Below are 67,950 nucleotides of genomic sequence, written 5' to 3' on the forward strand. Positions count from 1 at the left end.
TTAATTAAGGAAACAAATCATTTACAAAAATCATATTTTTTTGTACATATTCCATATTGCCACGTAAATTGGGCAATATATACCAAAAAAAAAATTGCTTAGATTTTTTGCCTACTTTGTTTTAGCTGTGCATTGGAAGCTACAATTAAAATTGCAAATATCAAATTAACATATTATATACTAAAAGACACACCAGCGAGGCAGCGATGACACGCGCGTGTCATCTCCTGGTGTGTCCTTAGTTTTTCTTTTCATTTTTTTTTAAAAAAAATTAATTAAGGAAACAAATCATTTACAAAAATCATTTTTTTTTGTACATATTCCATATTGCCACGTAATAATTATTATATTTAAAATAAAAGATTTATTCACAAATCATTCTAAAAAAAAATTGGGCAATATATACCAAAAAAAATATTGCTCAGATTTTTTGCCTACTTTGTTTTAGCTGTGCATTGGAAGCTACAATTAAAATTGCAAATATCAAATTAACATATCACATACTTTTATTATTTCTTGACTAATTTATGATTATAATATTTCTTAATCAATAATATTTACTCCCTCCGTCCCCTTTTGATAGTCCCTTATGGACAAATTTTAGTCCCAAAATGTCCACCCCATTTGTTTTTTCCAACAACCATTAATATTAATTTTTTTTTATCAAAATTCCCTCCAATTTGCAACAATATATGTGCAAATTTAACTTTTCCATGTAAATTTTATTTTCCGATGTACTTTTATTACTTTCTCTCTCTACTTTTTGCATACCCAAATACCCAATGTCAATTTACTTTTTCAATGTACTTTAACTATTCTTGTTTGTGTTTATTAATTCCCGTGAAAAATGACCATAAGGGACTATAAAAATGGGACGGAGGGAGTAACTATATATAAAGATCACCGTGCATGGCACGGAATCTAACCTAGTTCCCTTAAAGTTTGTTACATACACTCGGGTGTACAGTATACGGGTGTCGTTATCTCATGACCTGACTGCGAGACCGACTTTATATACTACGTATTAGTGATATGATATGTTCCCACTTCTTGACACAACCTCTAATATAAAACAAACTATTACTCCGTATTATACAGGACTACATGGCTAATTAATTAATTGCTCCGTATGACCGTATATAATTGTTTTACAATTACGTTAATATTTTTTTATATACTGATTAAATAGTCAAAACATTTTCTGCATTCACCTTAAAAGAACATTAATTTATATGATTATATGAATATATAAATTGCACGAATACCTACATATTAATTTTCAAACCAACCCCATTATTTATTGACTCTTCTAACAAACATCAGTTAAAACGTGGCCCTTATTCACACCTATGACTCATACAGTCATATTCCTTCCGGTTTTTTTTTTTTTTTTTTTTTTTTTTAATGTTTGTTAGGAAAAATATGGGTAAATTCAAATTCATTTCTTAAATAAATTTGTAAATATATCTCTTCTCATAACCTAATTATTTTCTTTTATTTTTTAAAAGATAAATGGAAAATAATAAAGTAGTCCACAAATCAATGCATAAAATTGTGAAAGGTAATAAATGGGAGGAACTCCCTCGAAAAATATCAAAGCGTAACATTGTGACATTTTTTATTTTATTTAGGGACCATTAAGAAATACAAGAAATACAGAAAGTCGGAAAGTATATATACTCCCTCCGTGTTTTTTTTAAGTGTTATAGTTTGATCTGTACATAGTTTTAGGCAATTTAATTGCCATATTAAAATAAAAGGTAAGTGGAATAGTTAGAGTATTAAAAAATTGTAAAAGAAAGATAATGGAGTTAATAGTTTATTGAAAAATAATGAATGTGAGAGGAGAGATATATATAATATAAAAAGTAGTAATGGGTTTGGTGGGACCATGAAAGGAGAGAGATATAATATTTTAATGTATCTTTTTGCCAAAAAAAAAAAAAAAAAAAAGTGTAACACTTATTAAACACAGTCGGATTTGGTAAGGGTAACACTTAAAAAACACACGGAAGGAGTAAATTTTTGGGGTTTAAAATCAATCCCAATATCTCTTATAATCGAAATGAGAGCTTTAACCACTTGAGCTATCCCTCACTCGCACCAAGTATATAAGTGGATAGCATTAAAACCATTTGCATGGGCGGCTCAAATTAAACCCACAATTAAATTCTTTTACAAGTTACAACAAATAATATACGAAGCAAATTAATATGAGGACTAAAACCGAGAGTGCAATAACTGCAACGCCGCTGTTGGGGGCTGAAGGCGGCGGAGGAGATGGCGGCGGAGCGAGATGGTTGGCAAAAGTGGTGGATGTGAAGGAAGCAAAAGATCAAATATTATTTTCACTTCCAATGATATTAACCAATGTGTTTTATTATCTAATTCCGATTACTTCGGTTATGTTTGCTGGTCATATTGGTCAACTTCAACTTGCTGGTTCTACTCTTGCTAATTCTTGGGCTACTGTTACTGGTTTTGCTTTCATGGTTTGTCTCTCTTTTCTTCCTCTGTTTTTCCTGATTTATATGCTCGGTGTTATACTCCCCTTCGTCTCTTAAAGATCAGGTTATATTAAAATAAGGGGTAGTTTTGTCTTTTTTGGCACACCCGGAGAGAGTATAAAAATTTGTGCTTTCATAAAAGTGTGCTAAAATCAATTTATTGGTACATTCGAGAACAATGATAAGGGTGTTTTAGAGAAATTATTGTAAGTTTAATTATATGAGGGTTGAAACCAATGTGATGAATATTGAATGATAAAATTTGAAAGGGTGGAGCAGTTTATATGCAGTAATTTTCATCATTGAATTCTTTTTTGGTTGATTACCAATAAGGCAATAATGCAATCATTTTTAGTTTGATATTAGTTTGCTTAGGTAAATAAGCAACCAACTCAAATACATATACTTAATACTTTGTAACCTTATGGATTGATGCAATGTATGCTTAATGTTGGCTATGCTGGCTTTGGCTTAAAACTTCTTTAGGACTAAAGCTTTGTTGTTGTCGTTGTATTCACTTAAAAACAATCACAAATTCACAATAGAAATTACTTCTTATCTTAGTATTTAGAACATACATTAGATAATTTACAATAGGAAATTTTGCGAACACCTACTATATAAATGACGAGTTTTGAGAACAACTACAATTTAAATCTTTTTTTTTTTTGGAAAAAACTACTGCCAAAACATAACAAGTTTGAGTATTGCTACCCTATCAAGTTTTCCGACTAGAATCTCCGGCTGTGGGATATATGTACTTAATAAATGTTAACTTAGATGGGTTTCAAAAAAAATAAAAATGTTAACTTAGATGTCAACTTTGTGATTGTAGATTGGACTAAGTGGTGCATTGGAGACATTATGTGGTCAAGGATTTGGAGCAAAACTGTATGAAATGCTAGGGATTTATCTTCAAGCATCATGTATCGTTTCAATCTTTTTCTCCATACTTATATCCATACTATGGTGGTTTACCGAACCCATTTTAATTTTCCTCTATCAAAGCCCTGAAATTTCGAGAGAAGCAGCAGTCTACATGAGATTTCTTATACCAGGAATATTCGCGTATGGTATTCTGCAAAACATTTTAAGATTCCTTCAGACACAATCTGTGGTTTTACCCTTGATTGTATTCTCACTTGTGCCATTGATCTTGCATTGTGGCCTTAGCTATTGGTTTGTTTATTGCACGTCCCTTGGTTATAAGGGAGCGCCATTGGCTACCTCTATGTCATTTTGGTTATCGGTTTTGATTATGTTGATGTATGTGAGCTGTGCTAAAAAGTTTGAGCATACTTGGAGAGGGTTATCGAAAGAATCATTTTGCTATGTCTTGGCCAACTTGAAATTGGCATTGCCTTCTGCTGCTATGGTTTGGTAAGTATGTACATTATGTTCTCCTACATTAACCACATTTTAAATATGTGATTGATCAAACTGGTTTGTATATATTTTACTGCTTCTGAGTTCTGACTTTTTTTTTTGGATTTCTCAGTTTAGAGTATTGGGCGTTTGAGATTTTGGTGTTCTTGGCTGGCGTTATGCCAAATTCTGAAGCAACGACTTCTCTCATTGCAATATGGTAGGGTTAACTTCTATTTTTCTTGATTGTATTCCAATGAAAAATGTTGGTTGAATTTGATTTACGTGTGAATCTCATATCTTGCTCTTAACACTGAACAGTGTTAATACAGAAGCAATTGCTTACATGTTTGCTTATGGACTGAGTGCTGCAGGAAGGTATTAATGCAACACTTGAATACCTTTAAATCTTTGAATTATTCAAAAGTTTATCATAATCTTTATAGTTTATCTTCCTCATGATAGCACAAGAGTTTCAAATGAGCTTGGAGCAGGCAACGCGAATGAAGCAAAGCATGCAATGCGCGTTACATTGAAGCTGTCAGTTCTCCTAGCCAGCCTTGTTATTCTTGGTCTAGCCTTGGGACATAACATTTGGGCAGGCTTCTTCAGTGGCAGCACTTTTATAATTAAAGCATATGCTACCATGACTCCTCTAGTTTGCATTTCAATATTCTTTGATTTTATTCAAGGCGTATTATCAGGTCTGATAATATCTAAAGTCATCATTTCTTTTCACTGTCATTACGATATCTTCTCTAACTGTAGTTAATGATCTATTATGCTGTTCTTGGCCGTGAAACAGGGGTATGCAGGGGATGTGGTTTTCAGCACTTGGCTATGTTCATAAATTTGGGAACATTTTATCTTATTGGTATGCCCATTGCATGCTTACTTGCCTTCCAGTTTGATTTTAATGTCAAGGTAATCCTCCTAATACTCGCACTCTACACTTCTTATTGTGACTACTTGTCTACTTTTGCCTGTTTACCTTACAGATTGAACAGCTTTCTTATAATCTTCCTGCACTAACCCTATTCAATTTGGCACAAATTTGTGATCTAGGGTCTTTGGATCGGTTTGATATGTGGCCTCTTTGCACAATCTAGTTCACTTTATCTGATTACTCGACTCAAGAAATGGACAACACTTGAGCTCTCTCCTGACAACAATGGAAATGCAGTTCTAGTCTAACCATTATAGGTATGGTAGGAACATTATGGTATTAAATAGATGCTCTCACAATTGTAGTAAAATTATGGGGATAAGTTTAATGCAGAGTTTTGCTCCAAGTTTTTGTATTGAATTTTGAAGTCTGATGAATCAGTTATACAAGGGTTCTTGGAAATTTTTTATCAAAATAAAAGGATTCTTGGAAAGATTGATATGGGATTAGATAAAAGGACCATTATGATAGCGCGTATATAATGTACTGCCTGTACTACGATATTTAAGAGGCTGAGCAATGAGCAGGATGGTAGACTATGCTCAGCTCATTGTTAGCTGCGCAGTGTACTCATTTAGGAGTAAATACATATGAGTATACCAATCATAATCCCTATCATCATAGTTTATACATAAAAGTCCAACCTCGTTACCCTTAAAGTTGATCCTTATACGGTTCTCATAAGTGGCGTAAATGCTTACACTGTCCATTAATTTTGCTGTAGATACCCCGTAAATACATGATGAAGTAGTATTTTTGCTCCTGAAATCGCTCAAAATTGAGAACCTTACTGGATTTTGATTTCATAGACCTACTTACACTGGAGAACACCCTTAACTCGGGGTACCGGCTCTGGGTGCCGAGTGCCCTTAACCATGCTAGGAGCCTAACTGAACTTTGCTGGAAATGGTTGAATGTTTCTTATGGTCTGACAGTAAGCAAAGATGCTACTGATGGACAGATTTCCATAATTGTACAATATACATGTTTTAACTTTTAAGTAATTATAGACATACAAATATACAATTGAGAATCTATCTATCTACGTAGTATACTAATCTATTAAAAGTCATTACTAAGAGCGTCTATGTGCCACGTAGACCACGCCACGTCACCTACTCCATCTCTCATTATGCCACATCATCACTACACAATCAACCTGAATCATTATAACACGTCACCCAATATTGCTTCATATGAAAAGATGATGATAAGGGGATTTAAACACCCAACCTCTTATAACTATGTTATAAACATGAAAATAAATACATATAATTGATATCACAAGGTCTAATTAAGAGAGAGAGAGAGAAAAAAAAAAAAAAAACCATTATAAATATCAAATACATATAATCACAAGGAATAATTAAAATAACAACTCGGTGCAACATCCGAACTATACACTAGTTTGAGATTAAAAAGTCAGATTAGGAATGGCATTTCCTCCTACTTGGAAAAAAGCCCAGTTATATAAAATGGCTATTTTCTTAAGTTGTATTTTCATGTGGGCATTAGTCTTCTTTATTTGGGCCCTTATGATGTCTTCCGCTTTAAGACCTAACAAAGGAGAAATGATGGACTGAATTTGATTGACAAAATGATGCCAAATATTTTGGAAATCAGACCCATCAAAATTTTTTCCCTTTAAAACCTTATGTTTACATTTTTCAAAATTTTTTTTTTAATAGTAACCTTATGTTTAATTTTATTTGCCATATCTTCTGAAAAATATTCAATACACATTATTCTTATATGGAGTACTTCTTTATTATACATTAATTAATCTACTTCGTAATTTTTTTTTTTTTTTGAATGAGAATCTACTCCGTAATTAATAAAGTTAACAACAAATACTACAAGCCTGTGTACTATAGGTTGTACGTTTGAATTCTCCTCCTCCATTGGTAATCAAACGTTTATTAAAAAAATTCTTTGATTTCCATGCCAAAAACATAAAAAATTTATTTAAAATGCCTTATTTTGTATGTTAAAAAATACCTCATACTGAAGTATTTATCAATGAAAAGTGAATTTTAAAATACAATTTTTTTTAAAAAAAAAAAGGCATGCCAAATCCATTTTCTTTTTTAAATAATATTTCAGCAATTTTTTTGTGCGGCTAACCACTTTATGTGATCGTTTGCTAATACACTGACCGAGTAAACACTACAATATTAACCGAGTAACTCCTACTCTGATACTGATGAAGTAACCACTATAATATTTTTGTTACTTCAGAAAAAACATTATATTAATCATAATACAAATTACACACTAAAGCGCTAGGGGTTGGACCATACAATCTTTTTCTATTGGGGAAACAAATGCTTTCGGAGGAACAAGATGCTTTTCTTTTAGAGCCACTCATCCTGCAAAACAAGGAGTTAGTAATACACTAATACTAGAGGGAGTTTTAATTTAGGTCTTTGACAAATGGGTTTCCTTCTAATTCTGGAACGGAGGGAGGAGACAAATATCTTCGATGTCTGAGAGGAGCACATTTTAGGGTTTTTAGTAGACTTTAACTGGGACAGGCCTGGTGCATCTAAAAGGAGCATCGACATACTTTCACATGATGACGCATGAGTGACTATACTTATGGTCGGATCATCTTGCGTCAAGATTGGAGTTATTTCACACCTATCATGCCTTTCAAAGGGGGGATACTAATCTCCATTGGTGTAGAAACTTCTTGAGTTTCAACACAATCCTTCTTCTTTGGAGGATCAAGTACTCGAATGCTAATAAAATTCTTTCGGAAAGAACAATAGTACCATAGTGTTCATCCCTTGAAACCGCCCCATACATTGTCGGGGTGAGATGCAAATAGGAATCAATTCGTTTTCGGTTCGAAAACCGATAACTTGAGCCTGTAAGATTTGATTTTTTTTTTCTTCTAAAGTTGACTTCAAAACAGCAATGACGTTGGGCCTTTCATCTTGATCATAAGGGTTCACCTTACCTTCTAAATCCAAAGATTTTCGAACAACATTTTTTCCCACTTTGGTTTCATCTATTACACCAATACATCTATGAACAGTTGAACACACCCATATTCATGACCATCTCCTTCTTTCTTTTTCCCCTTCTTTCCTAACTTTCTTTTTTCTTCTTCCTTCCCATACAAAGCAAAGTCTTTAAACCTCTCATCCTCTATTGTAACTTGTAACCACAAGTGCATCATCAACAAAATTTTGAGACCAACATAATCTGGAGGTCACCTCCTTGAGCTTTTGTTGAAACTCTTTGTTGCTGGGATCAATCTTGCTTGCTTGCAAAAGATCCATGAAAGCTAAGTAGGGTTTGTTTTGGTCTAAAGCTGCTACTACTCTTCTAAAGCAAGCTTTCACATTTGAATTATCACTACACAACACCGATGAGCACAATTGACCAACCTTGTCAAAGTTTCTCTTTTTGACCCATGCCCCCAAGTTCAAATTAAGAGACACAACAAGACTTAGAAAAAAGTAATTTATCATCATCATCACAAACCAGAACAAAAGGACAAGATCTTGAGGGCAAAAGAGTATTTTGCAATGGCTAAAACATATTACTCTACTTGTACAACTGGTTACCCTCATCTTTAAACTGCTAACAAATTTGAGAATAACAAAAGGATTCCCGCATTTCCCAACAATTTTCTCTAACCTATGAGAAGAAAAATCATCCTCTTCAAAAATGAGCAAAACACAAATCCCCCCTAAGTTCCTTAAACACATCCTTGGTACTTTTAAAATTAAGTATAGAAAAACAAAGAACAACACTGACAACTAGAATTTAAATGCCATAAAGAGCAAATAATATGCTCTCATAAACTGAACATAACAAGGGAACACAAGCCCACAAACCTTGAGCTGAAGAAATTAACAAAACCGAACACTTTCCACGAGGTTAACAAGCCAAAGAATCCTCTGTAAATGACCAAAAAGGAAGATACTTGCCGGCGAAATGAGGTTGAAGCTTAATGGAGGTGGATGTTGTCGGTGTAAGGTCAACTTGGCTCCGCTTCCTCTTCACCGGCGGTGGAACCTCGAGAGACTTAAAGAGGTGGGGATCTCGACCACGACAAGGGGTGGACGAGAATCTAAATCAGGGAAGATTCGCCCACAAACTAAAGGAAAGTTACAGGGGTACTCGTCGGAGAACTGGTCGTGGCGCCGGAACTCTGACGAGACCCTAGGTTTCCAACAGGAGCTTTGCTAGGAGGAGGAGAAAGAACAAAGAGTTTGGAGGAGAGAGGGAAAAAAAAAAGAATATTTGCTGCTAACCACTTTAATATTAAGTATTAAACGAGTAACTCCTATAATATTAACGAAGTAACTCCTATGATAGTTTGCCACACTATATATTGTGGCTAACCACATACTTCCTCCATTTCTTTTTACTCGCAACAAATACAATACACATTACTTGCAACAAACTATTTTCTTTCCTTTTATAGTATTTTTTTTGTATGATTTTACAAAATTACCCTTACTTTTGTTTTTAAACACCCTAATTAAACTACTGATTTTATCTCATTAACTTAGACTCTACATTAATTAACTTAATCATTTCCACCAAAACCATTCCCCTCCCAATTAAATTCATCCTCACTTTCAATTGACAACCACCACCACTACCATCACCGCCACCACCACCACCACCATACCCAGAATTTCTCTCTCTTTCTTCACCGATCTCCCTTCGTTGTCGCCGCCTTCCTTTCTTTATTTCGTTTTCTTTTCTTTTCTTCCTTGTCGCCGCCTTCCTCGTTGTGGGATTTGTGAGTTTTGTTGATCGAAATCGGTGGTGGGTCGAAATAGGTGTTGGGTTTTGCGGGTCGAAATCGGTGGTGGGTTATGGACGAAATAGGTGGTGGATTGAAATCGGGGGTGGTGCTGGGTCTGGGTCGAAGGCGTAGTTCTGGGCGAACTCGGGGGTGGTGCTGGGTCTAGGTCGAAGGCGTGGTTCTGGGTGAACTCGGGGGTGGTGTTGGGTTTGGGTCGAAGGCGTGGTTCTGGGCGAAATCGGGGGTGGTGTTGGTGCTGGGTCAGGGTCGAAGGCGTGGTTCTGGGCGAAATCGGGGGTGGTGCTGGTGCTGGGTCTGGGTCGAAGGCGTGGTTCTGGGCGAACTCGGGGGTGGTGCTGGGTCTGGGTCGAAGGCGTGGTTGTGGGTGAAATCGGGGGTGGTGCTGGGTCGAAATCGAGGGCGGTGCTGCTAGGTGGTGGTGGTATGGTGTTAGGTGGTGGTGGTGTTGCTAGGTGGTGGTGTTGCTGCTGGTGATAGGTGGCTGTATTTGATTTTGTTTTGTTTTGTTTTTTTTTTTTTTTTGGGGTGGTTGGATTAATACTAAACACATGCCTTTATTTTTTGTTAATTACACTTATCATCTTTTGTCTAGCAGTCCGCAAACTACTAATTTGTTGCGAGTAAAAAGAAATAGAGGGAGTATTAAAGTTTTTTTTTTTAAAAAAAAAATTATTTGAATTGATAAAGAAGAAGAGCTCTATCGGACTAACATTTCTCATAAGTCAATTCCACCCAAGAGTATAAGTCACTAAGTCAATTCCCCCTTTGCCACTACTTCCTACTTCGTATTTTACGAGTTTTTTGTACTCTTACACCAAAGTACACGCTTTCTACTACTATAAAAAGTTTGAACTTTCTTAAGTCTTAGCATTAGCCACGTCTCACACTCGATTCTTTCCCACAACGAAAATGACAAGTTGACAACTCATGCATTTTCTTCACTGAGTATCCTTAATCTTTTCTTATAATAACTCCCTTTTTAAGTCGCAATGCTTTCAATTCGTACTAGTCAACGAATAATTTTAACCAAAAGTATCCCTAATCATCGATATATTAAAAAAGATAATACTCGTATAATGTTGTTTTTTGGTGCAATAAAAAGATACAGTAATATAATGTAAGTACACATTGAAACACATGTACGCGTAGTGTACGACATTACAAATTAATATTAATTTTACCACCAAGTATAATGTAAAAAGATAATAGTTTCGATAAACCGTAATATAAAAATTCAAAAATGGTATAAGTAATAGCAACACAATGCAAATGTAAGTTTAGGTCTTATGAGTAAAACAACATTGTTGGATTAGTCTTATGTCTCTCAATATATATCTTCAATTTTTATACTTTTTAATAAATTGGTGTAACAATTAAAATTGCACATTTGTGCTTTAGCAATTGTCATAGTATTTTGCAACTAAAAATCGAAGTAACAAAACTTCTAAATAAGTCTTATGTACACTAAATATTATACGAGTAAGAAAATACTTTAATTTAAAAGTTGTCGACTCAACATTGTAAGAAAAATACTTTGTACACGAGTTATTAACAATTGAAAGTCTCTTCAATATAAAAGTCACCTTTTTTTTTTTTTTTTTTTTTTATAATTAAAGTTGCTCTATTTTACAAATGATTTACCCCTAATGTATAGAAGTCTCTCTCTCTCTCTCTTTTTTTTTTTTTTTTTTTTTTTTTTTTTTTTTTTTTTTTTTGAAGCATGTATAGAAGTATCTTCAATATTAACCATTTAAAAAAATTACATCTAAACATTTTATTTTCTAATGTATAAAGATAATCAAAACATATTAAAAGTTACTTTAAAGTTGTTAAAAAGTTACTTCAATATATAACACTTGTATGTTATACAAAAAAAACTATTGTGTGCTTTAGAATACAAAAATAATCGTCTTACAAAAAATGAAGAAAGTACACAAAAAAAAAAAGAGCTCATTTATATCCATATAATTTATTTCTTGAAGTCTAACTCCATACTAGATTAAAAAGAAAAATCAAGTACTAATATTACCTCCTATTTTGTACACCAAATTACACGTTTTTATATCACCACAAAATAAAAAAAAAAATCCACACGTACTGAAGTCTTGAAATTAATCACGTCTCTCACTCAATTCCATTACACCATGATAAAGACAACTCATTAAATTACTCTATTCTAAATCCCCTTATTTTTCGTATACTAATCTCTCTTAATCAAGCTCTCATTCACATTTCCTAAAAAAAAAATAAAAAATAAAAAAACTCTTTTACATTTATTTTCTTCCATAATTCACCTTATTCTTCCACCTTTATAATTTATTGACCAAATAATTCCTACCTTATATATATATATTGATTACATAATAAAATCTTGATTTACATATAGTAAAGTCATAGTGTCCTACATAATAGTACACCCTATTATACTTCAATTCCCTTTGAACCTTCTAGTCTCTCTACTCCTATATATAAACACCTCCACCTTTGTCCTTCTTCCTCCATTATTAGCTTTACTGTTTCGTATCATTTTTCTTCTCCACTCATTATTTTCCAACTTTTTTCTTCTATCTTCACCCATGGCTTCTCTTAAGCTTTTGGGTGTTCTCTTTATCGTCTTCGCCTTTTCGGGTTGTTCCGATGCTATGAATCAACGCCCTATTAGGCATTATGTTAATGGTAGGCAAGGTTGGGTTCCTCACCCTGCTCAGGATTATAATCAGTGGGCTGGTTCCAATCGGTTTCTTGTTCATGATACTGTCTGTAAGTTCTTCCTGTTTCGACTTTTTGACACATTTTTTTAAAAATTAGTCCAATCAAGTTTAATTTATAACATCACACCTTAAATGTATATTTTGTGGTGACTACGTGAAATGTTTGATTTGATTACTTGATTAGATGATGTTATGTACTCGTATGGACTATAGTTGTGTTTAGCTAATTGTTACTTGGTTGTTGATTAATTGGCAGTGTTTAGGTATAACAAAGCAACGGATTCAGTGTTGGAAGTGAGTAAAGAGGATTATGATAGTTGTAACACTGATCACCCTATACAAAAGATGCAAGATGGCGAGTCGGAATTTGAGTTGAATCATTCAGGACCATTTTACTTCATTAGTGGTAACAAAACTAATTGTCAACAAGGCCAAAAAATCATTGTGAAAGTCTTATCATATCCTTCTAAACCACCTTCCACCAAGCCTCCGTCGACTCCTGGTGCCTCCCCCGGTTCTCCTACTACACAACCTCCCGCAGGCACTCCCGGATCCGGCCACCATGAGGGCGGCGGCGGCGGTGGTGGAGCTGGCGGCCCAGCCATGTCACCACCATCCGGTACACCTGGCGCATCTGGTCCAGCCATGTCACCACCTGGTCCAGCCATGTCACCACCATCCGGTACACCTGGCGCATCTGGTCCAGCCATGTCACCACCATCCGGTACACCTGGCGCATCTGGTCCAGCCATGTCACCACCATCCGGTACACCTGGCGCATCTGGTCCAGCCATGTCACCACCATCCGGTACACCTGGTGCATCTGGTTCACCACCATCCGGTACACCTGGCGCATCTGGTCCAGCCATGTCACCACCATCCGGTACACCTGGTGCATCTGGTCCAGCCATGTCACCACCATCCGGTACACCTGGCGCATCTGGTCCAGCCATGTCACCACCATCCGGTACACCTGGCACTTCTGGTCCAGCCATGTCACCACCATCCGGTACACCTGGCACCTCAGGTCCAGCCACCTCACCTTCATCCGGGACACCTGGCACTTCTGGCCCAGCCATGTCACCACCATCCGGTACACCTGGCACTTCTGGTCCAGCCACGTCACCTTCATCTGGTACGCCTGGCACTTCTGGTCCAGCCACGTCACCTTCATCCGGTACACCTGGCACTTCAGGTCCTGCCATGTCACCATCCTCTGGTACACCTGGCACTTCAGGTCCTTCCATGTCACCATCCTCTGGTACACCTGGCACTTCAGGTCCTGCCATGTCACCATCATCTGGAACCCCAACAGGTCCGGCAGTTTCTCCGACGACCGCCAGTGGACCAGGCATGTCTCCGGAAGGCGGTGTTGCATCGCCACCGGCACCACCAGGGTCAGAGCCGGGTACAGCTCCAGCATCCGGCTCAGGTTCGGGACCAGCACCTGGACCGAGAGGTGCGGGTGGGAACCCGTCTGATCTAAACGCCCCATCGCCATCGGAATCAAAGAAAAACGCCGCTGTGAGGGGCGGCGTTTCAATGAGTGTGGGTTTATTATCAGTGTTAGTTGGTTTAGTTATGTGGTTTAATTAAGTTCTGTTAATTACTTTTGGGTCATTTTCTCCATTATTGATATTAGTGTTTATTTTATTTTTGGTTTTTTGAGTTATGATTTTATGTGGAGGCATAGTGGTACATGTGTGTGATTATCTTTATCTCTACTTTTTTTTAGAGGTCCCCTTTTTATATTAATCAGGGGTGTTTTATGATTTTAGGTTTTGGACAGTGATTTTTTTTGTGTATTTATTATTCAGACTTAATAATTGATTACTCAGTTATATTTATCTCTGTATAGATTTCAACTGGTATTCCATATTTCATTCTTTTCTTTTGAAATTTTATTTATTTAAGTTTCTATTATTAAATCGTGTTAGAGTTGAAGAGTTCTTGGTAATTATAGTCCTCAATCAATCATTCTTTTTATCTTAAAAACTTTTAGACACGTGGGGATCAAATGTATATATCTTTTAAATTCATCGGAGTATGAAGCATGAATGCATGATGTTATTTAGTTATTTACATTGTAATTATTGAACTTTCTAGAGGAAATAAAATAATGCATGTCTAAGCTAATGACAAGTGTGCTAGTCCATTTAAGAACATACATTTATAAATTTTCTCTTAAGAAAATTATACCATAATCAAATTTGTATTAAGTAAGTCATAATTGTATTAAACTAAACTATACTCAAATTTGTGTATGGTAAAAATTACAACTCGGAATCCTAGGATATGATGATTGCATCAGTATCGATAGGCGTCAAAATCAGTACAACATGGTGGCAAATTTCTAATCACTAGTCGTTGCACCATCTTTTAGACATCAATGCACAATCTCAAACGAACTACTGTAACAATCTAATACTCTCGCAAATATTACAACCATATTTCGTATACTGTATTTTTATTTAATTCAGATGTCCAACCTTAGAGTTTATTGCGTGGTTAGTAGTTACATATAATCCATCATAATGAGAGTATACACACAGACGTATGGTATAAATGTATAATGAATGAAATCCAGTGATTATGGACCTAGCACCTATAAGTATATACTATGTTATTGCCAGGGGTGAAGTTAGAAATTAAAAATTACCGAGGCCGAAGTTATTACTTTATTGCATGTATCACAATATCTAGAGCAATATTATATATATAAAAAATTGGGCAGTGAAATTGGACGGATTTGGGCCACGAGGGCCGATGCCCTTGCCAAAATCCGCTGATGGTATAATTAAGGGTGCATTCTCCTCACTTCAAAAAAAAAAAAAAATATATATTTTAGGTCTAATACGGTTATATAAGTTTGAAAAAGTTAACTCTATTGCAATCACGTCTAATAAGTTTCAATCAAATCTTATTAGGTCTGATCCATTGAGTACATATTGGATCGATAACGTGAAGAAAATCCACCCTTAAACGTATTTATTTTTAGTTTTATCTCATGTTGTATGAAAAAAGTCTTCCTATTTTGATCTTGTACATAATTTCACAAATACAACTACCAATCCCAAATTACAATAAATGAAAGTATGGAATAAAAATTTAAAATTTATAGTGTCCTATTCACTTTTTTTTTTTTGAGAAAATGTCCTATTCACTTTTAGCAGAAGTGGGTGGATCGATACTAATAAATGAGACAATATATATCTCTTGTCCAATCTATTATAATATACTGTTAAAAAAATAAATAAATAAATAAATAAATAAAAATAAAAAGGGGGTTGAACAATTGCCAAATGGTTTATTATAAATCAAAGGCTTCTTCATTAATCAAGGTATAATGGTTTCATATTCGCAGCATGTATTCCCATAAGCAGATGCCATTTTCTATGATATGTGAATAATTTGATACTCAGCTTTGAAAGATGCATGACCTCGAAATTTTGTTCCTGTGATCCTCTAATTTAGGAAACTTATATCTTGATTATATAACATGTATTTATATACTCAAGTAGTAAACTTTTATTTCGATCCCCTGTTAAGGCCCCGTTCTCTTCACCTTAATTTTGTTGAACTGAAATTATTTTTATTGAACTGAAATTATTTTTATTGAACTAAAATTATTTTTGCTGAACGTAAATTAATTTTACTGGACTGAAATTATTTTTGCTGAACTGAAATTATTTTTTTTTACTGATTTTCTATTATAATTCTTCTTTAAGAAAAATGAATTTTACTGTACTGAACTGAACTGAATTTTACTGAACTGAAATTAATTTTACTGAACTGAACTTATTTTTACTGAACTAAAATTATTTTAACTTAATATTATTTTTTTAAGGTGAAGAGAGCAGGGCCTAAGTATAATGGTTTTTTAAAATTAGTTCTTCTATTAGGGGAAATAAATTAAACCATACAAGTATAAAATTACATTATTATAACATCTCGAGATTATAATAGATCTAATCTTGGTGATTAACTAATCAACTAAACACGGTCAAAGGGGAGTGTGTGAATAGTGCTAAAGTCAAAACGTGTCAACTAAATAAACGGAGGTAGTATATTATGCTTTGGAATTTATAATTGTATGTAGGGCCTGTTCACTTAAGCTTTATTTCAGTTCAGTTCAACTCCAACCAGTTCAGCTCCAATCAGTTCAGCTCAGCTCCTAATTTCCTTCTCTCATAAAATATTCATTTACGCTATGTTCAGTTTAGTTCATCATTTCAGTTTAGTTCATCAGTTCAGGTCCAATCAGTTCAATTTAATTCAGTAAATGTGAACACGCCCGTACATGATCAAAATTATGCATTTACCAATGTGTTAAATTAGTAAAGGCAAGTATTATATAAGGAAAATTAAAGAGTAACATTTGACCAAGAATATATTGAGTTAATTTTTTTGGGGATATATTTAATTTAGTTGATTGAAAACTAAAGTATGAAAGCTTGTTATTTTAGAAGTATTTATTTTTTTGTTTCAAAAAAAAATATATAATAATAATAATTGGCTCTTTACACCTTAAGGCTGCATATACACTAATACACCCTTTTTTTTTCTTTTTTGTGCAAATAAGGCTACATATGTTAAGAGTTGTACCTAGTTAATTCCTCAAATAAACAGAAGTTGTTTATCTGGGATATAATCGTCTTTTCAAGTACCAATGGAGGGGGTACATGTGTTTTTTTATATACTAGTTGAGGGGTACATGTGTAATTTCCTCACCAAACAGTAAAAGCAAATTGCAAACAGTTATTGGACAGCGCAGCTCACCAAAAGTACTGAATAAATGATCACGTTTTTTTAAATATATTTACAAAAATGCCATCAGATTAACAAAAATTCGTTTATCTGGCAGATAAACTTGTATTTGCTCATATATTAATACACCCAACTAGCTAGTACTTGATTTAGTGAAAAGAGTAGTATCTCACAAACTTAAAAATGTTGATCAACCTTCATTAGAGGCACGGGGTGAGAATTCTCTTACCAAAAAAATTTTAATAAAATATAACCGTAGTATACTACATACATAATTTCTAAATATTTAACGGTCAAACGTCTAATTTAAGTATTGGTTTAAGACCTTACATTCTTTTAGGATCGTTATTTGATTAAGAAAGAATAATAAAATTCTAAATGTAGATAACATTATTTTTGTAGCATTTTGTTCTTATCCAACTTTATAAAACATTTGTAAGAACGAGCTAGATGGTTCTATCTCACATACTAACCTAGACGAATAGTTTTATTGTCACCTAAGTTTTAATATGATAATCAACTTTTTACGATTAGGATTCTTTGATTAACTCAATTATTGTTGATCTTAAGTTTTGATGATGACTCAAGGAACCTAAGTAAACCCATAGGCGCTTTAACTTTGTCTATTAGCTTTGATGTATTGACAGGTTTTATATGCAACGAAGTTCTAGAGTCAGAATGGAGCATGGAACAAGGTCTAAGGATGAGCTACGGATGAGCATAGAAGACGATCAGAAGCCAAGTTCCTTGTGTGAGGAACTGAAGCTCCAGAGTCGAAGCTTCACAGTGTGTCAAGGAGTCTAATGTATCTCTACTGTTTATTTTAGGCTTCTTGTATATATGTTAAGTACATGGCTAGTTGATAGGGTTTAAGTGGATTTGATTTTATTTATTAAAGATTTTATTTTCCATATTTTAACTCAGTTATTTTCGAAAAATATCTTTTTGAGTTAAGGTATCTTTTTGTTAAAAAGATTTTCTATTTTAATTCTAACTCATCATTTGGAAAATCTGACTTGGAGAATAATCTTTCAAAAGTATGGTTTACTTTGTCAAAAGAAGTTGAGAAAAATTAGGAAGCCAGTAAAACACTTCCTGATAAATCGTTTGACTTGCTGCCCAAGTTCCCACGAACTGCACTCCCTAGTTTTGTGGAGATTGTGGCTTAGTGGAAGTTGAGGCAAACGGAAAGGTTTTTAACTTCCCTTTTCTCTTATAAATAGGATCAGTTTTCTGTTGACAAAATACACTTGAGCATTACAATTCTTAGCTTTTCTAAAAGAGTCAAAAATCCACTTAAGTCCTTGAGTGTCTTTGTACTTAGCATCTTAGAAGTTTTATCTTGAGTTGTATTGGGGTAGAGTTTGGGTAAACTCTAGAGTGTGTAATTGCTTTGAGTGAAGCAAGGAGAAAGAGAGAGATTCGAGAGCTCAACTGATTGAGGGATCAGTTGAGGGGGAACTTAAGTTCGTTGAGGAACTTGAGTTTAGAGTCTTAATTTGTAATAGATTGTTTGCCCTATTATTATTAAGAGTTGAGTTTAAAATCCCTTGTGGTCGTGGTTTTTCTTCTTGATTAGGGCCAAGAAGTTTTCCACGTAAAATCTCTCTTGCACTTTAAAGCTTTTGTTTAAGTATATCTTTAAGAATTCCGGAAAAATTACCCTAGTTCCTCCACAATACAATTCACCCCCCCCCCCTCTTGTATTGTTCATTCGAGTCAACAATTGGTATCAGAGCTTGTTCCTCGAAGAAATCAGGAAACCCTAACGAGTTAAGTTCCTGGAATCAAGATGAACAATCACGAGAAACTGGAAGAAGGCTACTTTACACAGCGTCCTCCTATGTTCAATGGGAAATTCTACACCTATTGGAAGAACAGGATGGAGATTTTTATCAAAGCCGACAACTACCAGGTTTGGAGAGTGATCGAAGTTGGTGATTTCGAAATTACCAAAACTTATGGTGAAAATGAGGTAGTACCTAAACCTATGTCTGAGTTTGATAAGGAAGATTTTGAGAAAATGGAAATTAATGCACTTGCTGTTAAATTAGTTCATTGTGGTCTTGGACCCCATGAACACAACCGTGTTATGGGTTGTAAAAATGCTAAAGAAATTTGGGATTTACTTCAAGTTACTCATGAAGGAACTAACGAAGTGAAACGCTCTAAAATTGACTTGCTTATGTCAAAATATGAAAGGTTTGAAATGCAACCAAAAGAATCATTTCAGGAAATGTTAACTAGATTTACTAACATTATTAATGAGCTTGTATCTCTTGGAAAGCAAATCCCTATTGATGAGCAGGTCAGAAAAGTTCTAAGAAGCCTCCCTCAAGATGAGAGATGGAGAGCCAAGGTAACAGCCTTACAGGAAACAAAGGACTTCACAAAGTTCAATATTGAGCAACTTGATGGTTCCCTCATGACTCATGAGTTGCACCTAGGAACAAGCAACAGTGAAGGAAACCGAAGAAAAGGCTTGGCTCTCAAAGCTGGAGATCAAGAAGACTCTGAAGTCTATGAAGAAGAGGCTGCTATGCTGGTGAGAAGGTTCAAAAGAATGTTCAACCGAAACAACAAGTCAAGGAACTTCACCAAGAAACCCTCTACTTCAAAGGCTGACTCTGGTTGTCACAAATGTGGATCTCTAGAACACTTCATTCGTGAGTGTCCACTTTGGGATACAGAGAAAGGTAAAGGGAAGGCAAAGGAACAAGTTAAGAGCAACTACAACAAAACTCCTTTCAACAAAACAGACATTAGGAAGGCTATAATTGCTGCCTGGGAGATTCTGAAAGTGAGGATGAAGAGGAACAACCTGAAGAAGAAACAGCTCATCTATGTCTGATGGCCAAACGTGATGAAAAGGCTTACAATGATGAGCTTTCTAAAGAGGTATTCCTTGATCCTAATGTACTTAAGACTTATACTAAAGATGCTCTCATTGATTTAGTGTTTGAATTGGAAGATGACTGGACTCACACTAGTATTCGTCTAGGTGAATGTCAAAGAGCTCTCAAAGTCTGCAAGGAACACAGTACGTGGATTGAGAATCAACGAACTGATGTTCAAAGTAGATTTTTTGAACTTTTTGACAAGAATCTTCTCTTAAAAGAAATGAATGAGAAACTCAAGTTTGAAAATATCATGCTTAATGTAGAACTGACTCAATACAAACTTGCTAATGCTGAAGTGTCTCCAAGTTCCTCCTCTGAATCTTTGCCGAAATTTAATGAGGATTTTGAAAAATTAAAATATGATCTTGACGAGTTAAGAATTGAAAAGGCAAAATTGGAGAAGGAACTTGAGCTTCAAAAAGAAAGAAGCATTAGTCAGTTTGGAATTCCTAAGTGGATTGAGAATGCTCAAACCAAGAGAACTGAAGGTCTAGGATTCATACGTTCTAAGCATAAGGGCAAGAAAAAATATGTAGACCTACCTAGCTATAAAGTATGTACCTTCTGTGGTAAAACTGGTCATCTTGTTGCCACTTGTAACAAGAAGGAACAGTCTGTTAGCAAGAATGTTAGGCAAGTTTGGGTAAAGAAATCTGATATTGCTTCAAGGAACCCAAGGAAACCTGGGTTCCTGAATCTAACCAATAAGTTCTTTTGCAGGTCCTAGTGAGGGGGAACAACACGTGGTACCTCGACAGTGGTTGTTCAAAGTATATGACAGGAGATAAATCAAAGTTTCTCTCACTAGAGGCTTATCTAGGAGGAACTGTGACCTTTGGAGACAACAAAAAGGGTGAAGTAATTGCTAAAGGAAAAGTAGGAAGGTCCAGTTCTCATTCAATAGAAAATGTACTTTTGGTCGAGGGTTTGATGCACAATTTGCTGAGCATATCACAATTTTGTGATAAAGGAAACTCTGTAAGTTTTACCTCTGATTCATGCAACATCATTAATGATAAAACAGGAAGGGTTGTTCTTGAAGGAACTAGAAAAGGGAACACATACATTGTGGATCTAGATTCTGTTCCAAGGAACAACCTTACCTGCCTGAGTGCCATTAATGATGATCCTTTATTATGGCATAAACGTTTTGGACATGCTAGCTTCTCACTCATGGATAAACTTAGAGCAAGGAACTTGGTTATAGGGCTTCCCTCAGTCAAGTTCCTCATACAACATATCTGTGATTGTAGACACCCATTTGTGTCTCCCCAAAACCAAACCCAGTGATGAGTGCCTTTCACATCGAATCGTAATCGAATGAAACGAAAGTGTGGAAAGGTCTAGTGTTGCGGAAAGTTTTATTTCTTTTCTCTTCTCCCTGTTTTTGAAAACTTTATTTTAAGAAAACAGCCAATCCAGTTTGGTTGGTCCATAATATGGGTCCAATAGTAGTATAGTTGAATGGGGCTTGCAAAGACCTTTCCAACGATATATTATAAGCCCAATTCCGATGAATATTGAGGAAATTATGGCCAATTTACTAAACTGGGCCCGGTTTGAGTTTTAAGTACGACCCTATGATCTAGGGGAGGGCCTAATATAATTTATCATTCCTAATGCAATTATGAATGGTTTTAGTCTTCTAGAATATTCTAGAAGGTTCTTTTCATTCTTAATTCAATTAGGACTCTTCAGAGTTTTAATTAGATCAAATAGCATTTTCGATTGAAATTATATCTTCCAGTACGGTAAGTTTATCAGTTTTTCGAAAACGCGTTGAAAGCCGATTTGGCGTACAACCCCAGGCCTTGGCGCCTGGAATCGGGATTGGCGCCAGACGCCAGCATTGGCGCCTGGCGCTAGCCACTAGTTCTGGCGCCAATGAGCCAGGGCTGGCGCCAAGGTGTTTTTGTGGTCTTCAGACTCTGTTTTGATAAATTATCTTTTTTGGATGATTTTCTCTATAAATATCGTATCAAAAACTCCGTTTTCATTCACGGATTGTCAATATTCATTCACCATTCATTCATCTACATCTATCGATTCACCAATTCTCTTTATTCTTAAGTTTTAATAAACTCCGTTTTCAATCATCAACTTTCTTCATTCATTAACCAACTCTCATCAAGATTTTCTTGATTATTCTCTCTCTCTCTTTTCTAAACTAGCCTTTTCTCAAATAAATAATTCCGCATTCACAAGATCTAGAAACACCTAGCCATATTCGAAGTTGCCTTCGCCCTAGACGTGAAAGGTTTAATTTCTGAGGGTTTGGTCCCAAATCTCTATTTCAATTATTTAATTTAATTGTTTTGATTATTGTTTTCCTTGAAGTTACTAATGTGTGTATTTTGTTATTAGAAAGAGGTACGAGGCATCCAAGTAAGTACTTTAATTGATTAATTGATTTATGATATAGAAATCATGCTTAGATTGTTATTTTGATTCCTAGTATCATGTCTAGGGTAACTTTAATATTAAGTATGATTAAAAGTATGATGGCTTTTATTCTCTTCCTAATATTTATGATTGTTAGTATCATGTTAGGGCTAAAGACTTGATTTTTATTGCTTAATGACATGCTAGGGTTTGTTATTAATCTTGTTAGTATCATGCCTAGGATCTTGCTATTTTTATTATGCTTTAATATTAACATGAACATGATTATGATTATAATTGTTATAATGATTATGAATATTATTATTTTGATGATTATTTTATTTATGATAATTATTTCAATTATTATTAATATGATGATTATTTTCTTTTATAATTATTATCATGATTATTTCAATTATAATTTATTTTTATGATCATGATTATTTTTATGTTGCTTGTTTATTATTTATTGCTTGATCACACCTTTTATTGCATGTTAAAGGGAATTTGTACTTGTAATCACGCTTAATAAGATAATTAATAATCTTGTTAGGTTAATTGTGATTATAATTCAAGTGATCGCTAATAATAGTTTATTTGTGCATTAAATTCAACCAACATAGATTAAACAGGTTTAGGGTTAATCCTATTGATTGCATGTTAGTCAGAAAGCGCACATGAATACGAGCAGAATAAAGTAGAGGCCTATTATTAGGGCAGGTTCAATCTCTTTTAGGTTGGATTTGTACCATCATCCCCGAACCCTTATTTGGTTCATGACCTTATGGAGTTGACGATCTCTTGGATCGTTAAGGGGTGTAACCTTCACCTCGTGAATGGTTTACAAGTTCCTAAAAAACTTGTTGGCGACTCTTTTTCTCTATCTTCTTCCCTTTTGGACGCCACCGTACTTTAGTGTATGATCACAGTGGGGTTCAAGCTAGTGGGATTTAAAGGCTTGAAATTATTCCCTACAGTTTTTGGCGACTCCACTGGGGAGGATTTCTATTTTAATTCCTGAATTTGTTTCGGCAATGATTTAGAATGAGTGGATGAGACTCGAAAAGTTCTAAGTATTTCATGTGCGTAATTTTGATTAACATTGTGGCATATGCATAAAAAGGTTCTCATTGGAAAGACCATCTGTAATGAGTCAAAAACATAAGGATTTTACACGTAGGAAATTTGAGAAATGTCTTTCACAACTAGGACTGAAATAACACCGCGCGAAACAGGATGATTTTATTGAGCACAGAAAGCTGCTGAGGCATGTGGGAAGTAGCGTCAGGGGCCAGAGCTTGGCGCCAAACTTTTAGCCGTAGCGCCAGACGCCAGTATTGGCGCCAGGCGCTACAGTTAAAAGTTGGCGCCAGTCTCTGGTTGCTGGCGCCAATTTCCCCCAATACCGAGCCAGAAATATGCGTTCTAATTTCGAGCGGTTTTTCGTATTGTTTGCTCGATCCTACTTCCTGATCGAATTTTTTCTCACTTTTCTGAAACCCATATGTGTTCTACATATGGACATAACCCTCTGGGAATTCATGCTCTATCTACCTGATTGAACGCTCCTGGCAACAAAGGGTACATCTGAGAGGTTGAATTCACCAAACCATGGAAGTGAGTTTTTTCTAAAAACTCGCGGTGTCCTATCCACACGCGTTAACCCTTCACGGTTAGGCTTCTACGCGGTGCATCTGGACAATTAACCATGGACCCTATTTGACTAAACCATATCCCGAACTTTAGAGAACTAGAGCCATGGTTAGGTTGCGAACTCATTGCATCATGTTGTGCCTACTTGACTAATTGTGCATTATTTGTTGTGCATATATATTCTATGTTTTTCTTAACCGTTTGTTTGACTTGTGTTAAGACTAAATAAACTGATTAATGACTAAAGGACTTTGTTTAATTAATTAATTAATTAATTAATTTGAGCTAATAAATAAACATAAAATCGAGTCATAGTTCCTTTAAGTCAACCCGGATTTTTATTCCCGTATACTGCACAAACGTCAACTTGTTTTGGTCATATCTGGAGTTCTAGAAAAAACTACGAGTCGTACAACCTATGGATCTGTAGCCCCGAGTTTTATATTTAATTCGGAGTTGGTTTCATCCCAATCAGAGTCGCAGATAAAAAGTTATGACTAAAATACCACAGTCTGTCCAGTTTAATGCATATACGTGAAGTCTTAACTTAGTCTTTGCTTGAGTCTAGTCACATAGTCTAGCCACATGGTCATGACACGAGTCTTGAAGTACCATCTACACTCACTAGTCTTAGCACACACTTTGAGCACATGTCACCATGTCCATGTCTTAGGTTCATGCATGAGTCGGTCTTTTCCGTCATTTGAGTTGGGGGGTACATTCTATTCCTAATTCTTCATATCCCTCCATCTAAATCTTTCTTCACATTCTTCCATTTTTCTTCACCTCCTCCATCCATTGCATGTTGAATAAAGTTTGAGTCAAATAATTAACAATAAGTATCCCCAAATTCCTTTTCCACAGTACTTGGTCGAGGAGAGAAGGGCGATTAATCAAGGACAACTTCTTTATTCAAGTCTCGCTTTTTGATAAACCGATTCGTCAAAAGAGGAAGGCTAAGAAGATAATGGCAACTCAAGAAGAAGTCAATGAGCTTAGGAACTAATTGGTTACCATGACTGAAACACTGAAACTACTCACCCTCAAAGTTGATGATCCCGTGAAGCAACAACGGATGGACCTCATGCAAGAAAGCTTGAGCAAGCTATCTAGTGACTACAAATTTCAGGGCATGAGTTCACAAGGGGTCTCGTTGGACAAGGAACTTCTTCCGCATAAGTTCAACGCCACTGACATCCCTAAATTCAAGGCAACAGATAACCCTTACCTCCATCTAAGAGCTTTTGAAACTATAATGAGCATTAAGGGTATCGATAAGAAGGTTTTCCCCTCTCTGTTCCTACTATCTCTTGAGATCGTTTGCCAACAATGGTTCTTCTCCCTTGACAAGGAGAAAACCTCTACCTGGGAATTGATGGTGAACGCTTTCGTCGGTAGGTACAAGTGCAATACCCAAGTTGAAACCGACCATAGACAACTTGAGATGCTAAGACAAAAAGAGAATGAAGACTTTACTTCTTTCTTTAATAAATGGAGGGAAACTTCCGCCAAGATGATTGAGGTCCCCACTGAAAAAGAATCCGTGAGGATGTTTATCAAGAATCTCCAAGAAAAGTATTCAAAGCACTTAAAATATCAACACAACTTGAATACTTTCAAGGCCGTCTATGACATAGGTATCGAGATCGAAGATGACCTCGCAAAGCAAAAAGCTACTAACAATAGCAACCACGGTGGCTGGAAAGGAAAGAAGAACGACAATCCTTCTTCTTCTGAAAACGCCCACTCTAGTAATAATGTTAGTACCTTTGACCATAATGATGTCTTAGCCATAGACAATCAAGGATCTAGAAAGAAACCCAGGCGAGAGTTCACACCCATTGGAATGACCTACGATGCTGCTTTCGATCGTCTCTATGATCGAGGATTAATCAAACCTATTGGCCCTACCGAGGATCCAACACCAGAAAATCGATCTTCGAGATGGAATCCAAATTCCTATTGCAAGTAGCATCGAGGAAACGGTCATACCACCGATGAATGCTACAGGTTTCAAAATCTCATTCAAGACCTCATAGAAGCAAACAAGGTCCCATTGCCTCTAGTTAGCGAGAAGACTGGGTGATGATGAAGCAAATGACACAAGACAAGAGGCGAGCTTCAATGAAAAGATTTCATGACCTCTTTTTCTATTTCTTTTTTCATCTTTTCTTTCCCCAATAAGTCTGGCATAGGCACCTTTCTCTTCCTCTAGATTTATTTTGTAGGATCATTATATTTTTTCTTTTAATAAAATGAGCATTTATTTCCTTGCATATGATCATTTCATTACATTGCATTTAATAAAAAAAAAAATGACGAATCAAGCACAAGGTATACCAATGATTTAAGGAACCCCTTGCAGCCACATCATATCTCCTTTCGCCTTTCTAATTTACAAATCCTTTCTTCATAAACCACTTTGAGCCTCGTCTAACGATATACCTTTCTTTTTTTAACCTACATCTATCTAACCTTGGGATGGGATGGTGTGCAACTTTTGCAATTCTAAAAAAAAAAGCTTGAGTGATTTCAAAAGATCAAAATAAATAGCAAAAATAAGCATAAGCAAAAAATAAATAAAAGTGTACAAAAGGGCAAGTGTTCCAATGTCTTTGATATGAAAATATCTTCGATAAGAACACGTCTCAGATTGCGTCTCTTATCGAGTGCTCGGTACCGTGCCTGAGAAACATGAATGCCAAGTGAGTGATAGACCGCATGATCGGGATTGCCCACACTTATTAAAATAAAATAAATGCTAAAGAAAAAAGAGCTAAAAAGAGTAGAAACCTCAAGCATAAAAATACAAATATTCAAAAGCAAGGATGCACACCTTGGGGGCTTATCTAGGGTCTTGAGCCTTTATCCCCTTCTTCTTCAATCCTTTAGCCTAACCACGTTACAACCCTTAAAAAGACCTTTTTGAGGTATACACACTTGTGCGAGGTTTGGCTAGAGCTACGTTCGGCCTGATTCCTAACGGATACGTAGGCAACCTTACATCGAGGTGCGGCCGTAATAAAAATGCATTTATATTCATATTCACACACTTGCACCATGATCATATCAAGGAATTCCCTATGCTCATCCCTTTTCATTTAGAGCTAGACTTGGGGGCTTGATCCCTATATTATTAGCTTACCTAGCCTAAGAGTCACCACCATTTGACTCTTTTCAATAATATCTTTTCACACACTTAGCTCTTGCGGCCTAGCTTTAGTGTCACTTTCACACACTGCACAGATACATGACTAAATATATTTCCCTTAGGAACCCTTTGTCATGAAATCTTAATACAACGTTGAAGCATGCCTTGTCATATCAAAATTGCTCATCAATCGTAATCATCATTGCATCACGAAGTATGAAGTGCTTAGCCTCCGTGCCTAAGTTACCCAAATACTTTCATCATGGAGTCAACAGTTGAGATAGCCTAGGATGGGTTAATCCTTGAACCTTAAGAGTTAGTATCAAATGACATTTGACTAAGCTCATTCAACATGCATCTTCAAACTTTTGATTTTCTTTTTCACGTCTTTCTTTTTCGGGAGAAAGTCGGTACCCTCCACAAAATTGACAGAAATTTTTTGCTTTTTTGCATTTTTCGAGTCGCACGATCACATTACAATGCACACACGAGTCATGTACACATTGAGTCATGTCGTGTCATATCACTTTGATTTGAGTCTAACACATGTGTCATTACATTTCGAGTCGAGTCAACCTCGAGTCAGTCAAACATATCGAGTCAAGTTTATACCTTGAGTCGTGTCAAGTCGATGAGTCAAGCAACATTAAGCCTTAGGTCAACCCTAAGATAATTTAAGAAATTGGCAAAGTTCTATAGTAAAAAATAAATACAGGTGCAGCAGAACAGGGAAGACCCTACTCCAGCGCCTGGCGCCAGAGATATCTCAGCAACGACAGAGCTCGAATCCTCCTAGAAAGGTGATTTCGACCTCATACATCAATTTCGGGTTCCTTGGTACGCCAGTTAGCCCCTATAAGCAATTTGACATGATTAAGTAGTCGGTTTGATTACAATTACAATAAGTGATCGATCTGACGAAGATCGTCTCACTTAGCTTAAGCGCCTAAAACATTGGCTCATTACAATCGATTCAAAAACAATCACTTAAACGACAATATTTTCAAATATGGATTGTCGCGCATTCTTCTTAAACGACAATTTTTCCAAGATTGGATTGTCATCTCTTGCAAAGTTTCCAAGCGTGGATTGTCGTGCTCCTTCTTTGTTTGGCAAGTTTTTCCAAGTTCGGATTGTCATACATTCATACATCGCTGGCAAGTTTTCCGAGATTGGATTGTCATACACCCAGTTCCCTATGGCAAAATTTCCCAAAGGATTGTTGTAGGTTTCTATTCATCATAAATATTGGCAAAAGTTCCTCAACGTGGATTGTCATTCATTTCAGTAAGTGGCAAATTTTCCCGAAGTGGATTGTCGGTCGACTCTTTTTTGCAAATGTTCCAAGACGCGGATGGTCAATAGTGGCAATATTTTCCCAAAAGGATTGTCGCATAGCGTTGGCAAATTTCCAAGGTGGATTGCTTGCAAGAGTTATATTCCAAGATGTGGATTGTCGATCGTAGCAAAGTTCTTATGAAAGATTGTTACGAAGCATTGGCAACTTTTCCAAAGATTGGATTTTGGCAAATTTTCCGAGGTACGGATTGTCGCTTCATCGTGGCAACATTTCCAAGGATGGATTGTTACGAAGCATTGACAACTTTCCCTAAATCGGATTGTCATACATCATACAAGAGTTGTGTTGGCAACTATTCCCAAAGAAAAGAGGATTGTCATCACAGTAAAAGCACCGACATACTGGTTCACAAGCAGCAAAACGTCGACGTACTGGCATAGCAAATATTAAAAAGCAGTGATCTTTTCGAAGACTATCACAGCGAAGGAGGATAGTTTCAGGCGAAGCAATCTTCTAATTTGGAAGCAGTTACGGGCGTAGCGGTTTTCAAGCGGGATGACATTCTCTAGCTTGCAGGAGGTCATCAAAACAACAGTACGGCAGCAAATCGGTTACTTTCAGAGACGTGTGCTCGACGGTGCAAGATACGCGTTTCTTAACTCTTTTATCTGTTTAACTAATGCTAGTTTTGCAGGTATTGGCGTTACAAGATTGATTTAGGATCGCAGAACGTTCTGAATCATTCTCCGTCCCTATCGTTACTTTGGCTTTCGTTTTCGAAACTTGCGTTTCTCCAAACTCAGTCAAAGTGGGGGCTTCTGTAGACACCCATTTGTGCCTCCCCAAAACCAAACCCAGTGATGAGTGCCTTTCACGTCAAATCGTAATCGAATGAAACGAAAGTGTGGAAAGGTCTAGTGTTGCGGAAAGTTTTATTTCTTTTCTCTTCTCCCTGTTTTTGAAAACTTTATTTTAAGAAAACAGCCAATCCAGTTTGGTTGGTCCATAATATGGGTCCAATAGTAGTATAGTTGAATGGGGCTTGCAAAGACCTTTCCAACGATATATTATAAGCCCAATTCCGATGAATATTGAGGAAATTATGGCCAATTTACTAAACTGGGCCCGGTTTGAGTTTTAAGTACGACCCTATGATCTAGGGGAGGGCCTAATATAATTTATCATTCCTAATGCAATTATGAATGGTTTTAGTCTTCTAGAATATTCTAGAAGGTTCTTTTCATTCTTAATTCAATTAGGACTCTTCAGAGTTTTAATTAGATCAAATAGCATTTTCGATTGAAATTATATCTTCCAGTACGGTAAGTTTATCAGTTTTTCGAAAACGCGTTGAAAGCCGATTTGGCGTACAACCCCAGGCCTTGGCGCCTGGAATCGGGATTGGCGCCAGACGCCAGCATTGGCGCCTGGCGCTAGCCACTAGTTCTGGCGCCAATGAGCCAGGGCTGGCGCCAAGGTGTTTTTGTGGTCTTCAGACTCTGTTTTGATAAATTATCTTTTTTGGATGATTTTCTCTATAAATATCGTATCAAAAACTCCGTTTTCATTCACGGATTGTCAATATTCATTCACCATTCATTCATCTACATCTATCGATTCACCAATTCTCTTTATTCTTAAGTTTTAATAAACTCCGTTTTCAATCATCAACTTTCTTCATTCATTAACCAACTCTCATCAAGATTTTCTTGATTATTCTCTCTCTCTCTTTTCTAAACTAGCCTTTTCTCAAATAAATAATTCCGCATTCACAAGATCTAGAAACACCTAGCCATATTCGAAGTTGCCTTCGCCCTAGACGTGAAAGGTTTAATTTCTGAGGGTTTGGTCCCAAATCTCTATTTCAATTATTTAATTTAATTGTTTTGATTATTGTTTTCCTTGAAGTTACTAATGTGTGTATTTTGTTATTAGAAAGAGGTACGAGGCATCCAAGTAAGTACTTTAATTGATTAATTGATTTATGATATAGAAATCATGCTTAGATTGTTATTTTGATTCCTAGTATCATGTCTAGGGTAACTTTAATATTAAGTATGATTAAAAGTATGATGGCTTTTATTCTCTTCCTAATATTTATGATTGTTAGTATCATGTTAGGGCTAAAGACTTGATTTTTATTGCTTAATGACATGCTAGGGTTTGTTATTAATCTTGTTAGTATCATGCCTAGGATCTTGCTATTTTTATTATGCTTTAATATTAACATGAACATGATTATGATTATAATTGTTATAATGATTATGAATATTATTATTTTGATGATTATTTTATTTATGATAATTATTTCAATTATTATTAATATGATGATTATTTTCTTTTATAATTATTATCATGATTATTTCAATTATAATTTATTTTTATGATCATGATTATTTTTATGTTGCTTGTTTATTATTTATTGCTTGATCACACCTTTTATTGCATGTTAAAGGGAATTTGTACTTGTAATCACGCTTAATAAGATAATTAATAATCTTGTTAGGTTAATTGTGATTATAATTCAAGTGATCGCCAATAATAGTTTATTTGTGCATTAAATTCAACCAACATAGATTAAACAGGTTTAGGGTTAATCCTATTGATTGCATGTTAGTCAGAAAGCGCACATGAATACGAGCAGAATAAAGTAGAGGCCTATTATTAGGGCAGGTTGAATCTCTTTTAGGTTGGATTTGTACCATCATCCTTGAACCCTTATTTGGTTCATGACCTTATGGAGTTGACGATCTCTTGGATCGTTAAGGGGTGTAACCTTCACCTCGTGAATGGTTTACAAGTTCCTAAAAAACTTGTTGGCGACTCTTTTGCTCTATCTTCTTCCCTTTTGGATGCCACCGTACTTTAGTGTATGATCACAGTGGGGTTCAAGCTAGTGGGATTTAAAGGCTTGAAATTATTCCCTACAGTGATGCATGTGTGAGAGGCAAGCAAGTCAGGTCTTCTTTTAAAATCAAAAACATGGTCAGCACCACAAAGCCATTGGAGCTAATTCATATGGATTTGTGTGGTCCCATGCGTGTTCAAAGTAGAAGTGGAAAGAAATATGTTTTAGTTATTATTGATGATTTTTCTAGATTTACTTGGGTAATTTTTCTGTCTAGCAAAGATGAAACTTTTGATGAATTTGTGTCCTTTGCCAAAAGAGTACAAAAGTCAAGTGGAAATCAAATTATCCACATTCGATCAGATCATGGAACTGAGTTTGAGAATTCAAGATTCGATGACTTTTGCAAAGAAAATGGCATGGATCATAACTTTTCAGCCCCAAGAACTCCTCAACATAACGGAGTTGTTGAAAGGAAGAACATGACTCTAGAAGACATGGCAAGAACTATGCTCATAGCAAGTGGTCTTCCAAGGAACTTCTGGGCTGAAGCTATTAATACTGCATGCTATATTATTAACAGAGTTATGATGAGACCAATCATCAATAAGACTCCTTATGAACTGTTTAAAGGCAGGAAACCCAATATTTCTCACTTTCGAGCTTTTGGATGCAGGTGCTTTGTTCATAATAATGGGAAAAGGAACATAGGAAAATTTGATGAAAGAAGTGATGAAACTGTGTTCCTTGGCTATGCATCAAATAGCAAAGCTTACAGAGTTTACAATAAAAATACATTGTGTATAGAAGAAAGCATTCATGTGATATTTGATGAATCTAATATGTTTATGAATGTGCAGGAACAAGACAATAATGATTATGAAATTGGTATGATTAGAGACAGGGAAGAAGAGGAAGAAACTTCCAAGCAAACCAAGGAAGTAAGAGACGAACCTGAGCAAGAACATCAAGAAAATGCTGAAGTTCCTAATCAAGAAAACCCGGAGGAACAAGATCATGGAGAATCTGGCAACGTGGAAAATGGAGAAGAAACTGAAGAAGAAGTGCCTCAAATAGGAGTTCCTGCCAGAGAATTTCAACCAAAGCCATTCAAATATCAAGGCTCTCATCCAACAGACCTTATTATAAGTGATATTGGTAGAGGAAATCAGACCAGATCACAGATGAGGAACTTCTATGCCTTTCAAGCCTTCCTATCCATTATTGAGCCAAGAAATCATGATGAGGCACTAAAAGATGATGACTGGATAATTGCCATGCAAGATGAACTCAATGAGTTTGAGAGAAACAAGGTCTGACATCTTGAAGAGAAACCTAAGCACAAAAAGGTTATAAGGCTCAAGTGGGTATTCAGGAACAAACTGGATGAATATGGAACTATTGTAAGAAACAAGGAAAGACTTGTTGTGAAGGGCTACAATCAGCAAGAAGGTATTGACTTTGAAGAAACTTTTGCTCTTGTTGCTAGATTAGAAGCTATTAGAATTTTAATTGCTTTTGCCTCTTTTATGGGTTTCAAACTATATCAAATGGATGTTAAGTGTGCTTTCTTAAATGGTTTTCTTGAAGAAGAGGTGTTCGTGGAACAACCTCCTGGTTTTGAAAATCCCCAATTTCCTAATCATGTCTTTAAGCTTGATAAAGCTCTTTATGGGCTGAAACAAGCACCTAGAGCTTGGTACGAAAGGCTCTCTAAGTTCCTTCTTCAAAATGATTTTAAAAGAGGTAAAGTAGATAAAACTCTGTTTTTAAAATCAGAAGGAACTGACTTACTAGTTGTTCAAATATATGTTGATGATATTATTTTTGGAGCAACTAACGAAAACTTGTGCAAGTACTTTGCTGAGCTAATGAGTGGTGAATTTGAGATGAGCATGATGGGGGAACTCAACTTCTTTCTTGGACAACAAATCAAACAAACGGAAAGAGGTATTGCAATTCAGCAACAAAAGTATGTCAAGGAACTACTGAAGAAGTATAACCTTGACCAAGCAAAGACCAACCATACACCAATGGGAACAAGCACAAGGTTAGATGAAGATCTACAAGGAACTAGTGTAGATCAAACCAAATACAGAGGTATGATTGGATCTTTTTTATACTTAACTGCTAGCAGACTTGATATTGCATTTAGTTTTGGCTTATGTGCAAGGTTTCAATCTAATCCTAAGGATTCACATCTTACAGCAGTAAAAAGGATCCTACGATATCTCAAAGGAACTGACCATCTTTGTCTCTTCTATCCTAGAAGTGATACTTTTGATTTAAAAGGTTTTGCAAATGCTGACTATGCAGGAGATTTGGTGAATAGGAAGAGTACTTCAGGAATGATTCAGTTTCTCGGGCCATGCCAAGTTTCTTGGGGATCCAAGAAACAGAACACAGTGGCCTTGTCAACTGCTGAAGCTGAATATGTGGCAGCTGCTGCCTGCTGTTCTCAAGTACTTTGGATAAAACAACAACTAAGAGATTATGGTATGAAATATAATTGCATTCCTATCTACTGTGATAATACTAGTGCCATATGCATTTCAAAAGATCCAGTTCATCATTCTCGTGTGAAACATATTCACATAAGGCATCATTTCCTTAAGGATAATGTGGAAAAAGGCTTAATTAAGTTAGATTTTTGTGAAACTGAAAATCAAATTGCTGACATTCTTACTAAGCCTTTGAGCAGGGACAAATTTGAAAAGATGCGCATGGAACTTGGTATGATACAATTGAGTTAAGAAGACCTCAAGTTCCCCCAAAGGTATAAGTTAACTATGTATGCAATGTATATCTTACACAAAATGAATATGTGGAAACATAGTCCTAAGCATTAGAATGTATGGCATTACATATGGGATTGTGGTTGTATGTGAAGAAATCAAATTGCATTAGGCATGTCTGTGTTATAACAAGCTATGTTGAGCTGTTCCTAGTTCCTCCGAAATAATCTATAAGATTTTGTTCTATCTTTTTGAGAATTAATTAACTAATCAGTTGATTAATTTTATCTACTTAAAAATCTTATCTTTTATTTTGAATTATCCTTCATTGCTTATCTTTTAAAATTCAAGTTCATCTCTCAAAATGGTTGATTAAATACCCGTGACTTTTTGCATTCAATTCAAAGTTTCTGATAAATTAACCTAGACCCTTCATGTCAAATCACATTTATTTTTTAAACTGACCAAGTTAAAAGTAGTTTTTCTATCCTTCATCAAACGACACCTGCATCATTAAATTAACCCTCCACCGAATCTTTTATCCCTTGAAATTCCACCCCTATAAAATGACACCAAACCCTTCACACTGTTCCTCACCTCCTCACTCCGTAAAATACACCCTACACTTTACCGATTCAGCGAATTCACCCATGGATGTTTCACCAAAACCTCAAGTTACCCCTCAAAAAGATTCACCCATGGATATCGAGCAAGAAAATCAAGCAAAACCCTCTGTTAAAAAACCAAAGAACTTGCCTGCTGAGTCAAATAAACAAAAACTGGAGGAACTCGAGGATCAGGGCTGGGGGGAATTAGGAGAAAAAATTCAGTTGGAAAAGTCTCCATCTCAAAAGAAAATCGAAGCATGCTCTGAACGCTTCATTCATGGTTTCTGCATCAACTTACCGTGGTGTGAAGTAAGTAAGTATTCTGAACTACTTGAAATCTTAGAGGCTCAAAATTGGGTGAAATTGTTTAGTGAAAGCTACAATAACGTGCTTGCTCATGCTCCTTTGAAAGAATTCTGTGCGAATTTTAGAAATTATGATGGTGTCTGTGTGTCAAGAGTTAAAAATAAGAAAATTAGTTTTGATGCTGATTATCTATGTGCTATCTTTGGAACTCCAAATGAGGGGTTTGATGAATATTTTAAAGGAGCTACTGATAAAAGTGTAGGAGATGTGCCCATAAAAGATATTGTGGAATCAATTGGTGGAAAGGTGTCAAAAGTCCAAACTAATCATAATCTGTTCTCTCCCATTCAAAAATTGTTGTTTATCTTTGTGCATTTAGCCATCATTCCAAGAAATCAGCACGGGCATGAGGCTAACCACCTTGATGCTATGCTGATGTACTGCCTTGAAAACAAAATACAAATCAATTTCCCTTCCATCATGATAAAACACCTCACCCACTGTCTTGCAAACCATTTGAAAGTTGGATATGCAAATATGATCATCACTCTCATTGAGAGTTTTGGTATTTCTGTGGAGAACTGTGAACATATCAAACTACAAACCAATCATTTTGTTCAACCCAAAACCCTTGAAAGCAGAAACTTGCATGTTGTTGATGGTATTACCCAATTCCTTCCAAAAACAAACCCCTAAGTCTAAGGAAGGAGTTAAGATTCTGACTAAGGAAGAGGAGTTGGATAAATGGCTGGAAGAAGAGGAAAGTGAGGGAGAGGAAGAAAAGAGAGAAAAAAAAGAAAATTCTGAAAAGAAGGGCAAGAAAAGTAGTGCTACTGATACTAGGAAAAGGAAGAGCATTAGGTTGGCTGTTAAGCCAAAAGCGAAAGCTGAGGCTCCATCTGCTTTTGTGGATCTCAGTGAAGAGAAAGCCTTTGTTCAGGGGGAACAGGGCATATTTATGCAGGAATCTGTCACTCGTTCTGCTCCAGTATGTGCAGGTACAGGATTTGCTGCCTTTAATTCTGTGAATTCTACCTTGGAACTGAAGGCACTCAAAGATTATGTCAAGCTGCTGTCTGATGCTCAACCAACTCTGCTCCTGAGAATTGGGGTTCTTGAGAGGCTGGTAGGAGACCTGGTGCATGCTTCTAAGGAACTCACCTCAGCCATGAAGGAAAGCACTTCAACTCTCTCTCAAGGCCAGGCTGAGTTGTTGAAGAAGCTGGAAGAGATTGTTGTTGAAGAAGAAGTTACTGAGGAAACAGGAGAAGAGCACAAGACCCCAGCCACTATAATCTAATCCTATTTTTTGTCTATCTTATCTATCAAACTATCTTTTGACTTTGGTCTGTAATAAACTTGGTTTATTTTGCTTCTTTTGGTCTGTAAACAATTAAACAGGGTATTTTCTCTTGTTTTTGATGTTCTGGAGGAACATCAGTTTGTGTATATGGATGTTGCTTGCTTGCTTTATGACTATTTGCATACTATTTCTGCCTATATGTGCTTTGTTCTATGTTTTGGACACAAACCATTAAAATGGTGCTGTGTTTAGATGTATATGTGCATTAATTTTGATGAAAGCCAAAAGGGGGAAAAGAAAGGCAAACTCAATTGTTGACAAGCTTCTCCATCCATCTGTATCTAAGGCATATAAGGTATAAAACTTAATTACCTTCAGTTCCTTGCTTAGTTCATTTTAACTTCAGTTCCTTGTTTAGTTCATTTTCGTTTTAAGTTTTTCTTTTTCTTTTTCTGATTGTCTTTTAATTTTACTTTGTGAGTTTGCTTAGGTTTGTCATTCATCAAAAAGGGGGAATATTATTGATCTTAAGTTTTGATGATGACTCAAGGAACCTAAGCAAACTCATAGGCGCTTTAACTTTGTCTATTAGCTTTGATGTATTGACAGGTTTTATATGCAACGAAGTTCTAGAGTCAGAATGGAGCATGGAACAAGGTCTAAGGATGAGCTACGGATGAGCATAGAAGACGATCAGAAGCCAAGTTCCTTGTGTGAGGAACTGAAGCTCCAGAGTCGAAGCTTCACAGTGTGTCAAGGAGTCTAATGTATCTCTACTGTTTATTTTAGGCTTCTTGTATATATGTTAAGTACATGGCTAGTTGATAGGGTTTAAGTGGATTTGATTTTATTTATTAAAGATTTTATTTTCCATATTTTAACTCAGTTATTTTCGAAAAATATCTTTTTGAGTTAAGGTATCTTTTTGTTAAAAAGATTTTCTATTTTAATTCTAACTCATCATTTGGAAAATCTGACTTGGAGAATAATCTTTCAAAAGTATGGTTTACTTTATCAAAAGAAGTTGAGAAAAATTAGGAAGCCAGTAAAACACTTCCTGATAAATCGTTTGACTTGCTGCCCAAGTTCCCACGAACTGCACTCCCTAGTTTCGTGGAGATTGTGGCTTAGTGGAAGTTGAGGCAAATGGAAAGGTTTTTAACTTCCCTTTTCTCTTATAAATAGGATCAGTTTTCTGTTGACAAAATACACTTGAGCATTACAATTCTTAGCTTTTCTAAAAGAGTCAAAAATCCACTTAAGTCCTTGAGTGTCTTTGTACTTAGCATCTTAGAAGTTTTATCTTGAGTTGTATTGGGGTAGAGTTTGGGTAAACTCTAGAGTGTGTAATTGCTTTGAGTGAAGCAAGGAGAAAGAGAGAGATTCGAGAGCTCAACTGATTGAGGGATCAGTTGAGGGGGAACTTAAGTTCGTTGAGGAACTTGAGTTTAGAGTCTTAATTTGTAATAGGTTGTTTGCCCTATTATTATTAAGAGTTGAGTTTAAAATCCCTTGTGGTCGTGGTTTTTCTTCTTGATTAGGGCCAAGAAGTTTTCCACGTAAAATCTCTCTTGCACTTTAAAGCTTTTGTTTAAGTTTTTTTAAGAATTCCGCAAAAAATACCCTAGTTCCTCCACAATACAATTCACCCCCCCCCCCCCCTCTTGTATTGTTCATTCGAGTCAACAATTATATTATCTTCATTTCTTAATTTCAGTTTATCACATCCATCTATATATCTTGTTGTTATCCAATTTTGTAAACGCATACCTTCTTCACAAGTGTCGGCAAATGAAATCCCAAGTCGTTATCAGAAATATCATAAATGAAAGTTTGTTTAGAGAGTCAAAAATTAACTGCCTAGTACTCCAAATATTTCATTTTGTACGTTATAGGTTTGTCATATGCACAATAAGTTCACACTATATTTTCTCATTTGGTTATTTTGGATGATGATGAGAAGCGTCTACAGATTAGTTCAATAGGGAAATCATATGTCACCGTCCATGGACATCCAACCTTACTTTTAAATACGTGAGTTAATTGCGATTTTTCATTTAGGATTTTACATTACAACTAGAGAAATAATTAAAACCATATTAGACGTGAAAATGAGATTAAGAAAGACATCTTTAAACCATATTTAAAAGATCTAATCCATCATTACAATTACCATGTAATTTAACATCACTCACTAAAGCCAATCAAATGGACCGTTAAACCTACAAAATATATATGAAGTGTAATTTTTTTATAAAGAACAAAAACACAGATTTTTCTATATTTTTTCTAGCTAGGTAAATTATACCAGACTTCATAGTAGCTCTCTATCACAAAGTGATCTTTAATTTATTGTGTCTAAGAGAAGTGTAAACAAAGACTTTAAATGATTTTGAGTTTTTAATAAATTGTACATGCATTTTATATTTAGTTATTTTATTCGAAACCACACATAAATCTTCTTTATTTCCAAATATCATTAAATCCCATGTATTGATGTATTATAAATTTATAATCAATGTAGTATAAAACCAACATTGGAGCTCGATCCAAAAGTTTTAAATCAATCACCTAAACTATATATACTTAGCTTGAAACTATCCCAAACTAAACTTAAATATACTCAAAATATGATGATTTAAAGCTGATTCGAACCAAAATTGATGTAACCCAAACAAAATCAGATAAAGCTAAGCTAAAATCCATTTGTTTCACACAATATACTAATAACTTCAAATTAATCCAACTCAAATGACTTATATTTTACCTTCAATTATATAGATGTCGATACACTACTGTACCTTACTTTGCCCGTTAAGATATTTGTTTTGTTTGTATGTTATCCAATTCTTTAAGCCCTCTAATTTCTAAATAAAGGTCAAATCATTTCTAAATATAAATATACGTTTATTATGTCGGTACACTATACGTTAATATCCCCTAAAATATATATTTTTTCTTTATGCCCGTTAAGATAAAGTTACAAGATCATATGCTTCAAAAAGTTTAGTGCCAACCAATTAAAACCCTTCATTGTGGGGTTATGTTACGAATCACACTTCACAACCACACCAGGAACCTAGCAAAGACGTGGCATTTCTCCATTACTCACTTCTTCGTGACTCACAAGGTTTTAATTTGGAGGAGTCGATTATACTTTTTTTTTTTTTCTGATTATATATATATATATACATATATATATATATATATATATATATATATATTTGCATCACTTTTGACTTAGGACCTGTTTACTTCATCTTAATTTCATTTCAGTTCAATTCAGCTCCAATCAGTTCGGTTTAGATCAGCTCCTTCCTTCTCTCATAAAATATTCATTTCAGCTCTATTCAGTTTAGTTCAACTCCAATCTGTTCAGTTCAGCTCGGTTCAGTAAATATGAACATGTCCTTATACATCATATATATTTTCTTGAATTAATATTTTACTATTATAAATTAAATAAATATTACTAACGTCAGTATACTCTATCATTGGATTAGTTACAATACTAATTTTCATAAATTTTTTATTTTACAATTTTTATTACTAATAGATAATTAAAAATGTTATTGGCCTTTTCCTCAAAAAAAAAATGTTAATGGCCTGGTCAGCGATATGTCTCCACAAATGCGATGGTCAAAGGGATGCAAATATTAAAATTAAAAAAAAAAAAAAAAAAAAAAAAAAAAAAAAAAAAAAAAAGTACAATTATATTCCTAATCTAGTGAAGGACTCTATTAAATCACCACCTCTCACGAAGTCACGAATTAATCATCTCAGCTATAAAGATGTCATGGTCCGAGTGAGGTTGAACAAAAACAACTAGTCAACTCTAGCTTGAGAGTAAAAGGAGGAAAAGCGAAGGAGGGCGAAGATGAAGGGGAGAGGGGGAGGGGGTGGGGTAAGAGAATCTGTTACCAGGCCCGGTTTTAAGCCGGTTTTTCCTCACACACGTAACAGGGCCCCCAAAATCAGGGCCCACAATTAAAAAAAAAAATCGCTGACTTATATTTTTTTAAAAAAATCTACTTTACCTATTCATATTCTCCTTGTAAAAACCTCCATTTTGAAACCAAAACCCAAAAAATCTTCCTATCCAAAATTCAATCTTTGACTTTTGCCTTTTGATTTCCAAAACAAAATTAAATTCACTCAATAATTATCACTCCTAAATGGCTAATTTGCCTAATTATCTCCAATTCACCTAATTTTTTCTCTACTTTTTAGGCAAAATTGAAGAGCAATTTATACTCTTATCAAAATCAATGACGATTCAATAGATATTAACGGCCAAATTTTTATTTAATTATACCAATTTGAATATCAAGCAATATCCACAAAATATTACAGTTAAAGTTTTCTTTCAATTTTAACTCAATTCAAAAGGTGGAAAAAACATTAATGGAAGCAGTCAAAATTCTAGCGAATTGTTCTTGTTCGGTGGATCTGGAGTAGTGGAGTGCAGAGGTTGATTACTTGATTAAAGAGCAGGTTATATATATATATATATATATATATATATATATATATATATATATATATATATATATATATATATATATATATATATATATATATATATATATATGTCAAATCGTTGTAAATAATATAAATTGTTGTTTTTTAATTATGGCTCCTAAAATTAGGAAATATGATTCTGGTTGTGAAAAAAAGAAAAAAAAAATTGAAGAATTGACTCAAACTAGAAATATGATTCTGGTTGAGAAAAACCAAAAAAAGTCATTTTATAATAATGATATTTTTAAGCTTTTATAAATAGTTCTTTAAAAATTTAAGGGCCCAATTTTTATAACTAGAACAGGGCCACCGAATTGCCGGAGATAGCCCGTTACTCATAAGCTCAAAGCATATATAGAAGATAAAGCTTGAATTTATAACCTTAAAGTTACAAGAAGAGCAATGATGTTTGGTTGAAAATACAAAAATACTATTAGAGGAGACTAGTATACATACATATGATTTTTTTAATGTAAAGTTTCTTTTAATAAAAATGTAATAATTCAGTTTCACACTAATAAAGTCAAGAAATTTAAGAACGTTACCTCATGAAAGAGACAATATGTGTTGATTCGACTTAATAACATTTATCGTTTCTCCACGTAGTGTGAGTATTACATCTTTACATGCATGATTGAACAATTGAACCCACAAACAAGGGCATCATTGACAAGTAAGTTTGTTTACTAGAGAACTCCTCGTGGGGTACTATATTGGCCGCCACAAGTATGCATCCCGACATGAATTTTAGACTTTTAGTAGTATGATGATATCTTTGAGTATTGACCGGATTGATCCGATGTTAGTAGTATGATGATATCTTTGAGTATTGACCGGATTGATCCGATGTTATTTCTTACATACATCCGAGTACATGTAAATACTTTTTCAAGACTTGTGGTACACACAAACAAATTGAGCACTTTCACGTAAAAGCTTTAATATTATAAAATTGTAAATTAACGGCCTGTTTTACTGAATTGAACTGAACTGATTGGAGATGAAGTGAACTGAATATTTTATGAGAGAAACAAATTAGGAACTAAATTGAATGGAGCTGAACTGAACTGAACTGAATTGAAATAAGTTGAAGAGAACAGACCCTAAACCTAGTTATATTGACAATCAAATTAGGTCAACAATTTCGTTGCGGAAATTTAGGGGGGCCTTACAACAAAGCTAGACACATTTCATACAAGTATATAATAATTCATCAATAAATAATTTTCCCTGGATTATTAATTCCAATTATTTGATTATTTTCTAGCTACCGTATTGAAATTTGGTAAGGCACTACAAAATTTGAGATGAAATAAAAAGAAAAGCAAAGGATAAAAGTTATTAGCATGATTATAAATATAAATAACATGGAAAAATTTTGTAGATACTACTTCTCATATTTAATTATCTATTTTTGTTTATTATGAATTCAAATTTTATTAATTATCTGGTTTTTTAAAAAAAAAAAAATCAAGGAGGCCCATGACAAGGGGGCGGGGGCCTGAGCGATTGCCCAGGCTGCTCCCCCCTTTAGGCATCATTGGCTACCCCCCCACCCCCCAAAAAAAAAAACAAAAACAAAATTATCAAAGTACCTTGTTACCTACAACCCCTCCCCTTTAGTTTCCTATATTTTATCTCTCCTTATAATTTTACCACTTTCTCTCTCCTAAACTACCAAAATCTTCTAAATATTTCTTGAAAATAAATCAAAATGCTCTTAGATCCTTACTTGTAAAAGAAAAAAAAATATATATCAAGAAATCGAAGAAAATTTCTACAAAAGAGCGACCATCAGTCAAATTGTAAGTTGATGATTTTGTTTATTTTTTCGAAAAAAAGATCAAACCCTAACCTTTTTTTATTTGCCTCATTCTTCAATAATATGAAATTTCAATAGTAGTAGCTCATGATTTCTTATAATTTTACTTGGTAATAATGATTTCTTAAGATTATAGTAGAATGATGTTTTATATACTCTGTTTTAAGTTGATTTAAATTGTGGTGTGTGTTATTAAATATTTAAATTAGCTTATAAAATTACTAAACAAAAAATTAAAAATAGATTTCAATTGCCCTAATATATATAATGAATAATTTGATTTATTTCGTAGAATTATTGAACTGTAAATTTAGTTCGTATTAATTTTTTTTTATGAATGTTCATTTTTATTTTGGTTATTGTTCATTTATATACTAGTATATGGTCATTTACTTATTATTAAATAATCATTAGAATTCTTCACATATCTAATAAGAATTTCAATTAGATTTTGTGATTCTCATAGTTTTTAATGGAAGTGATTCTTATTATAATAATTGAATTATGTTATAAGAATTTTCCATAATTATATTATAATTTAATTAAAATTGTTATTCGGTGATTTTGACTAGTACATTTATTCTATCATAAATGTTCACTTTAGATGGACTTTATGTTCATTTGTAGGATTATAAATTTTCAAATTATAATTGCAAAAAAAAAAAATACAAATTATAAATTTATAATAACTAAAATAAAAGACAAATTATCAATTTGATTTATGAAATTGAAGCGTCAATCATCATTTAATATTACTTACTTTATCACTAAAAAGTGTTATTTGACGAGTTTAGTATCTATCATAAATGTTCCTTTTAGATGGAAAAAAATTATTTTAAATGGAATTCATAATCATTTTCATATTAATATATGTTCATTTAAATTTGATACATGTTCATTCTCTTTACATTACATGTTCTTGATCATATGGAAATATGTTCATTTGCATAATACAATATTTATTTTTATATCTAAGCATATTCATTAGTTTTATACTTTTTCATTCTCATATTAAAAGATATTTGTTTCAATTTTTAATACTTGTTTATTATTTTATATTAAAAAAATGCTTAATCAAATTTTTTATTTGTTCATTCTGGTATTGAAAATGTTCATTTGACTTTGGGTGTATGTTCATTTAGATATTAATATTTGTTCATTTTCTAGCAATGTGTTCAAATTTGTTTTTGTGAATGATTTAATTGTCATATTTTGTTTAATGGAAAAGATTTAAATGTTCATTTAAAATACAATACATGTTCATTTAGATTTTATACATTTTCATTCTCATATATTGAAAGTTTTTTTATATCTTTGTAGTATGTTCATTTATGGATTATAATTGTTATTCATGAGTAAATGTTCAATTTTGAATATAATCCTTAGATTTCACATACTTTTGTTTGGAATGTGTTGTTATTATTTTTTTTTTATTTTTTTATTTTTTCTTTGAAAAACTTGATCGATATCTTATTGTACAGGATAATCCAGTAAAGAAGTTTGAAGGAAACATTTATATTGTGCTCAAATTATATTTTTCATGGGAAACACATAAGTATATATATGATTAGATTTGCAACAAGTATATATATACACACACTTTATTACATCAAATGTAACAAATAATGTTCATTTAGCAAGACACATATGTACATTCGGTTCAATTTCATGTTTATGGAACAATTACATATAATGGTATAGTTGTATTATTTGTATAGAAATGTGTAATGATTGTAATTAAATTAAATTTATTTTATATTGGAAATTATTTGTTAACAACGTTTTATTTAAATAAATAGAATCTAAGACGTATGTATTTGCATACATCTTACTATGAAACGTACACATAACTCTTATAATGAACATTTGATTATGATACAAAAATGAACATATGTTGAAACACGAATAAACAAAAATGAACATTGGATAATGCAATACTTCTTATAATAAAAATGATTAGAACGCAATAATCCTTATAAATAAATTTGCTCTCATTTTTATTTATAGAAAATTCTTAAAATTCAATTCAAAATATATATATTAATTTGAACAAAAAAACTCCTTGTTATAAAAATGAACATCTTATGATACACAAATGAACATTTACCAATACATAAATGAACATTTTATAAAAATTTGCAGAAAATTCGTAAATGAAAAGAGGCAGGGGCAAAACACGCTCGGAGGGGGTAGGGGGTGCAAGCAGTGTTCCCTGCCGTGGGGTGTAGGTAAAAATTTGTACCTTATAGTCGGCTCTGCTAGTCAATACTGAGTTGGATCTGCAAATTAAAGGGTCACATTTTTTGGACCAAAGCTATAGTCCGGCTAATGTGGGCTACGGGTTAAAAATGGATAATCAAGTTAATAAACAAGCAAAAACAAGACGGAGAAGAAAAACTAAAATAAGTATATGGCTCTATTTGGTAATTAGAGGTTAGCTTGTTGGTAAGAGCTGGGTTTGATGAACTGGTTACATTAGTTGTTTTGACTATCTGATTGGTAAGAGCTTATTATGTAGAGTTGTTTAGCAAAATTAGTTTATTGTTTGTAGTTGTTTGTTAGTTGAACACATGAAATGACAATTTAAGACATCAACAATCTATTTTTACTTGACTAGGGTAAGAAAGTGGGAGGGCAAGAATGTAAATTAGAGTAACTTTTTAGGATAGAATTGTTGTTTGACATCCATTACTCTTGTTTGATTTCTCCCTTCAATATGTAACTTATATTTGTATCCCTACCATTTTCAATAAGTAACTTATATTTGTATCTGGTATTGATAAATACGGGTCTGGACCGCACCCGTCACAGGAAAGCGCAAGTCCACCACTTCACAAGTCCAAGGAGGTTCCACTTTAAAACCATATGGCAATGATTTGTGGTGGTAACTCTTGAATTCTTTCAATGTGGGATTCCATTACCACTACACTCCTCCTTTAGTGTTTTTAGTGTAGGACAAGAGAATGTTCACATGTGAGTTTTTCCTAAACTCAACACTCCCCCTCACATGTGAGCTGTCCATAATATTTGGCCTAGTATACTTTAGTCATTAAGGCCCAATTAGTATTATGTGCACCATGGTGCACCTAGAAATAGGTGCACCACAACTATACTTTTGAACATTTAGTAAAAAAAATTGAACATTTTACAAAAAATGAACATTTAGTAAAATTAAAAGAATATGAACACGTCACAAAAATTGAACATAAACATGCAATTTTTATGTTCATATTTTATCAAGAAATGTTCATTTTGTATACATTAAATGTTTAGTTTATATTACAAAACTATTGAATTATTACGAGTCAGTTCAAAATTTGTCTGACTCGTAATAATTTAAAATTTGCGATTGTTCAGATTTTTTTTTACTAAATGTTCAAAAAAATTTATTGTTCATATATTTTTACTAAAAGTTCAAAATTATAGGCGTGGTGCATTGCGATTGTTCGGATTTTTTTACTAAATGTTCAAAATTGTGATGTTCAGATTTTTTAACTAAATGTTCAAAATTCTTAATTGTTCAGATTTCTTTTACTAAATGTTCAAAAGTATAGGCATGATGCATTGCAATTGTTCAGATTTTGTAACTAAATGTTCAAAATTTGCGATGTTCAGATGTTTTTACTACATGTTCAAAATTTGCAATTGTTCAAATTTTTTTATTGATTGTTCAAAAGTATAGAAATAGGTGCACCATGGTGCATCTTAAAATTTTCCATTAAGGCCCTAATCGTGACATGTTAAATACGGGTTTGGGCCGCACCCGTCACAAGAGAGTGCAAGTCCACCACTTCACAAGTCCAAGAAGATTCTACCTCAAAACCATATGGCAATGAGGGGAGTAGCCCCTTATTAGCCTTATATTGTAGTGGTAACTCTTGAATTCTTTCAATGTGGGGATTTCATTATCACTACACTCCCCCTTTAGTGTTTTTAATGTGGGATTATGGGACAAGAGAATACTCACATGTGGGTTGTTCTGGCTCAACAAGTATCCCTACATTTTTTCAATATGTAACTTATACCGGTTAGCCGGACTAGCTATAGCTTCTTGTTCTCTTATGAACCTATTCACATCCATTATTCTTATTGTAATAACTTGCAATTTTCTAACGGAAATTTTACATGAAAATGTCAACAAACCAACCGAAATAAACTCATAAAACCAATCATATAATAATCTTAATTTGGAAATAATGTTGAACATTTGGTCAACCACATGAAAAAATTAAAAATAACATTATATAGCAAGAAAAAAGTGGGAAGAAAAAAACATTTACAACCATATCCCTACGAAAATAACGTTCTAACACACATTACAAATCATAATTTTCCAACTAAAAACCAAATTAAAAATTATAAACAAAGCATAATTAACTGGCTTTTCACCCTCAAAATTCCTCATTTTCACCACCATCCATCTCCCCCTCTTTCTCTCATTCCATTACCCTAATAACCACCTATATTCTTTCCAATTTCCTACGTATTTGGACAAGAAGGGAAGAAAATATATCAAATAGCCCTTAATAAATTATAACACACATTTTATATCTTTTCTCTCTTCTTCATTTTATTTTTGGTTTCTCTTAGAAAGTTGCATGGCTTTTAAACTATGGCTTGTTGTTGTTCTCTTGGCCTTGGTGATTGGGACCGAGTCATACTCATCGTTCGATGATTCGACTTGGGGAATGTCCCGGTCCTTGGCCTCTAATGGTGACGGCGACCTGCCTATCATGCGTACGTGTAATGGACGCCTAGGAGATTGCATTGGTGATGAGGAGGATGAGGTGATTGACACTAATGATGAGGATCGCCGCCAATTGCGTGGGAGGAGAAGGTAATTTAGACCTATGTTGTAATTGCATGGTTCATTCATGCATGCATGCATTTCCTACCTAGCTAAAGCTAAGAGAACATTTGAATCATATATTATAATTGTCACGTTATAATGGACCATGTCTATTAAAATACATTTTATTTTTTGTGCGAATGAGCCACAAGGACATTACAATTTACAAATGTAGAGAGATTTAAACCTGTGACTTATCATACACAGACCCTTAGTCTTTGGTACTAGGCTAAAGCCTCATCTGTCCTATTAAAGATTATTTAAAGTACATTAGATGTAGGAAAATTGGATTTTGATTCATTTTACATTTGGGGTTTTATGATCATAAGATAAATGTTTAAATGTAGTTGATTGCATATTGTTCAAAAACTATAAGGAAAATTTCAAGGTGAACTTTGAGGCCAGGGTAACTTTGTAAAACGCAGGTACATAAGCTACGATGCATTGAAGAAGAACAACGTACCATGCAATCGACGAGGGCGGTCATACTACAACTGCAACCGTAACACTAGGGCCAACCCCTACAATAGAGGCTGCACCTACATCACCCATTGCGCTAGAAACCTTGGTTGATCATAACACCGATTTCGCTTAACAGGAGCCTTTTTCTCCTATGTAATACGAGAGGAATTGTATGATTAAACTTGGTTTACCATTATTGTACGTCTTAATTAATCCTAACCTATACATTTTTTACTTTCATTTCAAATTTATGATATGGTTTTTTGTACTCTTGCCTTTTCATTTTTTCTGGAACAAATTATATCTTGAATAAAGAAAAAAACAAAAAACAAATTATGTGTACTTAGACATTTTACCTTCTCATCTAGGGTATGGCTTTGTTGCATTGTTCCATTGGAATATATGTTTGTTTCTATTTGTATGTGAGGCGAAAGCCTTGTTCAATTTTGTTCGAAAATAAAGATATATGAATATTTCATTCATTTGCTCATCTTTCTTATGTGAATAATTTGTTTAGCCTAGTAACTTAGAAAGCCTAATATACCAGAAGACTAAGGTTACTATCAGCAGACAATACCAATGATGCTGCACATGACAAGCTTTGTTCTGTATGATCAATATGTGCATGATATTGCACCTTATACTGCTAGTTTCTTGACGAGTTCAAGCCTCAATAGATTAGGACTGATAACCTCTTGACGGTAGCATTAACTCAGGTTGTGTTCTCTTTGTGCCATAACTTAGCTTGCTGCCTCCTATTGATAGTTTTGATGATTTGTCAATGGACAAGTAGAGCTGTACGACAGTCGACAGTCACTAATCACTCGTACACTAGTCCATACTGTGTTTCTAGGATTCCAACTGGCAGATAAGATGTGAAACAAGGGGTTTGGCCGGAAACATTATTTGGGTTAGTAAAAAGCTTTTATAGAACTTTGGAAATCAATCATCTGATGATAAAATATGAAATTATATATTTGAAATAATAACATGAAGCAATTTAGCTCAATGTTTTTACCAATAGTATATCCCTCTTCCTCAGTATAAAGCAAGGGGAATACGTCTGAAAAACTTGGGGTTACAAGGCTAGAATTGCTGGAAAACAGATCCAACCATCATCATGCTAAAACAAAGCTTGAAGACACAAAAGTAACTAAACTATAGATAACTGAGTGACTACTCCGACATGTACATATTATAACAATCTTCAGAAGCCACACCCTATCAAAAATACAACACCCTTGTTGACCTCGTATGATCTTTTTTCAAAAGAACCACCATCTCCGCTGCCTTGATTTCCGCTGCAATAGATATAACATCATTGTAAGAAATAGAAAATCTCAATGATGATGCAGAGGGATAACCCTGATCCAATCTGATCCAAGTCACACTACATATACATATATATATATGAAGTCCACAGGCTAAAACTGCTGTCTAAACAATTTATCTTAAGGGAGAAGTGATATCTTCGTCTCCAAGATCAGAAATCTTTTCCAGCCTTCTAAACAGGCACTATATTAGTATATTATAACACAAACATCACTTATTTCCCCCTTTATTTTTCCCCAAAATTTTATAATAAAGCTCCTTGAGATGGAAAAATTCATCTTAGTTCGCCATAATGTCATCTAACATTAAGGCCAATCTTTGGAATGGTTTTGGAATTTTCTTCCACAAACAATATTTTCAGCAATAACCAATAAATATATCTTCGAGAAGGTTGATTGTAGTCTGATATTAAACAATGTTCAATTATTTCAGCTATTATCTTGTCTTCAATGAAACTATTTGCCACAAATCCAGCACCATTTTGTTTTCACTTTTTTACTCTTTTGGACATTTCATAGCACTCTTTGTATCAGCTATGAACAAAAATCTCATGAATTTTATTCTATATAAAATTTATGTCCAGAAGAACAGATTCCACTGCCAACGGTCAAATCAATTTCTGTGCTTATTTCTTCACATTTTGAGGCAAAGTTCATTATTTTAATCATCATACGTATTTGACATAATGGTTCTTAGTATCAGAAAACTGAATGCCGTCCATTTGATTTCCTTGTCCCATATGTTGACATTCTACCAACAATAGATAGCAATAGCATATAAATAATATCCTAAAAGCAGTCATTTCCAATGCTGATTTAGGCTAAACAATTGCACTTACTTTTGTGAATTGTTAGCACATTTATACAGGAAAAACTACAGATAATGCCTAACCATTTGAATGAAAGAATTATTGCAGCGACTAATTCAAACAAAATAAATTTGAAAGTAGATTAGTGTTAGGATGGTACAAACCTTTCTGTCTTCAGCTGGTGGATGCATGATGATTGGTTGAGAAAGAGTGTCAACATTCTGAATATATGGTTGCACCTTCTCTTCCAACATCTCATTCAACTACACATTGAGAAAGACAAGCAGCATATTCAAAATGTTACCATGGAATTTTCTCCCCAAGAAAATACATAAGTAAAAAACTAACTTTAAGTCTATTCAGGAAAGTGGCAGATTAATTGCTTCTTTTGATATTCAATTGCAGATTTTCTACATAGATTAGTTCTTGGGTATGCTGCCATTTTTGAAATGAATTAATTGAAATGAATCGATATGACCAACCTTATTATGACGCCATTTTGCCTCCCATTGCGCATCCAAAATTTTTTCAGCAATCTCCCTTTGAGCGTTGAGGAGAAGAGTCATTTCATCCATCTTCTTCGGATCTTTAAGGTCATCCTTGTTCCAAGAAGATGCATCTAATGGAAGATTCAATTCCTGTAATTGCAAGGCATTTCAAGCATAGTAGTTAATCCAGACAATCATGCTTCAGTTATGCAGTTTCAGTTGAATAAAATTTACTCAATGAAATAGAGCATATCAAGCTCGTGAAAACATAGTTAGATCTTCTTGGCATATTTTCGTCCATAGTATAGATTTACAATTATGTTACTTCCTATTGAGAACAAATGGAAAGTAAAAATCCACTTGTTAACAAGAATAGAGTTTCCTACAACAGACTTGCATAAGTTTCAGAAAACAAGTTCCAACATTCACAGATTCTTAGCCAGGTGCCAGCTGCCATCTGCAAAGAGAATATATTTTCCAACAAAAGAACTGCATAAACCCACACACTAGTATAATTAGGGTTTTAGGTTACCAGTGCTTGACTAGACACCTGCTAGTTCCAGTTCTAGTTTTACTTAACTTCGGTTAATGTACATGTACTGTTTTACTTAGTAGATACAGTTATGCAAGTAACCATACTTACACCCCAATTTTTTGGTCGTGGGGGAGGATCAAGCTTCATAACTTCCATCTCTAGCGCTTTTTTGGCCTTGTAGTAAGGTACATTTTTTACAACGACAGGGTCATCTCTAGCCCGGGCAGGATCAAGCGTGACTAAGGCCTGTCATCAAAACATATAGAAACACCCTCTTTATAAATATTAGAGTACTATCTGAAACAAAAATACGATATTAAAGAGCTTCAACTTGCATCAAAACAACATAGATACACTTTAGTTCAAACATCATGAACGTAAGTCAAGCTTAACCAAGCTCAAACTTGACCCATATGGCCACATCATTAATGAAGTCTGCTTAAAAATTGAAAGACACGACAATTTGATGACCAAACTTTAATTCAGTAGCAAAATCAGGAAGAATCAAGGAAACCTTACTTGTTGCAAATGTTCCCATCCAGGCTGTCGTTGAGCCACTACATCTCGCAATTTATCATAGCGCATTGACTCCTATACAAAGAGAAAGAAACATCATACCAGAAACCAATCATGAGTCAAAGCAAGGAGTATCTAAATCCAGAAGAGAAAATGAAACTATATGCACTGGTGACAGTAGACACAAACTTTAGCATCATCATTCAAGTTCCTCTAAAATTTCAAAACTAAATAAAGTAGATCGCCCCAAATAATGCACTTGTTAATGAGAAAATATAAAAATTAAATCTTTAATCAAAGTACTTAGTGAGAGGAGAGGAAAGTCACGAGTACTTGATTAAACCAGTGATATTTTTAGTAAAGAAATTTAGAAAGATGGAATAACCAAGGAGATTGCAATTGATGGATTCTACATGTTAGCTCATTGCCAGTGGGTTAAAAATTTGTTTCTTAGGCGGTAGGTTCCAACAAAGCAAGCCTTGTGCCAGATATGAAGGAAAGCTTTATGCATTTTTGTCAAAAAGAATAGCGTAACAAGAAAGGACCTCAAACCTTGTATTGCCACCATATTTTCTGTTTGACTTCATCGTCAAAGTTGAATCCACCAACAATCTGTGGCATAGTTAGAAGCCAAAATGCAGCAATGCTTGGATCCTTCATGCTATGGATAATGTTCTGCAGAAAAATAAATAAATAAATATAAAAAAAATAATTATAATAAACAAGAGCAATTATGTTGGTGAACAAGGAGTGTAATCAAGAGCATATAAAGATTATAAACTATATCAAGCCCATAAAATGACGTGACACGTGTTGGGAAATCCAACTCTCACTTATTTGACATTCTCCTTAGTAATCTTGAACTTCAAAGAACAATGTCGGAGAGTATCAATAATATTTTGACTAGACTTCCATGTTGTGAAGTAGGATCATTTTGGAAATGACTAAGAACATAAGGATAACATAGGTAGTTTCCCTTTTTTTTAGGATCTGTTATAAGAAAGTGTACACAAGCGCTCAAGCTAGAGAGCCACTCATGATCCTACCTATAAAATATAACGTCAGGTTACCCAAACCCCAAATTAATGAAGCACCTGACACATTGCAATTTATGGTCATCATGAATCCATGCCCCAAAAATGTGTGTCAATTGCAGTTGGGATTTGGCAAAGAAAAGGATGCATCTTTATTAATCACTTATTATGCATAGAAACCAATGCTCCCTCTAGCCTCCAACAAAATATCAAATTTATATATGTGTGCTTCTCTGTGAAGATAACTTATCCTCCTGCTGTATATCTATCTGACTATCTTCTTGTTTTTAGAAAGATCTTTTTCACATGTATAATATTATATATATGTACATTTACAATGTGAAAACGGACAGTTTTGACACAAAAGGTCCAATGAAAGATAATTTTGCTGAGGCAATAACAAAGTAGAAGACATGCAACAATGTAAATTCTATGGTATAACTTTATACGATTACAAGCACACAAGTATCCAACCCTCAAGTGCACAAATATAATAATTCTTGGAGATTTGTGCACTTTAAACAGCCTAAATTGGATTAAACTTAAAAAATAAATAAATTAATTAAATTGCCATGTCCAACTCTCAAATGCATACCCATTGTCCCATACTCAGATCCTTGTTGAAGAGTCAAACTAAAGTAGTTCCCTCAACCCCGTCATTCTCTCTGAATTTGAGCACCCCAAAAGAATGTCATCTTATAGCAACACTTAAGAACCCATCACTATTCTTCTTACTCAAAAACTAGCAAAAACCAAGAAAATAATAAATGAATACGTTAAGTTTATTGTATTAATATGGTTACAATTACATTGGAGTACAAGAGGCTATGCCAAATCAAAATAGATAAGATAATTTATTCATTTTGTGTTGGCTGATTCCCCTATAGGTTATCAAAACTGATCTTTTGCTCTAAACTTAAAAGAAAATGAATAATACTGCAAATAGTGCAGACCATTGCCAATGCCATCCTGCAACACATTATAACAATGAACGCAACTCATGGGAAAAAGTATGCACACACTAACAAGAGGAACAGATTCTTATTCTTTCTTCTCACAAACCACCACTATATTTAAGCCAAGTTCAAGATAATGACAAGACAATTTATGTTGCAGATTTAAGAAACATTATAACATCGTAATTCTCAGAAATAAAGGGAAACCCTGCAGCACTTTAATGATGATACTGCAGAGCAGGAAGACAATAAGAGAGAAATATGTAGCTGAGAATGACCAAAGAAGATGAAGATCAATGAGCCATGGTACCTACCTCATATGGATAGTCCATTTTTTTTAAGACATTATAAGCTTTCCATGGAGGCTCCATAATCTGAAAAGGAAAACACAAGAGATATTATTGGCAAACACATGCAGTGTCTTGCAAGAGATATTCGCTATTCTCATAAAAAGAATATAGCTTTGCAATATATGATTGCTAAGAATTCATTATATCAAAATAAAGAACTATTCAGAAGCATAGTGTTATTTGAATGCCTATTCTTCTTCATAACATGTTCACACAGTTGCACATAGAACTACTCTGGGCCACTAGATTTGAGTATACAGACGGTTTTCATATTGTCTCCACTACAATAGGAGACTTGATCGACCATAGCCCCATACTGATTTTTGAAGAGAGCTTTTTAAACAATGCTTTTTTTCCAGCATATTTCAGTGCACATGATTGGAGAAACTGGAGTGTTTTAACCAAGTATAAGCCTGTAATACTCCAAACAAACTACATAGCATTCATCCAGCTGCGGTGTTTTAACAGATTAGCTTTGACACTTGTTTAATGGTTGATATGTTGATAACAACATTATTAGATTCTGTAGTTTTTATTCTTTTGCCTATTACTTCAATATTTCTGTTCTTCCTCGGACCTTAATACTTTCAGAAATCATTTCATTTGTTTTTCCCCCCTTAAGATTGTTCGAACATGGAAAAAGATTCAGGATACCATCTAACATGTCTTCATACAATGCATACATATCCACTGCATAATTCACCATTTGATTAAGCACGTATGTAGTTTATCTAGAATTCATATCCAAATACAAAAGAATTGATGCATACATATCAAATTGTGGAAGCTGTAATTTCTGAAAATGTGTAGGTCCAATCAATCTGGCATAGGGAGGCCATGAAAATGGTATTTCAGTGGTGATAAATCAAGCAAAGTTGTTGCAATTCTATGATTTTATATTAATATGTTTCTAGATTTTTATTAATTACACCTTTTCCTATAAGATGGTGTCTGGTGTCTCCATGAAGTGAAAGTTCCGAGCACGTTGTTTCAACTCTTTGAGCCCATGTGATGACTGATGAAGAAGGAGATTGCAAGAGGAAAAAGAGGGGTCCATGTGAATAGGAGAGAGATAGAGAGAAATAACATGCAAATTATAATGCTGCAATTATTCATAAATTTATTAGAAAGGAAAGTGTTGCATTAACAACATCAAATGGAGGCAGTAAGAAGGAATTTGACACCAAATATGGGATCTCCACAAGACTGATAAGATTGCAAGAAAAAAGATAAAGAACAACAATCAGCAAATCTATGGCTCATAATCAGAAGCCGGGTATGGAAGTGCTTTAAGGGGCTAAAAATTGATCAGGCATTTACGACACTTACATCATCAGCAGAGATTCGTATTTGTAGTTTGTTCTTACATTCAGGACATTTCATCACACCCTGTTATAACATCCAAAAAATCACAGTAATTGAGAGATTCCATATATTGCAGAAAGATAGGGGAGTAAAGGGCCAGAGATTTGAGATGAAAAAAAAAACACAAGAAATAGTTAGGCCCAAACATATAACACCACTGCAATAATAAGAACTAAGAAGTCTTACGGTTCCATCACAAGTAGGACACTCCTTCGATGGCAATGGTGTATGCAAATCAATGGCTGAAGGAATATGAAACAACTCGGCTTGATTATTAGCAATTGCATCCGCAACTGACTCAGCAGTTGGTTTTTCTCCACTGCCAAAACATATTACAGACATTGTCAGAGTAACTCGTAGCATTTCAATCAAGCAACAAAAGTTTTCCCATTCCTACTGTCTGAAGATGCTAGGGAACATATGCCAGGAAAGAAAAAAATAAATAAATAAAACAAGAAAAGGCTTAGGCCTACCTTTTCAAGGTGTAACTTTTCACTTGATAGTGTACCTGCCCACTGCCTCTGCACATTGTACACCGTAATGCCTGCCATCCACTACAGGTTCGGCAATCTCTACAATAGAAAAGGGGAACAAAACAATAGAACGTCTTAGATGAGTATTACTAATTGCGTCAAAAGCCCGCACTATAAAAAAAAAAGTCCATATGTTTAAAAAGTCTACGCTATGTTTGGATAATTATAGTGAAAGGAAAGGGAGGGAAAGGAAAAAGAGGGAAGGGAAAGGGAGGTGAGGGGAGGGAGGAGGTGACTTTCTATTTTCCTTTCAAATCTCTCCAACAATGGAGAGATTTGGTTTATTGAAAGGAGAAGGAAAATGGATCCTTCCAATTCCCTCCCCTTCCCTCCTTCCGTTGATTATCCAAACAATGGATGATGCTTCCCACCTTTTCTCTTCTCTTCCTTTCCCTCCAATTCTCTCTATCCAAACATAGTGTAAGCATTTAAAACCTCTCAATTTTATGGTAACATATTGTTTCCATCTCTTAGACAAAAGAGCTGCAAGCAAAATAAAATGTGACCAAAAAAAATGTGGCAAGGTTATATCCGGGCATAGTACCAAGAATATTTTCTCTTGAACCACTTGCAAAGGGGGTGGGGAAGCCTGATATTGTTATAATACAAAATGGATAAGTTTTATCGCCCATGTATGTCATAATTGATACCTACGTTAAGCTTAAAAAACCCCAATTTTAATGTCAAAAACTCTTTTCATGTAAAAGCTCAAAAGCCGAAAGCAATAGCACGATTTGCATAACTAAGAAACTGGAAGGTAGGTCTTAAGCACCTCTGACATATCACTTTCTTCCCCAGCTCAAATGCAATATCCCAAGTTCCAAGAGTAGCAACTGCCTGAAAGAGCATACAGAATATTTAGCAAGCACATCAATCAGAGCTTTAGAGCTTAAAATTCAATCATCATCATCAATGCACTCTACATAGTCTACAAAATAACTTTGTTGAGTTTCAATTTCCTTATCCTGCAAAAGTTTCTAACTCAGTGTCAGTGGTCCCCCAAGCAAAAAATAACACCATCAAGGTAAAGCCTCTTTATGGGCAAAGAGCACCATACTGAGATTAACTTTAAGGTAATAATATGTAAAAAAGATGACAAGCATGTAGACATAAGTGAAAAAAACAACCACAATAGAAAAGGAGACAATCAAGAACATCAGACAATGAGGGACTAGTACAATATACAACAGAGCAACTACTAATTGTGGAATCTCAAATGTAGCTTTTGCTGAAGTACATACATGTGTGTCGTGCACAATTTGGAGAAAAAGAGAATATATATAACCACCTTATAAGTCTTGGGAGTTACATTTCAGATGCCAATTTTTTATGGAGAGTCATTTTGGCTTACAAGAAGTCTGTAATCTATGCTGATCTATGAGACCATGCCATAATACAACTGGAGTTATTACAATTATTACTAAGTTTAGATTTTGAATCCCGAGCGGAGAAGCAGAATAACTTGACAGTCTTTCCAAAAAGAAAAACTTACTCGGCTTACAAATTTATTGAAAATCTAACAGGTTAGCTTGAAGTTGATCAGATGGAGCTTAAGAGGATAAGACCCCTAGTTAACTAATGCCTGATGATCAGGTACATATCGGTTTCACAATGGATAGTTGTGTTTCTCATTGCCAATATTAGGAATGATATTTCACTAAGTCTTATGATTGATCAAACTCTCTTCAATTCTTTATCATTATTTTAATTCCTGGTTTTTGCAATATCAAAAGTTTAAAGGGTAAAAAAAACCAAGGTTGACTTGTTTGATAATTTGAGCCTTGAATCATGCAATTATATGAGAATTTGGCCTTTACTAACCCTAATGAGTTTTCTCGTATGTTGCATTTCTTATTAGCTTCAGTTGATAGGGCACTATAATGTTAAGGGAGAGTGTTATACCCCTTACATGTGTTAAAAGAATATAACATTATTATAAGCAAATGGATTTATACATCACCGGTGTATCTTCAGATAAAAAGTTTTGATCGGTTTTGGAGGCTTATGTTTGGAAATATATAAAAGTTAACATGGTACGAGAGCCAGGACTGATATGTTTGATGATCCCAGCCTATAATCATGCAATTGTATAGGGATTTGGCCTTAACCAACCTGAATAAACATTCTAGTTGTTTATATCCAATTTGCTATAGTGAATAGTGCACTCATATGTGAGTGGGAGTGCCACCCCCCTTTGGGGGGGAGGATCCAGATATTAAACCCCATATATGTGTGGTGTACAAATGAAAATGACCTCATTAGAAGCACACTAAATTACTCATCCCATAGCCAATTCGTCTCGAAATTACACCACACTCGGGCTCGAAAGTTCGTTGTTCAAGGGTATTAACCCCAGATAATTTTTAATGCTCGCTCATAAATTTAACACCTAGCATCCCCACAAAACACTTCATCAAAACAACAATTTCCAAGCCGACTCAATACTAGTACTATGTAAAATGTCAATAGAAATTCACGCCCAACAAGCAAAACTAAGCACCCAATTCTAATAAAAACTGCAAAGAACCTAACCATTCAACATTCTCAAACAATCCCAGAAAATACCCACCAAACAAACTCTAAATTATCACTAAATAATCAACCAGAAGCTTAAAATCTTCAAAACCCACTACCAAAAAAGAGATTTAAAAAAAGGGGTAAGTGCTAAAACTTACAAATATAGTAGTGTAGGAAACTTTGGAGATGAATTCTGGAATACCAAAACCTCGAGGGGCAGAACCAGCAATGCCATAAGCAATGGTGAAAGGAGAGAGAACAACCCTTAAAGGGAATTCGAAAACGTCAATAACTTGCTGACCATAATGGTGAGTGAAGTTTTTGTATTGGGTATCGGCGAATTGCTTCACCTGCTCAACTAGCTTGCCTGTTCCTCTCGACATGGATGGATGGCCTTATCGAGAGGAGGAGGAGAGAGAAAATGAGAAAGAGATTGTGTTACTTCACTGACCCATTTTTTGCAACTTCAGTACTTCACTTTACTTGATGTTGTTCCAAAAAAAAAAAAAAAAAAAAAAAAAAAAAAAAAAAAAAAGTGTATTTGTTACGCAAAGCGGAATACTTGCGTTATTGTTTTGCTAATTCCAAGCTCAATTCGGACCCTTAAGGTCTAAAATGACCCCTAAAACCTTAATCGAAGATTTTTCAATATGTAAACCGATGAAAAAATTTAATCAAGCTGCAATTTACAATTTATACGAACTTTTGGGCTGCAATTTGCAAATTTTCCCAAAATTAATATTGTTCTTTCCTCTTGCTTTGCTCTTGTCACAAGTAACATCACCGAGAGCACCAACCTTGCCTATAATAATTTTGTTCCTTTTGTTGCTTTCATTATGCGTTGTTCTTTCATTTCCATAAAGGTTATAGGGGTCATTTTATTCTTCCGTTAAGGTTTTATGGGTCACTTTAGTTTTTAAGGGTCCAAATTGAGCTTATAATTGGCAAAAAATTAACGTAAGTGTCTTGTTTTGCGTATAAAAAAATGTATTGATTTGTGTGTAACTATCATTTTGCCCAAAAAACAAGGCACTTACATTAATTGTTTGTCAATTTCGAGCCCAATTTGCTCCCTTAAGCACTAAAACGACCCTTAAAACGTTAACGGGATATTTTTTTTGGCACACAAATTGAGAAAAGTTTGGACTAGGTGGCAATTAACAAGTTATTAACACATTTGGACTACTATTTGCAATTTTTTTAAAATAGCAATAATTTGCAAAACATACATTTTAAATGACTGTAATTGACAAATTTTTCAAAAAAAAAAGTTTAATAACGAGATACATACGTAGGAGAAACGTTTCACTTAGAAAATATATTGAGGAGTATTTTAGACCTGGCAAATGGGTCGTTTGGGTCAGGCTAATTTGGGTCGGGTCAATATCGGGTCAGCTAATATTTGGGTCGGGTTCTGGTTGGGTCAATTCGGGTTCCGAGTAACTTCGGGTTAGGTCAATTTAGGTTTCGGGTCAAGTTCGGATTTGGTCAATTTGGTTAGGGTCCATTTTAAGGACCCATTTTCGGGTCAATTTTGGGCCGAGTCAATTTCGGGTTGAGTCAATTCGAGGTGTGTCAGTTCGGGTTGGGTCAATTCTAAGGACCAACTAGAATAAGTCCCACGTCGGGTTTAACAAAATATTTTAATGAATTATAATGTTAATTCAATGTCTACCAAAAAATAATCCTTATATTTTTAAATGAAATTGAAAAGGTTTAAATCTTAATTTATACTCGGAATTGAGCCTCAAATCCACATTATACCAAAGGTAGAACACCAAAAAACAAGGTAAAAATGTAGAAAAATATTTTATACAATAAAAATATGAAAATTATGCGAATATTTTTTTAGGAAAAAAATCACAATTATAGAAGTGAATTACAATTATATAAAGAAATGAATATTTTTTTAGGAAGTGAATAAAAAAAAAAAAGAAATTTTGACATTTGCTACCAGGAAAAACACCCCGATTCAAATTTGCTATCTGTGAGGCGTCGTTCGAAGTGTGCCTACGTTAAGCATGTTGTGAATATGCTTGGCACTCATAGGAAGTGGGAATTGACATACGATTAGGGAGACGATTAGGGACAAGGAAAGTAGGGAGCCGCCAACAAGTTTTTAAGGAAGTTGTAAACCGTTCACGGATCATAAAAGGCAACCACAAATAAAGGGACAACGAAAGGCAATAACGATTGACCTGTGAAGGTTACACCCCATTCATAATCCATGAGATTACTAACTCCATATGGTTCTAAAACCACGAAAGGATGATCGGGGATGATGGTACGAAGTGAGTCATGGAGTCACATTCGCCCGTATTGGCCTCGACTCGATTCTTATAGTGAAAAGTGATTCCTACGATCTCAAAGGCATGCAAACAAAATATTCAATTTGCTCCAAAGTATTATTATGCTAAATTGGTTGAATATTAATGCACCACATAATTCTAAAATATTAGTGATCACTTGATTAAACAACAAGATTAAAAAGGAACCCAAACCGGTTGTCCAAATTATCTTATTAGGCTTGATTTTCAATTACATATTCCCTTAAAACATGCAATATGGTGATCATAAAAAATATAATAGAATAAACATTAATATTGGAAGCAATTTAACAATAATAGCGTTAGTCAAATCAAATATATAAATAAACCTAATCATGATACTAGCAATATAAAAATAAAATAAGAGTAATTAAATTAATTAATTACTCACATTCTGCGTGTTCCTTTGAATTGCTACAACATGAATAAATTGTTAGTAACTTCAATAAAAAAAAAATATAAATCAAATGGAAATTAGGTGATTTGGTCCAAACCCTCAGTTATTTATACCTTTCACGGCTTGGTTTAAGGACGGAACCTCGAGTTAAGTATGGACTCCTTGGAGTGCTTAAGGGAAGAATGGTGCAATTAAGAATATAGGTTTAAGGCTTAGAATAGGAGAGAGAGAAGAGAATGATTTTTGGTGTAAAAGAGAGAAAGAGAGAATGATTTGATGCCCCGAACTGTAAAAAGGAGGGGGGTATTTATAGGGAAAATGAGCAGAGGGAACACACGGAACCCTAAAAAGATAAAAACTCTAAAAATTAATGCCGCGACACGGGGGAATATTGTGTGATGCGGAAAATAATTAGGCTACGGGAGATAAAACGCATGAAGGGTTTACGCGGAAAGGACACGGAGCTACCCCGTGTCACGGTGAAAAAATCACGTGGGGAATGACGCGGAAAAGCACCGTGTCATGGTATGTGTACCGCGACACGGTACAGACTGCCGTGACACGGTACCAAATCCCGTGCCACGTCACTATCCCCCGCGACGCGGTGCTTTTGTTGCTTGCGCGACGACTCCAGTTTTTTACGCGTTTTTAAAATTGCGATAACTTTTGATCCGTAACTCAGAATAAGGCATATAATATATCATTGGAAATCTTATCAAATCTACTTTCCAAACCAATTAGAATCAGTTAAAAATAATTTTTAGATTTTAAGATATGGTTGTTTTAGTAGAAGGGTGTCGGTTTTGGGCCGAGTTTAGTGTTTGGCTCATATCTTCTTCGTTTTAAATCGGAATTGGGCTTATGATATATTGTTGGAAAGTTTATTTCAAGGCCTATCCAACCAAATAATAATTGGATCAAAATTATTAAGCCACAAAATCAGTTACTCTCAGTTTTGCGATGTGGACATGAAAAGTGGAAAACAAGTTTTGGTTTAGGGAAATGAGCTAGGAAATGGATTGGTTTATTAAATGTATTGAATGGAAACATGGATTTAAGTACTCCAAAGATTTAATACTCAACTCAACCAATAATGGCGGTGAAAGGTTGTTCATCGTCAGGTTAGTTTTGGGGAGACATTTTTAGGTGTCTACACTACCGTTTTCATTTTTTTATTTTTACTTTGCTACCACCTAAATCAGAGTTTGTTAGAAATTACTACCCGATGCCTTACACCGTAACTATTTTCGTCAGTGAGGTCCAACCACCATCCAGCCACCCCCTCCCCCTCAATTTCCACCCCTCCCCCTCCCCCTGCCCCATTGTTCAGCCGCCCAAAGCTACGCCCGGCGCTAGTAGAAAAAACGCTATTCGTAACTAATAAAAATAAGCTTTTTGTAACCAACATTGGCCGTTACAAGTACTGGGGTTACAAATAGTCCTGTCAGTTGTAACGGACATTGTCCATTACAAATGGGTACCTATTCGTAACCAACAATTCAATTGTTAGTTACAAATAGTTATGTATTTGTAACGGACATTTAATATGTTTGTTACAAACAGGTAAATATTTGTAACCCACAATTGATATGTCAGTTACAAATAGGTACCTAGTTGTAACGGACATGTCAATTGTTGGTTACAAATGCTCATTTTTGATATTAAAAAAAAAAAAATACCTAGCAAATGCTAGGTCGATATAACTTTATTATTATTATTATTATTATTATTATTATTATTAAGGGCACTAATTCAACAATAAAAAAAATAATAAATAGGTGAATATTCTGGGGAATAATAATCTTTTCAATTAATACAAACTAAATTATATTCTATCTCTACATCATTTCAGTACAAGAGATTATGCTTAAAAAATGGTCTAAAAAAGTAAAAAGTGCCTATATACTTATATAGCTCCCATCATAGTTTGTCACGTTGGGCTTAAACGCTTAGTATAAGCTTCACAAATGTTGTTAAGCTCCTTTCCCTGTGCAAACACATAAAAACAAATAATAAAAAAAATGAGACTTTTAAATTAGATCATAGGGAAATGATAGATTTGTTCAAAAGGGTAATTTATACGTTATATATCTAAGTTAGCGCACAATTGCGGTCTAAATAATCTAAAATTACTAATTTATATATTCCGAATAAAAAAAAAATCTCAAGTCACTAATGTTCAACCATAAGCATTTAGCAAGAGTCAATGATAATTAAGGACTTTAATTTTTCTAGATTACAAAAAAAAAAAAAAAATCAAAATTAACTAACTCACATAAATCGGATACCACAACACATAGTCGATGAACAATGGGAAATTTGCTCATAATTCTAACCACAATTTCGCATAAATCAAGAACACCCAAAAAGTAACAACACCCATCTAAAATCACATAGAATCAAAAGAGATCTGAGAAATTTTCCCTTATGGGTAAGAAATAGTAAACCCTAAAATCCAAATTTTCTTTTTTTTTTAAAAAAACTCTGAGCTCAACTCACAGTCAAATACCCATATAAACAACATAAAGCTCAATTGATTGATAACAAACAACGAATATTTGCCGAAACAATCCCCAAATTAATTTAAATTCAAAAATATATATTCATACCTGAATTCATAATCACCATTAAAGACATATATTGTTAACAGTGGCTATGGTTGATGGTGAAGCTCGATTGTTGATGATAATAGCTCATGGCGGTGTGTGCTCGTGGAGGAGAGAATTGCTAAGAGGTTGAGGGAAAGAAGAGAGTGAAGAAGGGAGGAGGACAGAGATATTCGAGATTCGAGAGGAACAAATAAAGGAAGCTCAGAGTGAAAGAGGGGAGAAAGAAGAGAATGGAGGAGGAGAAAGAAACAAATCAGAAAGAAAATAAGGGGGAAGGGGGCGGCTGTAGTAGTGTAGTGGTAGTTAGGGTTATGAGAGTAATGGACTTTGGGCCGTTATAAGAGTATATAAAAATATCCTTCCTATTTGTAACCAACATTATGATGTCCGTTACGAATAGGATGTATTTGTAACCAACATTATGATGTCCGTTACGAATAGGATGTATTTGTAACCAACATTATGTTGTTAGCTACAAATACTATTCTATTTGTAACAGACATAGCTAATGTTGGTTACAAATATAGTATTTGTAACTAAAAAACACCTGTTGGTTACAACTAAGGCGTTACAAATAGCGTTTTTCTACTAGTGGCGCTTACCCCCTCCCTTTCCCCCACCCACGAAGCTAACCCCCCACCCACCGAAGCCAACTGTAATACCTCGTTTTTTTATGCGTATTTTAATTAAAATAAGTATTTTGAGAAGTATTTAATTAATGACAGGGTAAAGTTGTATCCCCTAATAAAAAATAATACCTAAATCACTAACTACAGTAGATAGGGAAGTAGGGTCGATCTCCACAGGGAAAACAAGTCTTTTTACTCCTAATTAAATATTATAATCTAAATTATTTAAGTAACCAATATTAAAGTTGAATAAGACTAAACTAAAAAGAGTAGGACAAGGGAGAAAATAATATATAAAGGATCTAGGGCATAGGTTCACCAATAAATAATACTCCGGGGTAAAATAGGGTAATCAATCATTGACATGGCATAGATAACATGATTAACAGGCTCTCGCAATTTATTAATCAACATAGATCTAACAGGCTCTCGCAATTTACTAGATCTAAGTTCTCATTGAAAATAGCCTTTAATATCAAATTAACATCTGCTCGATTCATCAATTTAATATTGCTATACTTTTACAAGCCGCAATTGTAAAACATTAAAACAATCCAATAAGAAATTATCATGCAAAACCAACAATCAATAATAGTCAATCATCAATGCATCAATTAACCAGATTGTAAAGGGCTCTCGCTACTTATTACAATCACACAATTAATTTATCGGTATTAAATCTCATCTCTCGAATCTTGACTTAACCATTTATAAATTAATTTGCCTATTGAAACTAGACCTAAACATTAATTCTCATCTCTCGATTCTTGAATCAATATTGTCAAACTCATGCATAAAAGATAGGCCTAATCTAGTCACAGAGCATTAAATCAATCAATAGGAAATTAATCTAGCATTGATAATCAACAACAATAATTTATCCCTTCATATTATTTATTAGATCCCCATAAACCCTAGAAATTGAACTACTCACACATATTAAAAACTAAACTAATCAAAATAATAAAATAAATCATGATCAAAGGAATAAAATAATTAACTAAGATTAAGGGAAGAGAAATCGTTACCAAAATAAATCTGGAATTAACGAAAGAATTAAGAACAAAAGTTTAGAGAGAGATTAAGAGAGAGAAAACTAAGTAGAGAGAGAAAGTCTAAGAGAAAAGATTAAGAGAAGAAGAAGTAGAAGATACTGATTAATCTGTACAAAAACGTATTTAAACAAAACTAAAAACAACTCCTAATTAGAAACTAATTGCTCGACAAAAACACTTCTCCAGAAACACGCGCCCGATCGGGCTAAAGGCCACCTGATCGGGCGCGCCTTTTTTCTCGCATGCTCTTCTCGCTGCATCGCCCGATCGTGCTAAGCCTCGCACGATCGGGCGCGCCTCAGCTTGCTGCGCATCCTGCCCTTGCACGCATCCGCCCGATCGGGCGTATGCTTGCCCGATCGGGTCCGGTCTTCTTCTCTAAGGCTTGGACTTCGATTGGGCTAGATTTCTCGGCCCAATCCATATTTCCTCCCGGGTCTCGAATACATGGTCCAATTGCCTCGTGATCCAAATAACCGAGCCCTTAATCACCGGCTCGATGGCTCTAGCCGGCCTTGGGCTCCAAAAATAGTCGTGTTCCTCCAATGCTCGTAGTCGCTTCATAAAAATCCCGGGAAAATGCTCCAAAGGTGCAATTCCCTGCAAAACTTAACCAAAACTACGAAAACACTAGAAAACACATATTAGTAATAAAAGTGGCCCTAAAGGGCCAAAAACACTACTAATTATGACCAAGGGACGGGGGTAAAATACCATATAAAATAGACATATCAATTAAATTGAATAGTTTTATTTAAAGTCTTTTAATTATTTATTTTAATGAGTTTGGAAATATTATATAAAAAGGAAAGTTTATTTAACTAATTATTTTATTTAAGTTGGGGTTTAATTTAAGAAAATTTTAATTTAGTAAAGTTTTATTAGGGGGGGATTAGGAAAATTAGAAAAGGAAAGTTTAGGGAGAAGGGTTTCTAGAGAATGGGTATAAATATTCAACACTTGAGGCAAATCAAACTTTGTCCATAGTGGAGAAAACCCAAGGTAAACTTCTCTCCCTTTTCTCTTTATTTTTCTTTCTTTTTCTCCGTTCCCCTTTTTGGCTCCCTTTCACCGCCGACCACCACCACCAGCGGTGGCCGCCAACAGCGCCAACCGCCAGCAGCAGCCATGGTGGCTATCGGCTGCTGCATCTTTTCGAACAAAAAAATAATAAACTTTGCTTTAAAAATTTGTTTAATCTAGATCTAATTATTAATTATGAGTTTTGTAATTTGATTATTGATGATTGATTATGAGTATTATGTTCATTAATTTTTCGGATTTTATTTTAAATTGAAAAGCCCTAATTTTTTAAACCCTAGGTTCTTGAATTATGAATTATTGAAGGATTATGATGTAAAATGGTCTAAACCTTTAATTAAAGTGTTTTAAGGCTTAATTACAGCAAGTTTTCATTAAAATATACTGCTGGAATTTCTGGTAGTGCATTGACAATCAAGTTTCTTTAAGGAATTTGATGTTTTAAATATAATTTCAGCTTATTTTAATTAAATTATGAAAGGTTTTATAATAGTATATATTGCTGGAAATTTGTGTAGAGAGGATTTTAATACTCTTTTATGATTTTAAATTGTAGGAGACTTTGAAGTGAGCGATTTGTATTAGTCGTGGCGATTTTAAGATCGTATACAAGGTACGTTCGCGTACTTAGCATAATTTTATTGATGTAGTAGCATACTAAATGTGTTTAATTGATTACAAGTACTATCATGCTAGATTTGGAATGAAAATTATGATTTGGATGATATTGGTGATTGAATTATGACGCATGATTTATTTGTAATAGAGTAACTAGTTTAAATCCCGTGCAACGCACGGTTTTTACTTAATCAAATTATGAATCAGTGAATTATAATGTTAATACAACAATAATTTTTTTTTTCCAAAAAAAAAAAAATATTTTTAATAGAAACAAATACTTGAATTTCTTTTCAAAAAAAAAAAAAAACTTGAATTAATATTATATTGTTATAAAAAGTTATTGATTATTAAACATTAAAAAAAATAAAAATTTAATGATTATAGTGTTTTATATGAGAATGAAATGTATAATTATAACCCGTGCAATGTAATTATATACCCATATGTCCCTATTTTGTTGGCATGTTTTGACCGGCACAATATTTTATAGCATACTATAATTGACACAATGTTTTACAAATTTAATTGACTAATTTTTATGAAAATTAATAATCATGATTTTTTCATTTTGTTTTATATTTATGTTTATAGTTATTGAATTGTAATGTTATTACTCCGTATTATAAAAAAAAAATTCAATAATTATATAATAATAGCTAAAGTATCAAATCCTGGTTAGAGCAAAAAAAACTTTCAAAGAAGAAATACGTTGTAGAATGATACAAAGTACGGGAGTAATACATTTTATTATTCTAATATATTACCTTATTATGTGTTTGTTTATTATAGAAAAATACCTATTATAAAAAAGGAAAAATTGCTCCCATTAATCTGAACTTTGCCTCGTCCGCCGAAAATAATCCCAACTTTCGTTTATTATCTATTGCACAAAACTTTGGGGGGTATTAA

General features: G+C 34.3%; 3 protein-coding genes across 3 annotated transcripts; 2 read left to right on the plus strand and 1 right to left on the minus strand.

Annotated features, from left to right (window-relative positions):
• Nucleotides 1-2,155: 2,155 nt before the first annotated feature.
• Nucleotides 2,156-5,268, plus strand: LOC145627191 (protein DETOXIFICATION 19-like). The gene is made up of 7 exons (XM_081679582.1): nucleotides 2,156-2,492; nucleotides 3,343-3,887; nucleotides 4,006-4,092; nucleotides 4,194-4,250; nucleotides 4,338-4,576; nucleotides 4,678-4,796; nucleotides 4,938-5,268. Exons 1-7 carry the CDS (start codon nucleotides 2,214-2,216, stop codon nucleotides 5,064-5,066), a joined length of 1,455 nt encoding a protein of 484 aa, XP_081535708.1. The 5' UTR covers nucleotides 2,156-2,213; the 3' UTR covers nucleotides 5,067-5,268.
• A 6,735-nt stretch (nucleotides 5,269-12,003) lies between these two features.
• On the plus strand, nucleotides 12,004-14,168 carry LOC145629262 (uncharacterized). The gene is made up of 2 exons (XM_081681808.1): nucleotides 12,004-12,370; nucleotides 12,578-14,168. Exons 1-2 carry the CDS (start codon nucleotides 12,187-12,189, stop codon nucleotides 13,915-13,917), a joined length of 1,524 nt encoding a protein of 507 aa, XP_081537934.1. The 5' UTR covers nucleotides 12,004-12,186; the 3' UTR covers nucleotides 13,918-14,168.
• Nucleotides 14,169-48,879: 34,711 nt separating this feature from the next.
• On the minus strand, nucleotides 48,880-58,821 carry LOC145629263 (uncharacterized). The gene is made up of 12 exons (XM_081681809.1): nucleotides 58,521-58,821; nucleotides 56,618-56,682; nucleotides 55,786-55,884; nucleotides 55,499-55,631; nucleotides 55,277-55,336; nucleotides 53,912-53,971; nucleotides 52,160-52,282; nucleotides 51,611-51,682; nucleotides 51,200-51,337; nucleotides 50,551-50,706; nucleotides 50,233-50,331; nucleotides 48,880-49,229 (listed from the first exon to the last, which is right to left on the minus strand). Exons 1-12 carry the CDS (start codon nucleotides 58,743-58,745, stop codon nucleotides 49,194-49,196), a joined length of 1,266 nt encoding a protein of 421 aa, XP_081537935.1. The 5' UTR covers nucleotides 58,746-58,821; the 3' UTR covers nucleotides 48,880-49,193.
• Nucleotides 58,822-67,950: the final 9,129 nt, after the last annotated feature.

The sequence above is a fragment of the Chenopodium album genome, chromosome 4 (assembly GCF_948465745.1).
Source record: "Chenopodium album chromosome 4, dcCheAlbu1.1, whole genome shotgun sequence".
NCBI classification, from domain to species: domain Eukaryota; kingdom Viridiplantae; phylum Streptophyta; class Magnoliopsida; order Caryophyllales; family Amaranthaceae; genus Chenopodium; species Chenopodium album.

Excerpts from the sequence above, each read along its gene's own strand:
- LOC145627191 (XM_081679582.1), top strand. The coding sequence starts at position 2,214 with ATGAGGACTAAAACCGAGAGTGCAATAACTGCAACGCCGCTGTTGGGG. Across the intron at positions 4,093-4,193 it reads ACTTCTCTCATTGCAATATG|TGTTAATACAGAAGCAATTG; the intron begins GTAGGGTTAACT and ends AACACTGAACAG. Across the intron at positions 4,251-4,337 it reads GGACTGAGTGCTGCAGGAAG|CACAAGAGTTTCAAATGAGC; the intron begins GTATTAATGCAA and ends TCCTCATGATAG.
- LOC145629263 (XM_081681809.1), bottom strand. The coding sequence starts at position 58,745 with ATGTCGAGAGGAACAGGCAAGCTAGTTGAGCAGGTGAAGCAATTCGCC. Across the intron at positions 55,337-55,498 it reads GTCCTACTTGTGATGGAACC|GGTGTGATGAAATGTCCTGA; the intron begins GTAAGACTTCTT and ends ATGTTATAACAG. Across the intron at positions 49,230-50,232 it reads CACCAGCTGAAGACAGAAAG|CGGAAATCAAGGCAGCGGAG; the intron begins GTTTGTACCATC and ends TATCTATTGCAG.
- LOC145629262 (XM_081681808.1), top strand. The coding sequence starts at position 12,187 with ATGGCTTCTCTTAAGCTTTTGGGTGTTCTCTTTATCGTCTTCGCCTTT. Across the intron at positions 12,371-12,577 it reads TCTTGTTCATGATACTGTCT|TGTTTAGGTATAACAAAGCA; the intron begins GTAAGTTCTTCC and ends ATTAATTGGCAG.